The 72,089-nt window shown below is 39.3% G+C and overlaps 1 protein-coding gene across 1 annotated transcript; it reads left to right on the top strand.

Moving 5' to 3' along the window:
* The first annotated feature begins 39,398 nt into the window (after window positions 1-39,398).
* Window positions 39,399-61,231, top strand: ATP6V1G3 (ATPase H+ transporting V1 subunit G3). The gene is made up of 3 exons (XM_027096007.1): window positions 39,399-39,530; window positions 53,299-53,399; window positions 61,025-61,231. The coding sequence occupies exons 1-3, from the start codon at window positions 39,449-39,451 to the stop codon at window positions 61,196-61,198; spliced, it is 357 nt and encodes a 118-aa protein (XP_026951808.1). The 5' UTR covers window positions 39,399-39,448; the 3' UTR covers window positions 61,199-61,231.
* Window positions 61,232-72,089: the final 10,858 nt, after the last annotated feature.

Genomic DNA, 72,089 nt, shown 5'->3' with positions numbered 1-72,089 from the left:
ATACGGTGAAATAATTTGAAGGTGTTGGAATCTCTTAGTTTGAAGTTCTTTTTTTTTTTTTTTTTTTTTGCGGTACGCGGGCCTCTCACTGTCGTGGCCTCTCCCGTTGCGGAGCACAGGCTCCAGACACGCAGGCTCAGCAGCCATGACTCACGGGCCCAGCCGCGGTGGGATCTTCCCGGACCGGGGCACGAACCCGTGTCCCATGCATCGGCAGGTGGACTCTCAACCACTGCGCCACCAGGGAAGCCTCTAGTTTGAAGTTCTTTGAGGTCAGGAATTGAATCTAAATATGAGGGGGCCATAAAGAACTAGACATTCTGTGTCCATTGGAATTAACATTTGAATAAATGTCAGATGGAAGAGTAAAGCTTCTAGATATCCATTCTAGATACTTGGAGAGGCTTGGCTGTCTGCCTATTTAATGTTTCATAACGGCTCAGAAGTTTGCACTTACCCAGCTAAGTCTCACCTTGGGTTCTCCCTCTTTGGAATGCTTTCCTGACTTGTGTTCCTGGCCTTGAATCATTAAACCTGGAGCTGTTATAGCCCCAGATATTGGCAGCTATGTTTCTAACCACGGTGGGGTAACCCAGCCATGAACCTCGAGAACCGCCATCTGGTTTAACTATGTGGTTTTAGTTGTTCTCTACTGAAGCCTGAATCGTTCCACCCTCATGCTTGCTTGGGCCAATAAAACGTGCAACTTCTGGGTGGCGGCGTGAAGATCTAGGGTAGGATTCACTCAGTCTCCTTTTCCTTGCTACGTGATCCTGAAAGCAGGACCATAGCTGATCTCTGAGTGACTGCAATGGGTAGAGAGAGAAAGACCCCCTGCCAACCCACATAGGATGAGCAAGACACAAACTTGGTTCTAAGTCTCTGAGGGGTTGAGGCTGTTAGTACCCACTGCCTAACCTACCCTATCCATACAGAAACCTCATGAAAGGAGGCTCTCCCCCCTCAGTTAAAGAATTCAGATCTCCAGATCAGGACTGTCCATCGTGGGAGCGCTCACTAACGATCCCCTGCTTGACTCAAAATGATATACACTAATATATATAAAACAGATAACTAATAAGACCCTGCTGTACAAAAAAATAAATTAAATTAAATTAAAGGGCTTCCCTGGTGGCGCAGTGGTTGAGAGTCCGCCTGCCGATGCAGGGGACACGGGTTCGAGCCCTGGTCTGGGAAGATCCCACATGCCGCGGAGCAACTGGGCCCGTGAGCCACAACTACTGAGCCTGCGCGTTTGGGGCCTGTGCTCCGTAACAAGAGAGGCCGCAATAGTGAGAGGCCCGCGCACTGCGATGAAGAGTGGCCCCCGCTTGCCACAACTAGAGGAAGCCCTCGCACAGAAACGAAGACCCAACACAGGCATAAATAAATACATAAATAAATAGGCAAGCATTTGAAGCCCCTTTAAAAAAAATTAAATTAAATTAATTTTTTTTAAAAAAGGATGTTTTTGAAGGTCTGATTGGAGGTCTGATTTAGCATCTTTATTTGATTTATTATGCTCAAGGACCAAAGGGAGGGTATATTAGTTAGGATTCTCCAGAGAAAGACAACCAACAGAGAGAAAGAGAGAGAGAAAAAATACCAGAGCGAGTGGGAGCAAGAGAGAGTGAGAGAGAGAGAGAGAGGAAGGAATTTGTTCACACAATTATAGAGTCTGAGAAGTCCCACGACATGCCATCTGCAAGCTGGAGGCCCAGGAGAGGGGTGGTGTAATTCAGTCTGCGTCTGAAGGCCTGGAAGCCAGGGAAGCCCCTGATGTATATCCCAGTCTGGGGACAGAAGATGAGGTGAGATGCCCCAGTTCAACAGGGGAGCATTCCCCCTTCCTCTGTCCATTGTTCTATTCAGCCCTCAGGATTGGATGAGCCCTGCCCCCCACAAAGGGGAAAGGCATCTACTTTACTGAGTCTACCTGCTCAAATGCTAATCTCAGCTGGAAACACCCTCCCAGACACACGCAGAAATCATGTTCCCTCTGGGCGCCCCAAGACCAGTCAAGTTGACACATAAAATTGACCACCACAGAGGGGGACATAAAGCAAGGCTAAGAATCAGAGTGCTAACAAAGAAGAGGAGAAGTTCTTACCGGACTTTACTCCCTTATCTTATCCAAGAAGGGCTAAGAACTGTCCTTGAAAACACTGGTTCCTACCACACTCTTCAGTACGATTGATTTCAAACGTAGGAAGTCCTATGATGGAAAAGCAGCAGATTTTTTTCCCCATTTTATTCTTTTATTTACTTTCCAGTCAGATAACTGGAGTATTTCCTTTGTAAGTTTGGGAGGAAGGACATTCAAGTGGGCCTACTAGCTCCTTGCAGCTCTGATGGGTAAAGAGCTGCTCTCATCGTAGAAGAACTTCACGGGCAGGGCCCATGTCACTGGAGGCACATTTATACCACGCACCCGCTTCTGCTCTAACCCTTCAAAACTTTCACAGTACTTTTTCTCCAAAGCTACCATATCTGAAGTTTGCTTCATTTAGAAACTATATCACTTATGGATTATTTAAATCATCCTAAATGGCATCTAGATAATGATGCAAGAAAAAGATGTGCTGTGCAAAGTCAACTCAGATACAAAGAATATAGTAGCTTAAATGAGGCAACTACATTTGGAAGGCTAAAATTAAACCAATGTGTTGAACCATGTACATAAAACATTGTGTAAATCTGTGAGCTTCTCAGTAGACATTTCTTTTGAAATTCCTTTTTAGTGTTTAAGTTAAAATTAATCAAACGTTAAAAACACAAACAGGACAATAAGTTTGATAGTTAATTATTTTACTTTGAATTTATTTTTCTTACTGTTTTGTTTTGTTTTAACATCTTTATTGGAGTATAATTGCTTTACAATGGTGTGTTAGTTTCTGCTGTACAACAAAGTGAATCAGCTATACATATACATATCCCCATATCTCCTCCCTCTTGCATCTCCCTCCCACCCTCCCTATCCCACCCCTCAGGTCACAAAGCACTGAGCTGATCTCCCTGTGCTATTCAGCTGCTTCCCACTAGCTATCTATATTATATTCGGTAGTGTATATATGTCCATGTCACTCTCTCACTTCATCCCAGCTTACCTTTCCCCCTCCCCATGTCCTCAAGTCCATTCTCTACGTCTGCATCTTTATTCCTGTCCTGCGCCTAGGTTCTTCATAACCTTTTTTTTTTTTTTAGATTCCATATATATGTGTTAGCATATGGTATTTGTTTTTCTCTTTCTGTCTTACTGTTTTTAATCACAGGTGGAGTGTAATATTTTTAATGGAGTGAAAAGGAGAGTTTTCTTTATCAAGCCGTACCTTTGGGTTCTCGTGGATTCCTAGTATCTTTGGGGGTACATATAGAATATGATAATATTCAAAATTAAACAAAGAAATAAACTCTGAATGGAATACTGACTTCTTCCTTTAGATCCTGGTCAAGAGACGATCCCTCTCCCCTGGGAACAAGGCGAGCCCATCCACCACGAGGTCACTGCTCATGTTGCTTGAAGGAGCTCCACAAGGCAGCCCTTCTAGGATGGTGTTCTATCATCCTTCAGATGGTAGGGCACTGATCCCACAGTGACCTTCAACAACCTAGTGAGTGAAAAATGGAAAACACAGGATATTTCTCAATTTAAACACAGACAAATAGCAAAATTTTCTTCCAAACTCGGGAGTGGAGAATGTGGGTACACCTTGAATTGTAATGCTCATCTGAATTTAATTTAATAAATGCAATGCCTCCAATATTTGAGGCTTGTGAGATAATAAGAAAGGAACTATCCCTGAAGACCTGCATGTTGAATAATCCAATATCAATTCTTAGTTTTCATCTTTCTCGATCTCTCAGTAACACTCGATAAGGTTGATCCCTTCCTATCACTTGAAATGCTTTCTATGCCAGGCTTTCACGATTCCATGCTTTCCTGTGTTTTGTCCCATTTCACTGGCTGCTCCTTTTTGGTCTCTTGCTGATTCAGCCTCAATTCTCCATCCTCTAAAGTTTAGAAAGCAACACAATTCAGTCCCTGGGCTTCTTTAAGCCTCACACTTCCTAGTAATGCCCCTTTAACATCTTCTGTGAACTCCAGGCTTGAATATCCAACTACCAACTACCAATTTCCACTTGCATCTCAAACTTGACATAATTTAATTCTCCCCAACATCACTCTTCTCTCTGTTGCTATCATGTTAGGAAAAGAGACCACCATTTAGGCTGGAATCTTGGGAATACATCTTTACTCCTTTCTTTGTCTCATACCTCACATTCAATCTATCAAATCTTTTCAGCATCGCCTTTAAAATATTCTAAAATTGAATCATTTATTACCACCTCCAATGCTACTACCCTTGTGTAAATTGGATTCTATTCTTGATCCCTTTGGAATCCAATATAGGCAAGGGTAGTAAGCATTCACTTACAATCAGTTTTCTATATAGCAACTAGTGTTATCTTTTAAAGTGTTAAATCTCTTGCTTCTAAACATACACCCTTGCTAAAAATCTTAAAATTGCTTCCCATCGCACTGAGAGTGAAACCCAAAGTCCTTCCTTCCTATGTGTCTCCTATTATTTGAGCACCTAGCTCTCTCCATTCTCATCTTCTCAGCCCTGTTAACTGACTCAAGCTACATTGACCTCCACGTGTTCTCTGCTGAGCCAGTCATTTTCCCACCCCTGTTCTTAAATTTGCTTACCTTTCCACCTCAAACATTCTTCCCCAAGATAGCCTCGTAGCTCACTCCTTCTGTTACTTCATGGTTTCTTCAAATTAATCCCTCATAGAGGGTCCTGAGCAGCCTATCCAAATCTATACTCTATTCCATGTTGATCTCCATCCCCTACCTTGCTCTATTTTTCTTCATAGTCACCAAAAACCAGGAAAAAAAATACATGAAGCAATGATCTTCAAGACGCTGGATATCACGCAATAAAGAAGAATAATTCCTGAAAAAGACAAACGAAGTCAGCTCTACAATTGCCTGAGCCTACTGACTTAAATAAGACTCCAGTTCATAGATCAGAAAGAAAGATCAGAACATTTCCTGTGTTGAGGAGATGAAACCAAGAGTTTGGGGAGATGAACACAACTAGGAATGCATTTGAGAAGAGTGTTTATCCTGCTGCTGTTTGGTGGAGTGTTCTGTATATATCCGTATATGTCCATTTGGTCTAAAGTATACATGTTTCCTTACTGATTTTCTGTCTGGATGATCTATCCATTGTTGAAAGCAGGGTATTGAAGTCCTCTACTATTATTGCATTTTATCTATTTCTCTCTTCAAAGCAGTTAGTATTTGCATAATATATTTAGGTGCTTTGAAGTTGGGTACATATATCTTTATAACTGTTATATCCTCTTGATGAATTGACCCTTTATCATTGTGTAATGATTTTTCTTGTCTCTTATTACAGTTTTTTTTTTTACCTGAAGTCTATTTTGCCTGACATAAATACAGTTTACCTTGCTCTCTTTTGTTTTCCATTTGCATGGACTATTTTTTTCTATTGCTTCACTTTGAGCCTATGTGTGTCCTTAAAGCTGAAGTGAGTCTTTTGTAGGAAACATATAGTTGGGTCTTGTTTTGTTAGCAATTCAGCCACTCTGTGTCTTCTTTTGTTGTTGAATTTAATCTATTTATATGTAATGTAATTAGTAAGTAAGTACTTACTACGGACATCTTGTTAATTGTTTTCTGGAAGTTTTGAGGTTCCTTTCTTCTTCTCTTGCTGTTTTCCTTTATAAATTGATGATTTTCCATAATACTATACTTTGATTCCCTTTGCTTTCTTTCCTATATTTACTGTGGGTTTTTGCTTTGCTGTTGCCCTGTACATGAATCATTATATAGACATAACAAGCTATTTAAAACTGATTACATCTTAACTTCAATTGCATATAAAAAATCTGTTCTTTTACTCCCCTACATGTATTTTATGTTTTCTATATCATAGTTTACATCTTTTTATACTGTGTACCCATTAACACATTATTGTTGCTATAGCTATTTTTAATATTTCTGTCCTTTAACCTTTATACTAGAGTTAAGTGATTAGCACACTAATATATTACAGTATTGAAGTATTCTGAATTTGACTATATACCTACCTTACCAATGTGTTTTAATTTTTATATGTTTCCATGTTACTAATTAGCATTTGTTAACTTTAGCTTTAAGAATTCCTTTCAGTATTTCTTGTAAGGCAGGTCTAGTGGTGATGACTCAGCTTTTATTTTTCTGGACAAGTCTTTATTTCTCCTTCATTTCTGATGGTCAAGTTTGCCAGATAAGGTACTCTTGGTTGACCATTTTCTTTTTTTTGTTTCAGCACTTTTAATATGTCATTCCATTCTCCTGTCCTTTAAGGTTTCTGCTGAGAAACTCACTGACAGACTTACGAGCTTTTCTTCTAAATGACAAGCTTCTTTTCTCTTGTTGCTTTCAAGAGTCTTTGATTTCTGACAGTTTTATTATAATGTGTCTTGGAGAAGATCTCTTCGAGTTGAATTTATGGACATATGAGTTCCAAATCTCTCCCTGCTTTTGAAAGTTCTTAGCCATTGTTTCTTTTTTCTTTTTTAAAAAAATATATTTATTTATTTATTTATTTATTTATTTTTGGCTGTGTTGGGTCTTCATTGCCATGCACAGGCTTTTCTCTAGTTGTGGTGAGCGGGGGCTACTCTTTGTTGTGTTGCGTGGGCTTCTCATTGAGGTGGCTTCTTTTGTGGCAGAGCATGGGCTCTAGATGCGAGGGCTTCAGTAGTTGTGGTGCACGGGCTCAGTAGTTGTGGCTCACAGGCTGTAGAGCATAGGCTCCGTAGTTGTGGCGCATGGGCTTAGTTGCTCTGTAGCATATGGAATCTTCTCGGACCAGGGGTCAAACCTGTGTCCCCTGCATTGGCAGGCGGATTCTTAACCACTGCGCAACTAGGGAAGTCCCGCCATTGTTTCTTTTAATAAGCTCTCTGCTCTTTTCTCCCTCTCTTTTCCTTTTGAGACTCCAAGCATGCATAGATTATTTCTTTTAATGATACCTCATAAATCCCGTAAGTTTTCTTCCTCTTTTTTTTTTTCTCCTTTTGCTCCTCAGACTGGATTTCCAAGTATTTGTCTTCAAGTTTCACCATGTCTTTCTTCTGCTTGGTCTAGTCTGATGCTGAAGCTATCTATTGAATTCTTTGGTTCAGCCACTGTATTCTTCAGCACCAAAATTTCTGTTTAGTTCATTTGCATGTTCCTATCCCTTTGCTAACTTCTCATTTTGTTCCTGTATTGTTTTCCTGATTCTCTTGAATTGTTTATGTGTGTTTGCTTGTTGCTCTCTGAGCATCTTTAGAACAATTATTTTGAATTTTTTGTCAGGCAATTCATGTATCTCCATTTGAGGGGGGATCAGATTATGAAGGTTTACTGTGTTTCTTTGTTGGTGTCATGTTTCCCTTGATGCTTTGTTATCCCTGTAGCCTTGCGTAGGTGTCTGCACGTTTAAAGAAGCAGTCACCTCTTCCAGTCTCTATAGACTGACTTCAGTTAGGAAGACCTTCATCCGTGGAGTGGGGTCCAGAAAAGCGTGCTATGACCTTGGGTCTAATACTGCAGGGCACTAAGCACCGGAGTATGTGGTGGCTCTGGGTCTGGGGGTTGTGATGTCTTGATTGCTCAGGCTGCTGGGATTCATGACATCGACACTGCCTAGTTCTTAGAGAGCACTGTAGAAGGGGTCTGCAGAGGCTTCAAGGGCTGTTGGGGTGTTTTGGAGCACCTCCAAGTCCACCAGTTAGGGACCAGGAAAGGCAGCAGGCATGGCCTGTATGATGATGTACACACACTCAGCTGCAGGGCTGGCTGCAGGTGCCTGTGTAGTGACAAGGGCTGGTTGCAGACACACATACAGTGTTGAGGGCCAGGGCCAGCAGCAATGGCTGTGGTCAACTGCACAGGCACAACAGTTGTGGGGGCACTTGCTGTCAACATGCACTCCCATGGCTGCTGGGCATTACCACTGGCACACACAGTGCAGACCAGTAACAGAAGCAGGATCAGGGGCATGCAAATGCACAGATGGTTGGGTTAGCTGCAGGTGAGCCCAACAGTGCATACCAGTGTCAAGAGAGAGGGCTGGATCTGGGCCCACAAGCAGCCTGGGGGGAGGGGGACCTGGCTGTCAGAGTGCCTACTGTGGCTACAGGGTCTCATCACAGGTGGGAGTCAGGTGAGTGGCATGCAGGTGCACAGCTGGAGGTTCTAGCTCACAGTGTGCACAGAGCAGTGGCGGTGAGCTACAGTGGTCTAGGATGGTGTCTTGTACCTGTGCAGCTAAAGAGGTCAGGACTGGCTGGTCAGTGGATCCTGGGCTCCAGTGAGGGCTAGAGGGTAGGGAGGAGGGAGGAGAGAGGTATTCAAGCTGTTGGCATCTGCAAAGATGAGACTTAGAGGAAGAAAACATCAGTGGTGAAATCTGCAGGGCCTCCATGATGGCTGTGCTGACCTTTGGTTCCTTCAGTTGCAAAAGCTGTTGGGATCCCCTGCAGAGTATGCCCCTAGGAACTGTGGTCACTCCCACCATGTGGCTCGTACTGGTTGCCACTGCCCTTTTCCTGTTCTAAGTTGTCTTCTATTCATCTCAACTTTTCTGGCCTCTGGGTGGGGTGAATCCAAAGTGGGTCCTTCTTTGTGCAGTGACCACAAAAGGCTGGGGAGGCTGAGCAGCCACCCTTCTCTCCTGGCAAGGGGAACTCTTTTGAGCCTGGGAGTTCCCTCTTAGCAATGAGGAGTTTCTGCCTGGGAGATGGGACAATGCAAGCAAAATGAAGTTGCTCTTCCTTCTCTTTTTGTGTATTCTCAGGCATTTTGTTTCACTGTGTTGCCAAGTTGCTTAAGTGGACTTCTAAGATCTCCCAGAGCTATTTCTGTTCATGAGTAGCTGTCTAATTGTTCATTTTTGTTGGGGAACAGAGGCTGAGGTCTTCTATTCTGTCGTTTTGGTGACATCACTCTTTAATATGCATTTAATTGAAGTCCACAGAATGGGGTGAACAGAAAAAGAATTTAAGAAAACAATGGATGAAAACTTTTCAAGCTTGATGAAAACTGTAAACCCGCATGCATATAAGAATTTCAAAAAATATAAAAATAAAAAACCTAAGCACACAACATGAAGAAAACTATAGCAAACACCATAATCAAATCTCGCAAAACCAATAATAACAGGAAAATATTGAAACCATCAAGAGAAAAAAGCATGTTTACATAGAGAAGACCAAAGATAAGAATGACAACAGATTTCTCACTGAAACCAATCAAGGTGAGAAAAAGCACCTGAAATTTTAAAAATGCTGAAATTTAAAAAAGAAAACTGTCTAGAATTCTATAGAAAGGAAACATACATTTCAAGAATAAAGGCAAAAACCTTTTCAGAAATACAAAAGTTGATGAATTCATCACCAGCAGATCTGTATTACCAAAAAAATGTTTAAAAAGGTACTTGAGCAGAAAGAAAATCATACCTAATGAAAATATTAATCTACACAAAAGAATGAAGATCACCAACAATAGTAACTAGGTGAGTGAATGTATAAAATTTTCCCTATTATTTATTTAAAATTTTCTGGAAGATAATTGACTATTTGAACAAAAAATAATGAGGTAATGTGGGATTTTTGACATATGTAAAGGTAAAATGTATATAACAAAACCACAAAGGGCAGGCGAGGGTAAATGAAAATATACTATTGAAAGGCTCTTATACTACACATAAGGTGATATCATCTCATTTGAAAGCAAACTAATAATTTAAATAGGTATACTGATAACCCTAAGCAATTAGTAACAAAAGCGTGATAGCTAATAAGTCTACAGAAACATAACAAAAATGAAAAAACTCAATCCAAAAGAAAAAAAGACAAAAGAAGAAAAGAGAGCAAAGAACAAATGAGACAAATCGAAACCAAATAGCAAAATGATAGGTTGTAATCTAACTATATTAACAGCCACATTAAATGTAAATAGTCTAAACAAACCACTTAAAAGGCAGACAGTCATACTGGATATAAACACAAGACCTAACTATGCACCACCTATAAGAAATGATATTTAAGTAGACACAGTTTTAAGATAAGGGAATGGAAGAAGATACGTCATGATGATACAAATTGAATAAAGTTGAAGTGGCTATGTTAAGATCAAACTTGATTTTAGAATAAGAAATACTGGAGATGAATATCATCATTTTACAATGCTGAAGGGGTGAATTATTCACGAGAACATTACAGTCCTAAATATGCATTTGATTACAGAGCTTCAAAATTCATACAGCAAAAACTGATAGAATTACAATGAGAAAGAGGCAAATCTACAACTATAGTTCAAGATTTCAATACTTCTCTGTAAATAACTGATAGAATAAGTAGAGAAATTGTTAAGTATATAAAATACTTAGACAACAAAGCGATCAACTAAATTGACCTAATTCATACTCGATCCTAATCATACAATAGATTACACAAATTTTTCAAGTGCACATGAGACACTTATCAAAATAAACCATATTTCAAGCCATAAAACAATTCTCAACAAATCTAAAAGAGTCAAGACTTATAAAATATGTTTTCTGACAATAATAAAATTAAATTGGAATCTATAAGAGAAATATCTTTGGAAAATCCCCATATATATGGAACTAAGTAATACACTTATGAATAATGTATAGTTCAAAAAAGAAATCAGGAGAAAATTAGAAAGTATTTTGAAATGAAAATGGATTATGATGCATTTGAATAACAGTTGAAAATTTGGGGATTCCTCAAAAGCAATATGTAGGGGAATTTGTAACACTAAACAGTTATATATGTTTTTAAAGTCTTAATGCCCAAATTTTAAGAAAACTGAAAAAGAGCAAAACATAAACTCAAAGTAGGCAGAAGCAATTAATGAAGATCAGAATATAAATTACTGAAATAGAAAACAGACAAAATAATAGAGAAAATCAGTGAAACCAAGGAACTCATTCTTTGAAAACAATCTATAAAATTAATAAAGTACAAAATTTCAGTATCAGGAATGAAAGAGTTGACATTACTACAGAATTTATAGATATTAGGAGTATAGTAAGGAAATAGTTCAAAAAGTTTTATGCCAATAAATTTGGAAACTTAGAGGAGATCGACAAATTCCTTGAAAGACACAAGTAACCAACTTACTCAAGAAAAAATAATCAGAATAGCCCAATATTTATTAAAGAAATCAAATCTGAAGTTAAAAAAATTTCCTAGAAAGCAAAATTCCAGGTCCATATGCCTTTTCTGATGAATTCTGCCAAATATTTAAGGAAGAAATTATACCAATTATACAAAAACCATTCCAGACAATTGAAGACGGACTACTTCTCAACATTTTATAGTAGGTTAGCAAAACCCTAATACTAAACCCAGGCAAAGACTTTACACAAAAAGAACTACAGACCAATATTCCTCATGAACATAGATGCAAAAATAATAAACAAAATTTTAGCAAATTGGGGCTTCCCTGGTGGTGCAGTGGTTGAGAATCCGCCTGCCGATGCAGGGGACACGGGTTTGTGCCCCGGTCCGGGAAGATCCCACATGCCGCGGAGCAGCTGGTCCCGTGAGCCATGGCTGCTGAGCCTGCGCGTCTGGAGCCTGTGCTCTGCAACCGGACAGACCACAACAGTGAGAGGCCTGCGTACCGCAAAAAAAAAAAAAAAAAAAAATTTAGCAAATTGAATCCAAGTGGAGTTGAATCCCAGAAACACAACTAAGACCTAGTGCAACCAAATAGATAATAAATAAATAAATAAATAAATAAATAAATAAATAAATAAATAAAATGTCAGTGTATCCATATGATAGAATACTACTTGGAAATAAATAGGGAAAAACTCTGTTACATACAACAAGATGAATCTCAAAATAAGTAAACTGGGTGAACAAAGTCAGGCAAAAAGGAGTACCTACTGTATGATTCTATTAATGTAAAACTAGAAGATGCAAACTGTTTTAGAGTAACAGAAGGCAGATCAGTGGTTGCCTCTGGGCAGAGTGATGAGGGAGGGACAGGATGGAGGGAAACAAAGGGCACTCAGGAAACTTTTGGAGGTGATGTATCTGTTTATTACCTTGAATATGGTGATGGTTTCACAGGTCTATACATAAGTCAAAACATTAAATTATACACTTTGAATATGTGCAATTTATTGTATGGCAATTGTACCTCAATAAAATCTGTTTTTGAAAGAAAAGTGGGAATTCAGGTTGTAGCTAGAGAGTGGTGTTATAGCCATCAACTTGATGGTGGTAGTTCAGGACTCTCTCAAAAGGAATTCAGTGATTCTGCTAGCTATGTGCGCAGAAGTTGAGTGCTACTGTGTATTTATAGTCAAATTGCTGGGGTTTGAATCCCAACCAAGTTAATTTAGTTGGGGTGGATCTTTGGCAAGTTTCCTTCTCCAATCTCATGAAATTGTTGGGAGGATTTACTAGATCGCGTAGTAAGTGCTCAATAAATGTTAGCTGTTACATTTTTATGTTAAAATGTGGGTGGTTGGCGGGGGGTGGTTCGTAGCTTTGGTCAGATGCTGAAAGAGCCCATGACTGAGAACAGCAGCAAGTCCTCTGATAACTGAAACTGTGGAAGGGGACGAAAAGCCTCAAAGACAGTACAGAACCTTGCGGGGACATCTGAGCTCAACAGACAAGAGGAAGAGGAAGAACCAGACAAGATGATTGAGAAATAATACAGAGGTGAGAGGAAGGCAGGAACAGGCAGGGTCACAGAAGCTGAAAGAGGAAATATTTTCAAGAGAAAAAAATGTTATCAAATACTGCAGCCTTGTGAAAGAAGCTCAAACATAAGACAGATCCATTGGATTTTGACAATGAGTTTGTGCTGACTTTCTTTTTTTGAGATATAATTGACACAGAACATTATACTAGTTTCAGGTGTACAGCATAATGATTTGATATTTGCTGTACTGTGAAATGATCATCACAGTAAGTCTACTTAACATTGACTTTTGATAGAGTAATTCCACCAGAGAAGTGGGGAAGCAGGCAGATGGTAGGGGGCTGTGAATGAATGCTTAGGAAGTGTAGGCAATTAATTCAGACAACTTTTCAAGAAATTTAGAAATGAATAAAAAAAAGAAGGCTATAGCCATAGGTGTTATTAGGACAAAGAGAGTATTTCCCACGCTGCTGCTATAGGACAAAAGCGGCCATACGCTGCAGGTGCACTGTTGGGCGTGACTGTGTTCTAAAAAGAGTTTATTCACAGAGGCAGGCAGCGGTAGCCAGCGAAATTTGATCCTGCTAGAGAGGAGGATTTGGAGAAGATAAGACCCAAACCAGAATCAGATGTTGCAGGGAGATGGTTAGACTAACTGAGCCGGCAAGAGATGCTGAGACTTAAAGGAAGCCCTTAGCAGAGGCAACAGAGAGGAGGGAATCGATTCTAAATAGATGCAGGAGATGGAAACCACAGATCTTAGTAACCAAATGGATGTGTGAGGACATGATAATGAAGGTCCAAAGCTTGGATCCGGCTTGGGGGACAGCTGCTACCACTGACTGCGGGGGAACCCTGTGAGCACAGATCCACCGCCTCAGAGAATACAGCGCTTGGGACACCTCTGCGCTCTGGCCACAAACCACAGCCCAAAACTCTCACCTCCATCCATGACCAGCTACATAATTTCCAGGACTCGCTGCAAACTAAGTGAACCTGTGGGACTTCTTGTTCAAAACTGTTAAGCTTCTCAAACAATACGCCAGAGCATTAAACCAAGGAGCTGTTCTAAGTGCTGGACGACGAGTGACACCTCAAGCCAGAGAGCCTTAAATCTGACTCCAGTCTGGCAGCTGGCAGGGCTAGGTTAGCTGCTGGACTTCCGGAAGCATGCTCCGTTTACAAAACGGAGCCTTTTTTGTTTCTTTTGACTAGTGGGTTTCAAGAACGCTTTGCCATGCTGATGACGATAACTAGGAAACTTTCTTTATTAGCATCTTAACTTTTTAACATTGCCTCTACAGCCCACTTTTGTCAGTCTCCCAACCTGTCACATAGAAAAAAGAGCTGTACTTCAATGATGATTTCACTTGAAAAGAGCTTTTTTTTTTTTCTCTCCAACTCACAGCTAAGACATAGCAGAATGGCAGGGGGCATTTTCCACGACTGACTGAGAAAGCCTTTTAAAGGTGAGTTTCTCCCAGTGCATCAAGTTGACAAGTGCACTTGGGGAGCTGCTTTGAAAGTGAATTCAAGTGCCAAAGCCCCGGACAGCAAGCTGTGTTCTAGGGCTGCTGTTTCCTTAAGGGGACTGTGGTTGTCTTAGACCACTAACCCACTAGGAAGCTTGGAGAATATTGTGTGGGCAGTGGAGAAGACTTTCTCTGACCAGGAGTCCGGAACCACATCCCGTCTGTCCAGCTCACCACTGTTGTTTTGTGCTCTTAATCAATTCACTTAACGTCACTTAGTACTTCTGCCTCTGGTGACACAGGAGGTTTGGATCTTCAAGATCTATAATTCACTTTTTCTATTACCTTTGTTCTCATTCCACAAAGCTTCTGAGGACTTAGCTTGCCAGGATATTCAATAATTGACATTTCATAACAAAGAACAAATAAAGATAAAAATTTCATCTTAGCCAATTTTAGTGATTACATACATACTTTTTTGGATCTAGACATCAACATGGTATATATTTTTCAGTCATGACAACCATTATAACCAAGTATCAGAATTGCTTTATCATAAGATTTTGGGAGAATTCCCTGGTGGTCCAGTGATTAGGACTCTGTGCTTGCACTGCAAGGGCCACGGATTCAATCCCTGGTTGGGAACCTAAGATTCCACAAGCCGCGCAGCGTGGCCAAAAAAAAAAAAATTTTTTTTTGACAATTGTGGAGCGTTTCCATATTTATCATTTATGAACATATTCTTATACATCTTCTTTGTGAAATCAAAACAGCTTTTTGATATTTCACTTTACACATTAATAAGATTTCAGGGAAATTAAAATGTTTTGAATCATTCATAAATAAAATAAAATGTATTATAAATTATTATTCATTTGATCTTTATCTCATCCTTTTATTTTTTAAATGTTATAAATATTTTATTATATTTGACTACATTTGAAAATTTGTATAATTTATAAATAAATTATATTCAGAAATCAGAAGTGAATGCTTAAAAATTTCTATTGAAGTTGTGTACTAAAATATATATATTAGTAGCCTGCATAATTATCTAACGGAGATATTTAGGAGACATTCCAAAATTGGGTTGTGGATTTATTATAAATGAGCTCTAAGTTTTGTTGTTTTTTTCTTCTGCTCTGAATTTATTATTTTTAAAAATTCTTTCTTATCCCTGGTAAAGCTGCCCTTTCTTTTGGTGAGGTAGGCAATCTTCTGGTTTTGCGAAACAAAAAAAGTTTAATTTAGAGACCCAGGCCAGAACTACTCTTAAACTGCATTGTGCTTCAAAATTTAGTGGAACATGGGTAATTCTGCATTTTTTCTTATAGTATATAGTTCAGCAGTGCTGTTTAATATCTAATTTAATCATTTCTATTACAGATTAAACCTATTTCCTCTTATTATAACCACCCCCCAAAATTACTTACAACTCTGAACTTGAAAATGGTTACTAGGTCCTTTTCTTTAAAAAAATAGTTTTGTCACTTTTAATTTGGTAAAAGAGAGTGCTATCCATTCTTTTTGTCTTTCTCTTTTTTGTTAATGTGCCTACTTAAAAAAAATTAGTGCATTTATAAAGTAATTAAATTAAAAAAGCAATCATTTTATTTTGTGTTTGGGAATAAAGAGTTAAATAACAAAATCAGAAAATATTAGATGGAGCAAAAAATGGATAACATAGGGTTTCTCAAAACTGCTATCATTTTTAGAGGGCTGAACAGAAATAATTGGACTAGAAACCACATGAAGTTAGAGAGAGGTTAGTAAAATGCATAATTGTGAACTTTTTAGTAGTGGCAGCTCAGTCTCCATAATATAAAGTTAAAATTCTTCTCTAACTTAGGAAAGATGTAGGTTAACAACCTTATGACAAATGAAACCTATTCTCAATATTTTGGCTGGGCCATATTTTATAGGCAAACTAAGTATAATTAAGGAAAATATTTTAGGAGTCTAAATTTATTGTTGGATGCCGTTTTTCTGTGTAAGACATATACAGTAGAAATAATGTCCACATATAAAAACAACATAAGGACTGACTTTGTTTCAACCTGACTGAAGTAAATGAGTTTTCTAAAATAACTATTCTTGCTACTACTTTGATAGTTTATCAAGAAAATTTCCTAAAAAGTGAAGAAAGAAGCATTTTAAATGGCTCTTTGGGTTATTCTACCCTGACAGCATTTTATGCAAGTAAAATGCACCCTGGACCTGAATGCTCTCAGATATTGAGGGGTCCCTGTGGCTTCTTAGGGTTTCACTAAACCACAAACTTCTCCAGTGCGCTATACAGTATCTGAAATACAAGTTACTAATGTATCGTCACCAGCTTTGTGGCTACCAATACCACCCTGAGAGATATGAAAAATAAAGGAGGGAATGAATAAAGAAAGTAAAGGCCCAAAGGAAAGAGTTTAACGTAATAAACATACTATGTGCGTCCTCTTTCTGAGATCATAAACCCCTCTTCCAGGAGCATCAAAGCTCTTTCCTTTAGGCTAATTCCATTCAATTTTAAAGGAATATATGGCAATGTAGCATTCTAATTTAAGCCCCTAGAATATGAGCTCTACACACAGCTTATTCAGCTCCATATGCCCAATGCTTAGAATAGACCAAATTGATGTGGATAAATGTCTGACAAATTCAAAAAGAAAGAGAAAGAAAGAAAGAAAGAACGAAAGAAAGAAAGAAAGAAAGAAAGAAAGAAAGAAAGAAAGAAAGAAAGAAAGAAAGAAAGAAAGAGGAAGAAAGAAAGAGAGAAAGAAAAAGGAAAAGGGAAGGAGGGAGGGAGTGAAGAAGGGAACCATTGATTAAATGAATGGATAAATAAGTGAACAAATGGTATGTAAAGGAGGTATTGGATGTGTCATAAATTGCTATTAGAGTTACAGGAAGAGAATAGCACATATTCCCTGTTAGGCAATCAGCAGACTCAGCCCTGAGCACTGGATGGAAAGAAAGCTCAAAGGTTTGGAAGTGGAGCCAAAGGTAGTAGGTAGCAATAAAAGTTAGTATTAAATCAAAGCTGGGCAGATCATTAAAACAGAGCTTCCAATTCAAAGAGCCTAAGCAAAAAGTAGGAATCTAAGTCAAAAGCAAAGGAGTGGAAGAAACGAATGTTAGATACAAGAAGAAAAGAAGCAGAACCAAGAGAAATCCCAAAGGCAAAGGGAGCAATTACTAGCATTGTGTATGTGCTAGTAAATGTCCTTAGCATTCCACAGTGACTAAGGATAGAGGCGTCCTGAATTCATGTATTGGTTCTGTTGCTTACCAGACTCCAGACACTTCCCTCATTTGTAAACCAGGGATGATAATAATAGTTATCTTGCAGGGTTTGTGTGAGAATCAAATAAAACATGTCTGTAAAGCACTTAGCATAGTTCCAACATGTAATCAGTAATAAATGTTAGCTATTGTTTTTAGGAGGACCTGATTCAATTTGGACAGATAAGGTAAGGTAAGAGATAAATACATATATATTGGTCTTGGGTAGGGTGACAGTGTTTATCAGTTGCTTAGACCAAACCTCATTTATGTATGTTGTGTTGGTATCTTATTTGGTTAGTATGCTCTTTCACTAGCAAAGAAGCTTTAAAAAATAAATTGTGTTAGAATATCTTTAGCATATCAAAATTGGAAATAGTTTTCTGACACATGAAATAAAAGATGCAAATTATAAAGAAAAAGTTGTTAAATCAGACCAGGTCAAAATTTAAAATTTCCGAACAGAAGACAAATATCCCCCAAAATGAAAAGCTGCATTAGTAATCAAGAAAATGCAATGATGATTTTGCTTCTATAATAAGACAGAGGTGGTTATAGAGCAAAACTCCCACAGGGACCAAGTAGAAAAGCTGGACACATTGTAAAGGGTTTAAATTAGACAGAGTAGGGAGGGGGGAGGTATAAATTAGGAGTTTGGGATTAACATATACACACTACTATACATAAAATAGATAAACAACAAGAACCTAATGTATACAACAGGGAACAGTACTCAATATTTTTTAAATAAGCTATAAGGGGAAATAATCTGAAAAAGAATATATATATATATAATATATATATATTATATATAATATATATATATATAACTGAATCACTCACTATGCTGTACACCTGAAACTAAAACAACATTGTAAGTCAACTATACTTCATTAAAAGAATAAAATTTAAAAAATTAAGCCAGAGGAATCAGGCTCCCTGACTTCAGACTATACTACAAAGCTACATTCATCAAAACAGTATGGTACTAGCACAAAAACAGAAATATAGTTCAATGGAACAGGAAAGTCAGAGATAAACCCACACACCTATGGTCACCTAATCTATGATAAAAGAGGCATGAATATGCAATGGAGAAAAGACAGTCTCTTCAATAAGTGGTGCTGGGAAAACTGGACAGCTACATGTAAAAGAATGAAATTCGAATACATGCTAACACCATACACAAAAATAAACTCAAAATGGATTAAAGACCTAAGTGTAAGGCTAGATACTATAAAACTCTTAGAGGAAAACATAGGCAGAGCCCTCTCTGACATAAATCTCAGCAAGATCTTTCCTGATCCACCTCCTAGAGTAATGAAAATAAACAAATGGGACCTAATTCAATTTAAAAGCTTTTGCACAGCAAAGGAAACCATAAACAAAACGAAAAGACAACCCTCAGAATGGGAGAAAATATTTGCAAGTGAAGTAACTGACAAGTGATTTTTCTCCCAAATGTACAAACAGCACATGCAGCTCAATATCAAAAGAACAAACAACTCAATCAAAAAATGGGTGGAAGATCTAAATAGACATTTCTCTGAAGAATACATACAGATGGTTAAAAAACACATGAAAAGATACTCAACATCAGTAATTAATAGAGAAATGCCAATCAAAACTACAACGAGCCCCAATAAAGATGTTTAAAAAAAAAAAACAAAACTATAACGAGGTATCACCTCACACTGGTCAGAATGACCATTATCAAAAAATCTACAAACAATAAATGCTGGAGAGTGTGTGGAGAAAGGGAACCCTCCTACACTGTTGGTGGGAATGTAAACTGATAAAGCCACTATGGAGAACAGTATGGAGGTTCCTTAAAAAACTAAAAATAGAGCTACCATATGATCCAGCAATCCCACTCCTGGGCATATATCCAGAGAAAACCATAATTCAAAAAGATACATGCACCCCAATGTTCATTGCAGAACTATTTACAATAGACAGTACATGGAAGCAACCTAAATGTTCATCAACAGAGGAATGGATAAAGAAGATGTGGTACATACATATAATGGAATATTACTCAGCCATAAAAAAGAATGAAATCATGCCATTTGTAGCAACATGAATGGACCTAGAGATTATCATACTAAGTGAAGTAAGTCAGACAGAGAAAGACAAATATCATATGATATTGCTTATATGTGGAATCTAAAATTATGGTACAAATGAACCTATTTACAAAAGAGAAATAGAGTCACAAATGTAGAAAACAAACTTATGGTTATGGGGGGGGCGGATAAATTGGGAAATTGGGATTGACATATATACACTACTATATATAAAATAGATAACTAATAAGAACTTACTATATAGCACAGGGAACTCTACTCAGTACTCTGTAATAACCTATATGGGAGAAGAATCTAAAAAAGTGCAGATATACGTATATGTATAACTGATTCACTTTGCAGTACACCTGTAACTAACACAACATTGTAAATCAACTCTACTCCAATAAAAATTAATTTGAAAAATAGAAGTTAAAAATAACCCACCTTAAATTCAACTTATTCATTAAAAAAAGAAATTAATTTTTAAAAAAGCATATTGATCCCTAGCATCTGAAGCTGTCTTTTCCTGGGAGGGGGAGGAGGAGGGAGAAAGGGAGAAAAAGGCAGAAGATAATTCGATCTCTCTCAACCTTTTTTCTTTTATTTTTCTTTTTTTTTTTTTTTTAAATATGAAAAGGCATTTAAAAGACAGAAAACTGTAAGTAGTACCAGGGACTCATGTTAACATGTGGGTGCTACTGGTGTGAAAGAAAGAACGAGAACATGGCAGAAAGCAAGACAAGCCGGGTGATTCACAGAGGTGCAGGCAGAAAGGCGGGCAGGGCTGGGAAATGAAACACTTGGAGACCGAGGATTCGGGTTTTGAATGTCCCTATGTTTGACGTTTTGCTTCTATTTTATTTTCTATTATGGTGTCATAAATGCTCCTAAATCCTGCTACAAATTAGACTATTTGCTTTTCACTGAGTCAGAAGTAGCAGTTATCTCTTGACTAGGATGAAAAATGATCAAACTAAAGAAATAAAATGGATTAAAATAAATGGATGATACTGATTTCTTGCGAAGTCCCCCCCAAATTAAAGCCAACACTTCTCCATATTATCACCCTCACAAAATGACAGTCAGCCACAGCCTGAATGTAATAGAAATATACGAACATAAATAACAAGAACCCAAGGCAGCAGGAAAAGCCTAATCCTCAAGGACAATCTTAAACTATTTTCAATCATCATGACCTATATTACAATAATCATTAATAAACCTGCTTATTCCAACTAAATTTAATACGTGGATTTCAAGTAAGTGAGATGAATACTCTACTCTGTTATACAGCTTACAAGTTAACACAAACAACTAATTTTTCCCAGTAAAATCTGTAGAAAAAGACTCACAAGGGCATGTTTCCTGGGGCAAAATTCCACTTGCATGCTGCATGTCTGTCCCCTCCCTAGTTGTTATATTCGTTGGATCGCTTAAAAAGTTAGCAACAGAATTGTCATACAGACAAAATAGCTAGTCTATTGCCTTTTCCATCTTGGTTCTGTTGGTATCTTATATACACAGCCAGAGATTCTTGGCAAAATCAAGGGCCCCCAGCTCTAACAGAGGTCAGTAGTATAGACTATGAAATTCTGGATTCAATCACCCGTGAGCCATTAAAAGTTGACTTTATAAAATATAAATAAATAAAACCATGAATCTGTTGGCTGAGTTTTGCCAGCGCTTCAAGTACTGAACCTCCCACTCTAATCAAGGCTGTAAACCGCCCGTGATGAAATTGTTTTTTCTGTGGGAAGCAAACAAAGATACATTGAAGCCGGGCAGGTAACAGCATCATTCTCCAGACTTCATGGAGCCACACGGTTGTTTTTAAATGCCTTACCACAGGGATTGGCTTGCAGCCACCAGAGCGGAGTGATGGAAACAGAGCTGATACGCGAGGGAGGGAGGGAGTGAATGCTTTTTGCCTCCCCAGGGTCTGTGTATTTGTATACCTTGCTAACAATCAGCATTTTAAAAGAAAGCTATACATTTAAGATTCCCCCAAGTCAGAACTCTTGGAATATTGTTTGAGTCTAGAGAGGACAATTCTGATATGAAACTCTTGCTTGAAATCTTGAATCACCCCATGTGTCCATCCTAAGCATAAAGGGTTAGAGACCCAAAGATCGATTTATTAAATTTTAAATATTTGGCTTGCTGATTTTATTTTATTTTTTATATCCTACACTTTTGGAGTTCTGTATGCCCATTCAACTTGGCGGTGTGTACAGTGCTTCCTCCAGAGAGGAATCTGGTTTTCAGATATCAAAATCCAAGGAAACAAAAGATAAGTAAGGGCTTCCCTGGTGGCGCAGTGGTTGAGAGTCCGCCTGCCGATGCAGGGGACACGGGTTCGTGCCCCGGTCCGGGAAGATCCCACATGCCGCGGAGCGGCTGGGCCCGTGAGCCATGGCCGCTGAGCCTGCGCGTCTGGAGCCTGTTGCTCCGCAACGGGAGAGGCCACAACAGTGAGAGGCCCGCGTACCGCAAAAAAAAAAGCTCAAAGTCAAGAGGGAAACACAGGTTACAAAGCAACATGGTAAGTCCCCTACCTATGAACCTTCAGGTCGCGAACTTTCAAAGATGCGAACATGCGTTCACATGTCCAGTCACGTGAGTTAGCTCACAGGTCTGGCATAGGTTGTCACGTGTGTGCATCCTCTACAAGTGGTTGTGCTTCTGTGTACTTTACTGTACAGAACCGTATAGAGTGTAGTAGTACAGTATCTTTATTTCAAGCCCAGGATGTCCGGAAGCAAGCGTAAAAGCAGCCGTGATGTAGCTGGTACTACTGTACTTTTCAAGGTACTGTACTGTAAGATTAAAAATGTTTATTTTTTTGTGTTTGTTTTTTATGTATTATTTTTGTGAAAAGTATTATAAACCTATTACAATACAGTACTACATAGCCGATTGTGTTAGTTGGGTACCTAGGCTAACTTTGTTGAACTTAACGAACAAATTGGACTTACGAATGCACTCTGGGAATGGAACTTGTTGATGTGTAGGGGACTTAACTGTGTGTAGGGTATCAACCCATTTTTGTAAAAAAAGGATGCATGACCAAATGTGAATAGCAACTGCAGGGTGACAGAATTCGGGGCCAGTGTGATTTTCCCTGTCTTTTTTATTTTCCAAATTGTCTTCATCGAGTCTATATTGCTTTTGTAATTGAGAGAAAATAAAAAGCAGATGTAGTAGCACAGAAATATGGGAGTAAAACCAAACAGGTAATCAAAAAGAATCATTCCCAGACCAGAGGAAATGGAGAGTGTCACTGGGCACTCAGGCTGACTCCAAGGTGGACAGATATGCCACATTGACTGTCTCTGCCCTGCAGCCAGCCTCACCTCACTCACCCGGAAACACACACGAAATCTCACACGCACAGTGAGAAACTCACAAGCCTACGCTCACGCACACACACACACACACAGACTCACTCCTGCACTTCCTTTTTCTTAAGATGACAGGAAGCCGGAAATATCATTCACGCAGGCGACCACGCCCAGAGCATCTCTGCACTTCTCTGCGCAGCTCTGGATGGTTTCGACTGTGCCCTCTGGTGTCACATGGTAGGCTTTGGGACAGGTTCATGTAGGGGGAAGGTTGATGTAAGTCGGGAAAATTGAAGTAAAGAAAATTAAGTAAAGCTGTTTCCCTCTCCTGTCTCCATCTTTCCACACCTGTCTTCCCTGTTTCCCTGAGTAATTTGTCAGTGCCACGATCTGGGCAACTGGAGGTTTCTTTCCAAAAGATCATCCTGGTGAAATCCATGGACTTTTCCCTTACACTCTGGCAATCCCTGCTACCTGTGATTCTAGGGCCATGTTCACTGCAGTACAGCACGTGAGATTGGCTACTTAAACATTTTTATGTTCAATTCAACTCACACAAATAGTAATAGATGCAAACCATGTGTACATCAACTCAATCTTCTTTATGAACTCTTTTTTGGTATCTCCTTTGCCTCTTCGAATCTTCCGCTTTGAATTCCATTCCTTTTGGGCTGGTTTATTTCTCCTCATCCAAGGGCTACGATTTTGCCTTAGTCCCACGTTGGTCCTTGGAAAGGCAGAATTCCTTGGTTGAAGGAGCAGGTCCCATTTTCCATTTCATGTGAGCAGGGTGTATCTTATCCTCAACCAGATGGGATCTTGTAGGTTTGTGGCACAGAAGTTTCCTGACACAATGTTGGTTTTCTTTCTCAAACCCTTCAGCTGTCATTCTGTGCTGACCTGCATTATTCATTCTGGAAAACGCAGGATACATGAATTCAAGAAGCACTTGTGACCTTAAAGGAAGCCAAGGTGTGTACAGGGAGTGCGTACAGGGAGTCCTGGTAGCTGAGGAGGTGTCTGCATGAACAGGAATGATCTGCACTGACTCAGACTGTGTCCAAATTCTTCTAGTCACTTTTAGCTGTACAACCTTTAGAAAATCAAGTATTTGAACACTTGTTTCCTCAACTAAAAATGGGATTCTAATCATCTAATGCAGTCATTCTGAAGTTTTAAGGGGCTTATGATGTGTCACACAGCTCCCAGCACAGAGACTGGCAACGATGCACAGACGTTTACTTGCCTTCCATCGGGGGCTGATTTTCTTTTCATCCGTCGGACGTCAGCCATAATATTAGCACATCTTTAACTTAAGTTCTAAAGAACATGCCCCAGGACCAAACGTTTTTGAGAGAGAAATATTGTCCTGCCTAAGAATTCAAATGAGAATGGCCAGCATTCCAGCAGAACCACAACTTCTTGGGAACAATCTAAGGGCAGATTCAAACAACCAATTGGTTCTAAGGGGAAGAGGAGGTAGGAGACAGAGAAATGAAGAAGAGAAAAGAGAAAGCAGAATTAGTTGAATTCCTTAGAGGAGAGAGAAAAACAATCACTCTGTTACTGTTCACCTCCTGGACCCCTGTAATCCTGTCTTACACATCCAATGAAACCATTAACCTGTAGAGACACAGGTCTCTCCGACAAAATAAATCATTTCTACGACTTCATTTAGACTTCAATAGTCTTCCAAAGTGATCAACTTTTCTAATTGACCTAAAAAATCAGAATCTGCCTTTGATCATATTTTTTTTTAGTGTAACCTCTCTCTCTTCTCCACCAGTGCCCATTTCTCTCTCCAACTCTTCTTTTCCTTAAATTAAGAAAGGAAAGCCTCTGCCAGAGGAGATACTCTCGGAAATAGCCCTCCAGATAGACTCTTCTGAAAAAGAAATCAAGGAGGGATATCAAAATTAACTAAGAGTACAATCATCTTGTCTTTGGATCTGCTGCATTTTCTAACTTGCTGGTTTAGAGGATGCCCCAGTTTCTTTTAGGACTTGGCTTTTGAATTGGAGCACGCTGAATTTTCCAGATTGAGCGATGAGGGGTATCATGTGTTTATCTCCTTGTTCCTACTGAGATCACAGGAAACACACGGAAGAGGAAAAAGAAATTGAGGTCCATTCTGGCAACAGACCCAGCAAGTGGTTGCGAAGGAACTAGGGCTATGAAAGCGAAACCTTCAATGCATATGCCACAGTCAAGAAGTCTGCTTTCCTTTCAGTAAATATTTAACTTTCCTTAATAAATCTAAGTTCTAGAAAGCCACAGTAGATTCCAGGAAGGGCTAAGGTAAATCTTTCCGAGTGTTTCTTTGCCAGATCTAATGCTAGTAATCTCAGGCTGAGTAGTCTGGAAGGTCTTTGGAGTCTGATGGGCTTTTCAACACTGGAAGCTTTGGGCCAACAGGGAGAGTCAGTCTCGAGACCAGCCTGTTCTCATGAATCCTTCAGATTGCAGATTACCGGTGGACAGGGTTACCTGCATTCCCAACATTCTGCATTAGATGGGGTTTACTGGTCCGTAACAGCAACCCTGGCATTGGCCTCTTGGCAATGGGAGACAGAGCATCACGGACAGGTAATTTTACCTGAAGCTTTCATATCTTATAGTAATGATAATCACCTTGTTATATTCTTAACACCTGCTATATTCTTAGTGCTTGTCACATAGTAATAGATACTTGCTGAATGAATGAATGATGTAGTGCTTATATGATGACAGACACTTAGCTTAACTACTTTTTGTGCATAACTGCATTTTAATTACAAGCTCACACTCACCCTACAGGGCATTAGGTATGACTGTTCCAATTTTACAGATAAGAAGAAAAGCCTCAGAAAGGTTAAGCAACTTGTCCAACCTAGAAAAAGAGCTGTTTGATTCTAAAACTCCTGTAACATTGCACCATCAACTCATCTCATCCTCAGTCTTAAAATCAAGGATTATTAAGGAGCTATTTGTAATGGTCCTAACGGCAACAAACTAATTATCTCAAATTATTCTAAAATACCGTTTCCAGAAAATTTAACGTCCCTATGCTTATTCATGCATTCAGGCAACATACGAGGACACTGCCAGGTTCTGGGAAAATAGAAAAAGAAGGCTTGAGTTCATGTCCTTGGAGATCTAGAGGGACTCACACAAAAGTGGAAAATCACAATACAGAGGGTTGAGCATCATGTTAGAGAGAGGTACAGGGTATTAGGGCACATGGAAGAAGGAGATCTGTGCCCCCCCTTCCTCCAAAAATGTCAAATGCATGAGAAGAAATAAGAAGCACGAGCTTGAAAGCACGTAGGTGGTGGCAGGGATGCACCTGAGACAATCATGTAACAATGCCCATGTTCACTTGTTAGACTCATGGCCTCAGTCTCATTTGTCATTTCCAATTTTGGTAAATTGTCACTCAGCCCTTTCCCAGTTTAAAAACTCTGTGGGTTTTCATTTTAAGGGTTAAAAAACTCTTGTGTTAAAATGCTTTGTTTTCAGGTATTTTATTGGCTAATCCTTTCATCATTTTTGCTGTTTTTCTCTGTATCCATCACATTTGTTTTAAATTGTGGAGTCAAAAATTAAAATCAGTCTCCCCTAAAAAGCATTGGAGCAATGATACATATCACCTAAAAGAGAAACTCTCCTATGATTCTACTCCCGTTTCTATATCCCAGGGTGTGTGGATAGATTCCTACGTGTGCAAGAAATTCTTGAACGACATATCATATTCTTGGTATCCTATCACGTCCCTTAAATTACAGCAACTGCAATTTTTCTATTTCCCCTTTTTCTTTTAATCACCCTCCTCCAATCCAACCAGAGCTTTCGGATTTTCCATCCTTAGACGTGTCCACGTGTTATAGGTTTTAGGCTCACTTCTAAGCAAATTAAAAGTAGTTTAGGAGAAGAAACTAGCAAAAAGAAACACACAAATAAGTTGCAGATTCTAATTAAACAACTCACAAATTCCAGTGTAATTTTTTCTTATTTACAGTAAACAACAAGAAACATTGGTCTGTTTATACTACAATGCGTGCTGGACCTGCTGGACCTGCCTTGTGTGTTTATTGTCATTGCAGTCACAAAACAAGAAGGCTCTATGGGAGTTCACATTTTTAAAAGATTGTGAAACTCTTTTGAGAGCTAATTGAATTATTATTATTCCATTATCAGCAATATACTTTAGATGCTTTCCATAGCTACAACAGTTGGCTGGAAATACAGAAATGCATTCCAATTCAACCCCTTTCTAACGGTTCATCTCTGATTTGTAACTGTAGCTCACTGAAACTCTTTTATGAAAGAAAGGAAGCAAGGAACGAAGGGAGGGAGGGAGCAAGGAAGGAAAGGAGGAAGCAGGAAAGAGTGAAAGAAAGAAGGAAAGGAAGAAAGAAAGAAAACTGTAATAATAGCTAAATTTTCTACACTGCAAATATTTTTCTAAGTGCTTTTCGTATATCAAATCATTTCATCTTCACAACTCAATTACTTTATAGTTGAGGAATTGCAGGTACAGAGAAGTTAACCTACTTCCCCAAGGATACACAGCAAATGAATGTCAGAACTGGGTTCAAGGGCAACACAGTCCAATACAAATATAATATGAGCCACATATGTAATTTTATACTTTCTAGTAGTCACATCAAAAACAGTAAAGAGATGGATTAAATTAATTCTCATACAGTTTATTTCACCCAGGACGTCCAAAATATTATTTCAGCATGCAATTAATTTTACAAAGAGGTGTTTTTACATTCTCTTATGCACACTACATTCTCAAAGTCCAGTAGGTATTTGCGTTTATAGCGCATCTCCCTGTGGACTAGACAGCCACATATGTGATCTCAATGGGTGGGTACGGCAGATGGCTACCATTTTGCACAAAGCAGCTCTAGAGTAGAGTCTGGGCTTTTTCTGCTTTTTTTTTTTTTCTTTTGATGTTTGACATTGATCAATGTCAAATGATGAACCTTTGAAAATGATGAACCTTTCCACTGGGTTAGTGGATTTAATTTACATGTACATAACATCAGTTCTAGATAATAATTCAAGTACTTTATGTCTGTCTTGACTTCAGAGGGTGCCTGATGCGCATAGCTGAGTGTTAAGGACCACTTACCTTTTACAAGAATAGGAACCTATTTCATGCAGATGAGCCCAGGCTTCCCCTCACTGCTCCCATCCACCCCACAAGCTTCAGTTCCCCTGTGCATCAGCACCCCCCTCCCCCTCCTTCCCCCACAGCTACCCATTTCCTTCTGATGGGTGTGCAGCTCCTTCTGCCTGGGGCTCTTCTTCCAACCGACCCTTCTTTCTTTGTGTGAGTTCCCAATGCAGAAGAACTTCTCGAGCTCCCTAATCTTGAACTCTCCTTCCTGATGCTCTCTTCCATCCTCTATGGTCGGGTGCTTCGCTGGCCAAGGGGACATGGTGTCCTGGGAGCCAACGTTGCAGAACTGGGAGTGTTCCAGGACCCAGACTGTGTGCATGGGGACAGCACCTATTCCAGGGGAAAGGCTGCACCAGGCAGTCCTTTCTCTAGGTCTGCTCCTAGGCATTATTATTATTATTATTATTATTATTATTATTATTGACCACCAAGCAATATGGAACCTTTATTTTAATGTGATTACTTAAACTCCTACGGACTCACATCAAATACCAGTTTGGTTTTGTCAGTAATAATTCTTCTAGTGATAATTCCATTTATAATAGGGTTACTCCTGGGTACTTTCTCTCTGACACCTTAGTCCCTTTTGCTGAGGTTTCCTGAACATTCTTCAGGGTCACCAAAGTGTAGCTCAGTGGTTGCTCCTTGTTTCCCTCTCCCATATACCCATAAAGCAGGAACTAGGTTAAAGGAGCATTTAGGCAGTCCTAGAAGATAAAAAGCTCCTTAAAAGGGCAGCCTGGGGCGAGAGTGAAATGCAAGAGGGAGGTCGCACCCTTCTTTGCCTCCCTGTGGAGTTTCTGGTGAGGAGGTCATGTGAAGATGATGCTGTGTAGTCTCAGTTCTCTATAAAACAAGCTGGGAAACACCCTCTTCTCCCCAGTCGTGTGATGTCCTAAGTCACCCAGGGGCAATTTTTACCTTGACCAAGACCATGGGGTCCCCAAGGGCTGCCTCATCAATTTCTTTACCATGGTTCCAGCCCAGGGGTGGCTCAACCCCATTTTACCTCAAGGTTCTGCATCTTCAGATTCCACCTCAAGCTTCCTTGCTGCTTTCTTTTCCTTTTTTTTTTTTTTTTTTTTTTGGCTGAGTTGGGTCTTTGGTGCTGCACGTGGGCTTTCTCTAGTTGCAGTGAGTAGGGGGCCACTCTTCCTTGCAGTGGCTTATCTTGTTGCGGAGCATGGGTTCTAGGCGTGTGGGCTTCAGTAGTTGTGGCACACAGGCTCAGTAGCTGTGGCTCGCGGGCTCTAGAGCGCAGGCTCAGTAGCTGTGCTGAACAGGCTTAGATGCTCCACGTCATGTGGGATCGTCCCGGACCAGGGCTTGAACCCATGCCCTCCGCATTGGCAGGAGGATTCTTAACCACCGCGCCACCAGGGAAGCCTGTTCCTTGCTGCTTTCTTCACTTTGCTGACGGTGGCAAAAGGCACAGGGAGAAGATAACTCCAGTGGTTGTCGATGATGGACGTCCACAAAATTTGGGACCCCATGCCCACCTCCAACCACCTCATGCCACATAAAAACAATCCAGTTTATCTGCAGAATACCCAGTCTCTTCCACGCAAACCCAGGCATACTTTATTCCTAAACCTCTTAAGAGTAAGGCAGCGGGCTTCCCTGGTGGCGCAGTGGTTGAGAGTCTGCCTGCCGATGCAGGGGACACGGGTTCGTGCCCCGGTCCGGGAAGATCCCACATGCCGCGGAGCGGCTGGGCCCGTGAGCCATGGCCGCTGAGCCTGCGCATCCGGAGCCTGTGCTCCGCAACGGGAGAGGCCACAACAGTGAGAGGCCCGCGTACCGCAAAAAAAAAAAAAAAATGATGACCTGAAAAGGACTGCACAGTTCAGAAGTCTGCTAGACAGTCACTGTGATAACCCATGCCGTGTAAAAGTCAGGGAGGTTACACATTATTTCTGCTTTATCCAATGGCTGCCGATAATAGCAACACTTATGGAGTGCTTTCTCCACGACAGGCATTTCTCACACTTGATCCAATTTAATCTTCAAGATATACTCTTGGCACAGGTACTGATTTATCTAACGTTTCATGGATCAGGCTAAATAACTTGCCCAAGATCAGCACCCTTATCAGTGACAGGGGTGTGGCCCTAGTGTCCTGAGCTTTAGGTGCCATTTCTGAGCCACCTTACACCCTAAGAAGCCAGGGTCCAGCTGCCAGGGGTTCAGCCTGTGGAGCAAGGGATTCTGCAGCAAAAAGCGTGTAGCGTATCTTTGAAGAAGAACTCCACTGAAATCTGCCCTTTTAGTGGGGATACATTTCAAACGTTGAGGACTAGAAAATATCTTTAATAAAAGTGTCTTGCTTTTCTTTCAGCCCTTCCCTGGATTCCCATTTAAATCCTTTTAGCTTATCTCTGAATTGTCTATCTGATAGTGAGAATTCTTGCTTGAAAACAGAGTTTAGCAATGTATCTTAGCTAATCCAAAGCTAAGTTTGGATAGTTTTTCATAATTAGAAATCGATAGAGGTTCTCACAGCAAAATTAGGCCAAAAGATAGGAGTTTTTACTGTTATAAGTCACAAAATGAAGCACTGTTTCTAGATCATTATTCCATAGACAATTCCTTTTAGCCACAGAAGTTTGTCTTGAGAGCAAAGATTCTACTTGAAATAATAAATTTGATTAAAAAATAAATAAAGTAGGTCCTGACGGAGTAGGGAAGTGAGTTCTTTTGGTGGGCAGATAGAAAAATCATAAGAATGTGAGCCGTGAGGGTGATGAGATAAAGGGACTAAATATAAGGTTTTGAACACTTTTTATTTAATTATTCAATTTTTTAAAATGTAGCAGTAACTTGTGCTAGATACTATTCTAAGTGCTTTATAAATATTGATTAGTTTAATCTTCACAACAGCGCTGTAAGGTAGGTACTGGCTTTATCTCTCATTTTCCAGTTGAAGAAACTGAGGCACAGCGAGAGGAAGAGCTGAGCTGGGACCCAGACTAAGCTCTCTGCTCCCAAGTCCCTGTTCTTAACCAGCTTTACGCTATTTTATTAGTGGTGATGCATACTCCTAACTAGACAGTGAGGGCGTGGAAACTAAGATATAGTCACTTAATGCCTTGACCGACAATTTTGGAATATATTATAGTACAGGTTAAATCTAGCTGAATGTCCTCTCAAAGAAGAGATTGTACAGAAAATTTTTAAAACATGAGTTTTCCTCCTGGTAATAGAAACCTTGATCTACCTAGTTTATTAAAAGGAATCTCTTCTGTCTTTCCTTTTCTCTCTCTTCCTTCTCTCTTTCACTCACTCTTTTCTGCCTCATTATGCTTTAGGTCTGTGGTTGATTAATATGTACAGTACAGGGAGCAAAGAGGTAACGTGGTGGTGAATGTACTTTATGAACAGACCTCTTACATAGAAACATTCACACTTACTATGGGATAGACCAGTTGCAGTCAACATACTCTCCCTGGAAGCCCCATATACCTTTGCTCCTGTAGCCATATTTGAGGACATACTGTTTAGCAGGTACAGTAATTCTCCTACATACAAACAAGTTCTGTTCCGAGAGTGCATTCATAAGTCCAATTTGTTCATAAGTCCAGCAAAGTTAGCCTAGGTACCCAACTAACACAATCAGCTATATAGTACTGTGCTGTAATAGGTTTATAATACTTTTCAAAAAAATAATACATAAAAGACAAACACAAAAATAAACATTTTTAATCTTACAGTATAGTACCTTGAAAAGTACAGTAGTACCAGCTACTTCACTGCTGCTTTTACGCTTGCTTCTGGACATCCTGGGCTTGAAATAAAGATACTGTACTACTGCACTCTATACAGTACTGTACAGTAAAGAACACAAAAGCACAACCACTTGTAGAGGATGCACACACGTGACAACATACGCCAGACCCGTGAACTAACTTACGTGATTGGACATGCAAACGCACATTCGCATCTTTGAAAGTCCACAACTTGAAGGTGCGTATATAGGGGACTTACTGCACTGTTATAGAAGCTAAGTGTAAAGGAATGAATTAAACAGGTAAGATCTGTGCCTTCATGGAATGTATTATTCTAGAGGGAGGAGATGGATAATAAGAGAAATAGAAAAACAAAAGGTGAGATGGTGCTAATAGCTATGGCATAAAATAAACAGAGAAGTAAAGTAGTGAGTGTATGGGAAAGGGAGGAAGCAGGGCCTGCAAATTCAGATGGGCGGTCAGAGAAGCCCTCTGTGAGCCAGGACAGGAAGTGGGAGGACCCAAGCTAGCAGATACTAGGGGAAGCACTGCGGACAGAGGAAAGGGCAAGGGCACGGGTTCTGAGGCAGCAGCGTGCCCGGAGTGGGAGCCTTCAGATACCTTGGTTAAGGATCTGAGTTTTTAGTTTTCAAATAAAAACTTGTTTTTTTCAAAAAAAATTGTTTTATAAAACAATTATTTATTTATTTTTTGCCTGCTTTGGGTCTTCGTTACTGCACGCGGGCTTTCTCTGGTTGTGGCGATCAGGGGCTACTTTTCGTTGCGCTGCGCGGGCTTCTCATTTTGGTGGCTTCTCTTGTTGCTGAGCATGTGCTCTAGGTGCGCAGGCTTCAGTAGTTGCAGTACGTGTGGGCTCAGTAGTTGTGGCTCTCAGACTCTGGAGTACAGGTTTAGTTGCTCCACGGCATGTGGGATCTTTCCGGACCAAGGATCGAACCCCTGTCCCCCGTGTTGGCAGGCGGATTCTTAACCACTGCACCACCAGGGAAGTCCCAAGGATCTGATTTTTCCCCTAAGGGCAATCGCTATAAGACCTTGAGCAGAGGAGTGACATTGTTCTGGCTGTTTTAATAGGATCACTCTCACTGCTGTACTGAAAACAGATTTAAGTGGAGCAAGGACAGAAATAGAAGAACGATTCCTAGACTAAGGCCTATCATCTATCTGAGATGATGGCGGCTTTGCCCAAGATGATGATGAGAAGCAGGTGAGCAGTCAGATTCTGAATTTATTTTGAAAGGCGAGTCAACAGATTTGCTGAAGAACTAGATATGGGTAAGGAAAGAAAGAATGACTCTGCTTTGATCGAATATGTGAAGGGAAAGACCATTTTCTTAAATGGGGGGAAATGTAGGAGGAGCAAGTCCGCTGGGTTTCAGGAACTCTGATTAGGACTTGTTAGATCCAAGATGCCTTTTAAACACCCAAGTGAATACGAGGATGGTATTCAGGGCAGAGGTGCAAAGTGGAGATTTCATTTATGAGTCATCAGCATGTAGATGGCATTTAAACCCGTGAGACAGGATGAGATCACACAGGGAGGGAATATAAATAAAAAGGGAAGTGGTCCAAAGATCAAATCCTGGGCAGCTCCAAAATTTACAAGAAAATGGGAAGGAACCAGAGAAATAGAAAGGGAGCAGCCAGAGAGGTGGAAGGAAGATCAAGATTGTTGGTGTCCTTCAAGGTATGTAGAAGGAGACTTTCAAGTGATTCAACCAGGAGTCATGGCCAGAGACGCCCATGCCTACCCTTCAAAGCAACATGGTGTACTGAAGACTATATCCTCCATCCTTCTGAATAAACAGATACTTCAGTAACAACAGTTGGCAGAACAGGGGGTAGAGGCGGTGGTAGACAGTTACACAACTGTCTCAGGATAACTTCCTTAGACTAGAACCATCAAGATTTTTCACAGAATCCATCCCAAGAAGCAACATCAGCTTCACAGGAGATGGGAAGCCATTAAATACTGCAAAAGACGTAGAAAGACCTGAGTGACAGCATTGTAAGTTTCTCACAGGAAATAGGGTTATTTGTTGTACTGCATATGAAGGAAAGTGTCAATGTAATAAAAAAAAAATATATATGTAGAGTGAAAATATATATGTGAGGGCAAGTGAAGCTTGAGAAATGCCCTCTGACAGGTCATCACAAGGTGCTGCAAGGTGGAGAAGGGATCGGTGACGTCTGAGAGGATCCAGAAAGTTTCATTCTTTCAAGTTGACGTTGGAAATCGGCCTTGAAGGCTTTGTTTTCCAGGCAATACAAGAAGGCTCTTACAGGCGAAGGAAGAGTCTGCATAAAGGCGTGGAGGAAGGTTTCTGGGGGTGGGAGAGAGGATGAGTAGTAGGGTGAACGAGCTAGCGGAAGAAGACGGTCAGAGGACGGGAGACAGGAGTCAGGCGGGCTGCCTCCCTATCGAGTGACAGATAAAGAGAAGAGGATCATATTGGATTGGCATTTGTTTTGTGTATCCCTGCTCAGCTATAATGAATACGTGATGTGAATAATGATTCTGGGCTCTGTAGAAGCCCCCAGACCAAGTCTTGGCGCTTTGCTTAAAAACTTGCAGCTTACAGTTTTGAAATACCTAGAGGCTCCAGGCCTTCAGGAAACCAGGAATTAAGCTACTTTTCACTATTCTTCAGACTCAGGGACTAAACCAACGTGGGCAAAAGGAGGAAGGATCATATGATTAGCTGAAATATGCAGGGGATGGATGGATGGTGAGAGGAAGTCTGAGCAGAAATGAAACTTCAAACGAGAGAAACCAAAAACTATAGACTGAATGCTCGCTAAATGTATAAGTTAGCTATTCAAAACTTTCAATGCTACATTTTTTTCAAGCTAAGTACAAGCAAAACTAAGAGGTATTTCACTGGAATCCAACATTCAACAGTGAAACATTTTCAAAGGGCACAGGTTTTGTTTCTAAGAGTTTGTCATTTATTGTAACTTCTTTTTTTGCATTCTGCACTAATAAAAAAGAAATATGAAAGTATTTAGAAAAGAGAATCAAAGAACAAAGACCTAAATCTACACTATACTAATTCTTACACTTCCTTTTTACAAAGTTACTATGAGCGCTATGCCTTATTTCTCTACCTCATCTGAGAAACCAAATCACTTCTACTTTTTGGAATTTGTATAAAAATATATAACTTAAATATTCAATTTATTATTGAAAATAATAATAAATAAGCATAAAATAACATCATATATAATAAATAATATACATAATAAGTAATAGTATCAGTAAATGGTGTTTCTTATATGGTTACACATAGAAATCAACATGAACGCAGAAACCAAAAATGATTCGTACCACTCAAATTAAAGAAAACTGTATTATTTGGTTTAATTTTTAGGTATAAAAGGAAATATAAAATAGAACAGAATAAACAGTAAGACCAGAACAAGTGGTCCCAAATAAATAGGATAGGAAGAACTCTAGTTGCCTAAAAGGAGTATTTCTGAGGAGGAATTTTCACTAATCAAGGAGATGTAAATTAAGCCAACTCTCACTTTGTTTTGATATTTTTGTTTTCAAATGTTTGAGCACCTAGCATTTTGTTTGATCCATATTTTGATCATGTTTTTATACAGAGGGAAATGCCAATTGATAGGCTTGTTTTCTGTTCATCTTTTTCATGAAGAAAAAAGAAATATGGAAGGAAATTGTTCCTGGGAAGAGAGAGGATTGGGGGGTGGGGTGGGAGGGAGATAGTTGACCTTGAGATGAGTTCAGTCCTTCCACCTAGGAGCCCCTGACCTTGGGGCTGCTTCTCAGGTTTTCTGAGCCACAGTTTCCTGACACTAGTCTTGCTTATTTTATAGGTGCCCCAGTCTCTTTACTGATTAAATCGATGTGATATGTGACAACAATACCCATTTCCAGGACAACCGGGAGAATCAAACAGGTGAATGTAAGGAAATATGCATTGGAATTGTGAAGTCTCAGACGCAGTTGTGTTGGTATTTTGCGGGTGAACAGAAAAAGAAATGCTTGTCCATTAATGCCTCAACAACACAAATATTTAAAGAACAACTCAAATCTGGGTTATTAACAGATAAAATTTTTAAAGTATGATTATCCTCAAAATGTTAAATTTTATAAATGAAAAGTCACATCTGGAATTCGCTTTGATTTTAAAAGGGACTAACACAGTTACAGTAACCCATTAGTATGATAAAAACGAATCCCCTCCCTTTATGATAAAGTTCAAATTCCCCTCCCAGGCTTCCGGCACTACCCACCCCGACTCTGCCCACTTCCCCTGCACTTTACCTTCCCAGTTGTTCTGCAGTTTAGATTGTAAGCTCCTGTCCAGCGTGGTTTTATTTCTACAGAAGATCCTGTTAATATACCATCAAATCTACACAAGTGTAGGCCTGTAGTTACTTTTTTTTTTACCCAGAGCCCAGGCTGATACGAGATCTTTCTCTGCTTATGGGTAGATTTTTCTATCCCTCCTTCTAAGTGGGACTGTGATCCTTTGAGAGTCAGGGGAAGACAAGATGGAATCATTCTAACTCCCTACTTTGAGTTACACTCAAAGCCCTTTTCTCCTGTGTAAGTGGACACCTCTTCCAATATTCCACTTTACATCTTTTTGTCAAGAAGGATCGTGCAATGTTCTGTTTGGTATTTCTGGTCCCGAGAAAGACTCCTCTATTAATTAAATGAAGAGAAGGAAAACTTCTGCCATAAAATTTAAAATTATAAGTGAGATCTTAAAGGAAATATAATTACAATTTTCTGCCAAGGATATGTTCACTGTAAGTTACAGGTATTTCGAAAGTACCTGACAGTATTATTGTGTTAGTAGCATCTAACAATGGGTGATTCCTCTGTTCTGACTGAACATCTAGGTTATTCAAAACTTGTCATTACTACAAAATAGAGTCGCCGTATGATCCAGCAATCCCACTCCTGGGCACATACCCAGACAAAACTATAATTCAAAAGATACATCCATCCCTATGTTTATAGCAGCACTATTTATAATAGCCAAGACATGGAAGCTACATAAATGTCTATAGACAGAGGAATGGATAAAGAAGATGTGGTACGTGTATACAATGGAATATTACTCAACCATAATAAAGAATGAAGTAATGCCATTTGCAGCAATGTAGATGGACTTGGAGATGATCATACTAAGTGAAGTAAGTCAGAAAGAAAAAGACAAATACCATATGATTTCACCTATACGTGGAATCTAAAATATGACACAAATGAACTTCTCTATGAAGCAGAATCACAGACATAGAGGACAGACCTGTGGTTGCCAAAGAATGGGGGGATGGGTTTGGAGTTGGGATTAGCAGATGCAAACTATTATATAAGGGATGGATAAAAGGCAAAGTCCTACTGTATAGCACAGGGAACTATATTCAATATCCTGTGATAAACCATAATGGAAAAGAATATGAAAAAGAATATATATATATATATATATATATATATGTATAACCGAATCACTTTGCTGTACAGCAGAAACTAACACATTGTAAATCAACTATACTTCAATAAAATTTTAAAAAGAAGTTATCATTATTGCTATCAGAGTTTACCTACAGAATTCTGATAAGTGTTTGAGAACTTTGTAGACCAAAATTCAATCAGGGCATTCCTGAGTTCTGAGTGCTTGAATTTGTACAATTAGTCCCAATGTAAATCACTGTTGGGCATCACTTTGTGTTAGTGGCAGGAAGTGGTGTTGAACACCTTTTGTATTTCACATAATACATATTTTCTGTACTAAGTGTCTGAAAGTAAAATGTTCTCCAAGTTGATTTAAAACACACACACATTAATATTATATTATTTAGGCAAACTGATTTGAATGAAAAAAAAAATGAAACACCCAGGAAAGGAGTCTTAGAATCAGGCCAGCAAGGTGTTTATTGTGGACCAGAGATGCCTTTGCTGGTGAGAATCTAGCTAAGTACCTTGTTCAAATGGTGACAAAGTCATACCTGTCCCTTCAAGCTTTTAGTATTTTTCTATGCTAGTATAAAAAAATCATCTTTCTTACCTAATTCCTCTCCTGTAATCTCCCTCCAGAATCACCCTTTCTCTGTAATTCAAGATCTGATTCTCCTGAACTGGCCTCATTTGGTGCAATGCATTCAGGAGATAGTCAATAAGCACTGTTGGTATAAAATTAAAGCAAGTTTCTTACAATGACCTCCACCTAACCATTCACTGAAATCACTGATGATCTCCATTCTCTCAGTTAGTAAAAAAGTACTAACTGATGCCTAAGGCCAAACATGAAGCCAATGAACGAGTTTGTAGTTCGCCTTCAGTCTTCTGCTCTTACAATTGAAATCTGCGTTTAGCAAGAGCTGTGTTTGTTCACATATCTGTTTATCCCAGTTGGATTGTAATTATGCAATAAAAATTAAATTTTATAAAATGATTAAATATGAATGCAAAAAGAAAGAAAGTGCCCTTGTGAAAAAGAGCTTTTTTTTTTTTGGAAAGATTTGTACACATGATGTACACCTGGTGCTTTGATACAGGTATGGACGATGAGATATTTTTAAACTGTTAGGAGGAAACTAAAATCTTAAAAGATTTAGCTCTCAGAATGTATTCTACTTGTCTTTAAATTCATTCATCTATTGAAAGAAATGGTACCTGATATTTACAGATGAGGCAACAGAGGTGTAATTTATGAAAGCAATAGTACATGACACTCCACTCTGCTGATTATAAAGCCTTGGCCATATGTCAAAAGATTAACTTTCCATTTCAGATAAAACTCTTAGATACGTGTGAATGATATTTTATGATCCTCTACTGTGATGAACGTTCCGATCTGTCCAATCACTAGTGGATTGAATCAAATCAAATATGATGGATTTCACTGGACTGTCTTAGGACAACCCCCAATGCAAGCACAAAGCAATTAACATAAAATGCATGTTTAGATGATTTTAATTTAAACTCAAAAGCTTCAGTAATATTTCCCTTAATGCTGATTTAGTCACTGTACTAAGATCGAACTCTAGCAAACAGCACTGCTACGGAACAACACAAAGCCCCAAAGAATCCTTTTCTTTCCTATCACCTGAGGCCTAGGGAGAGAACAGAATAGATGTCTATCATAAACCCAGGAAATCCCCTTTCCTCCCAAAATGTTAATAAATTTGTCCTGAGGATATAATTGAATCACTAGAAACAAATAAAGACCTAAAACTAGAACCACCGGGACAAAGAACAAAGAAAGATCTTGTAACTTGAAAGAAAATTTCAGTAAATAAGTCAGTATTCCTAGGAGGGATAGGTTCGCTGATCTCCCTGAAGACCTCTTACTCACTCTTTGTAAGTAGATGCAACACCCATTTCATAGAAAAGAGCTAAAGTTGGCAGAAATAAGTTCTCAACTTCCTTGACTTAACTTGTTTTTCTGGATTCCACCCTTGGGCTCTCCTTGGAGTCCAGCTATCCTACTCACTCAGGCCATTTTGGAACCAACAGCTGTGCTTAGAACTCACTGTTGACACAACAATTCGAGCTATGTGGTGATTTCTCTAAGGATAAATAGATCCATCACTTCCCAGAGTCACAGAAGCCGCCTGGCTGGAGCCGCCGCCATGACCAGCCAGTCTCAAGGGATCCACCAGCTCCTCCAGGCAGAGAAAAGGGCCAAGGACAAGCTCGAGGAGGCTAAGAAGAGTAAGTCTCCATTCTGTCTGATTTGTGAGAGTTTTGTCACAAAAAGGGACGAGGGGGGGTGTAGTAGGATGAGCACGGATCTCAGGGGCAGGCAGACTCTGGTTAAATCCTGGTTCCATGGGGCTTCCCTGGTGGCGCAGTGGTTGAGAATCTACCTGCTAATGCAGGGGACACGGGTTCAAGCCCTGGTCTGGGAGGATCCCACATGCCACGGAACAACTAGGCCCGTGAGCCACAACTACTGAGCCTGCGCGTCTGGAGCCTGTGCTCCGCAACAAGAGAGGCCGCGATAGTGAGAGGCCCGCGCACCGCGATGAAGAGTGGCCCCCCGTTTGCCACAACTAGAGAAAGCCCGCGCACAGAAACGAAGACCCAACACAGCAAAAATAAATTAATTAATTAATAAAACTCCTACCCCCAACATCTTCTTTAAAAAAAAAAAAAATCCTGGTTCCACCACACTCCCTGGTAGACCTTGGCCAGTTCATAGAAACTACCCAGTTGTCTGTCCCCCATCACTGTAGTGGGGATGGATTTTGCCAGTTCAGATCTTTTGGACAGGCTACCTGCTAAGTGAAATGATAATGGACATTGAAGTTAGGGAGACACAGGCTTAACCTTTGCCTCTGCAAGTTCCTTCGCATTGCCCAGCCTCAGTGTTTCAATATTGTGACATGGTTCAGAGATAGACCACTGGGAATTCCCTGGCTGTCCAGTGGTTAGGACTTGGTGCTTTCACTGCCAGGGCTGGGTTCAATCCCTGGTTGGGGAACTAAGATCCCACAAGCCATGCAGTGTGGCCAAGAAAACAAAAAAAGAGAGAGATAGACAACTTCCAGATTGAATCTGCTTACTAAGAAGTGAACATAAGCAAGTGACTTAAGCTCTGTAAGCATCGGTTTCTGTTTCTATAAAATTGTGATCATAACAGTTAATGGCTCATTCTCCTCCCTCTCTGGATAGCTTTTAATTTCTAATTTTTAAAAATATTTCCATTTTATTCTCATTTTCTAATACTCTTGCTATTTAGCCCTGCATCTACTGACTTAACAGGTAAGATGTTCTCAATAAACCTCAAGCCCCTTCCTGTTCTCCTTGATACTTACAACAACCACATGAATTAGGTATTACTATTATTTCCATTTCACGTATCTAGAAACTGAGTCCATAATTTGCCATAATATTTTTTTAAAAATAGAAAATATCATCCAAGCACCATGTTCAAAGCTTATCTTATTTACCCCTCACACAAATCTATTTTGCAAAAAGGGGAAAGTGATGCTTAGAGAAATTCTGCCCCTTTCCCAAGGTCCACAGAGGGTAAATGGTAGAGACTGGATTTGGATGGGGTCTGATCACCCAGCCACGATCTTAACAACTGCATGGTACAAAACGTACATGATTTTTATAATGAATAAACTAAGATCGCAGATCTGCAACCCAAATTCATGTTCCCTGGGCCAAGACCTCTGTTCTTCCCACTGTCCCATTTCCTATCACATGATGACTTAATCTATAGGAAGGTATGTCATTTACCTTCTCCCTAATCACATGCCCTGTGTCTGCAATTAGATTCAAAGCCCTGCGAGATAGGGATCATGTCTTAAAATCGTTGCTTATGTAAGTAGTTGGATGCATGGAGTGATAGGAATCGGGTGATACTGGCAGAAGCTACTTTCAGTGTATCGCATGAAATGCAGGCACAGGACATTACAATGTGAGAGAGGAAGTCGGGCTGAGGCACTGATCTGTCCCCTGGGGTTTTCTACCGCAGGCAAAATCATTTTCCTTTCTTAAGATAAATTGATTTCCTGAACACTCAGCAAGGTGGGCACCAACAACAAAAAAGAAAAAGACCCCATGTGGAGGAGCTAGAAGAGAACAGGATGGCGAAAGATAATGAAAAAGAAAACTTTACCTAGTTCTCCATTTCTTTTTCTACAAGAAACCATGCCAAGGATGGCAAAATGGTATGAATGCAGCGTAATTGTACAGGAAACAAAGCAGTCCAGTACCTGCCAGCTGAAACAGTGTAGAAAACTCCCTTATTTTTTATTCAGATTTCTTTACCACATTTAAAATATCCAGAACAGAAAACCAACTTATTTTAAGATGTGATCATTATGTTACCTTTATTTTCCATTACAGAAGAAGTGAAACAATGATAAAGCACATACAGGATTGATGTTATCAATAAACAGCAAGGTCCTACTATACAGCACAGAGAACTATATTCAGTATCCTATAATAAACCATAATGGAAAAGCATATTTAAAAAAAGAATGTGTGTGTGTGTATATATATATATATATCTGAATCACTTTGCTTATACAGCAGAAATTAACACAGCATTGTAAATCAACTATACTTCAATAAAAAAATAAGTAAACAACAAATGAGAAACCAAAAAAAGAAAAAAAAAGAATCACTATTATTATAGGATCCAAATGATTTTTACCAACTACTTCTCCTTTTTCAGCATCATTAGAGAAGTACTGTAAATCATACGAGTTGTTTGAAAGTGGGAACCAGTCAGAACAGTCTAAGCTCCGATTTCATAATAAAGATAAAAGCCAAACTTCTTTTCCTTTCCTCAAGTATGTATGCTGTCCTTGGGCAATCTTTCCTCAGAAGTCAGTACTAGAAAATCCATACTGTATTATTCGTATACAAAATGTTCATTTTGTTTGCCGGTCACTGAAAGTACTTGTGTACTTTTCTTTTTCTTCGTCTTTGTTCTTAAATATTCAAGCAAATATCAATCAGTAATAGTACATACCCAGACCTTAAAAACATTTTGGAAAATATGTTTCCAAATGTTATTTCAACCAATAACCTCTGCACTCAATTTTACCGAGAATGTCTCTCTGCCTCAAACAGCTTTGAGAAGCATTTTCACTGAACAGAAGCTGTTTTCTTGCCCAGCTGTAACTGGGCAGCATACTCACGTCTTAAGCATGCTAAGGCAACATAAAATAATACCTTTGCTACCTGGTATTTTGTAGCTTCTCTCATATTTCACTATGTTTTATTTCATTCATTTATTTAATTCAATAAGTACTTATCGGGCACCCACCATTTCCAAGCCACTCTAATACATATGCTGATGGGTAGACCTAGACCTTTCCTTAAAGAATTCCCCAGTGACGTAAATATGTAAATGACATGAGAGGTACAGATAGCCATCATTTTTATAAACCCGTATGTTTCACGTTATCTTTTTCCATAAAGAGATTTATTTGAAAATCTGACATAACGGAGGCAGAATAGAGATTCAGAATGAGAACCAACAGATCACAATAGTGAACACCATTGTAGAAGGTCTAGAATCACCATCTCCTTCTTAAATCCATTTATTGGAAAGTCCCTCAGAAACTTACACATACAGTCTCTGCTAGAAAGAGACTTGGGAATAATCACTTTAAACGGGAGAAAGAGAGGGAGGGAGAGAGAGAGAAAACACAGCAATTTACATGTTAATCCTTTTAGAAAAATATAAGATTAATAAGGTGGACATGTTTAATATTATGTTGCAAAAATATTGATTTATTCCATTAAGGAGGCTGCCTCAGATCCTGGTGAAGCTGTTACATAATCCAGTAGATGGTATAAATAAATGTTAAAAAAATAAAGGTTTTGCCTAAAGGGGTACAGATTAGGGGTTGGAGGCCCCATTGTATAAGGATCACAGGTCCCCACTTACCAGCTGCTGAGACAGATGAGTTTGTTTTTTTTTTGTTTTGAAGGAGCGGGAGTGTGGAGTTGGGGGTGAGTGAACAGACTTAAAAAGTGAGGCAACAAAATAGAAAAAACATTGGCTTTTTCTTATGTTTCTTTTGCAAGTTATTGAGAATTTCTGACTTTCAATTTTTTCTTTTCTAAAATATATAAATATCTTTTATATTTTTTAAAATATAAAAATATATAAAAATAATATATATATAATATTTATATTTTATATTATGTTTATAATATTAAATATAAATATTATATTTTATATAAATATTTAATACGTATATGGCCAAATATTTTTAAGGATCAGAAAATGATGCCTAAGGCAGTAGGGTACAAACTAACTAGTTATTGTTGTTTTTAACTTATACTATATATTGTATATTACTATAAGTAATAACAATAGAAGAATGAAATAGAAGAATAGAATACACAGTCTAATTTCATTCTTTTTTACAACTGCTGCAGCTTCTGGGTCAATTTTTCTTGTAATAGGGGAGACTGGGTCTGCTTCTAGATGTTTGCCTCTATTCACTGATTATGGATTCCATTATATTTTTTAGTTAAGATCCTTACCTACATTTCATTTGAAGAACTCAGATATTTGCCTCTATTCACCGATTATGCATTCCTTTGTATTAATTAGTTAAGACCTTCACCTAAATTTTTATTTGAGACACTGTTTGGTTGAATTCAGATGGAATCACAGTAGGTTGACACTATTTTAAATAATCTTACTTGAAGTTAACACCTTTTGCCTAAAAGTTGTTCATCAATCAAAGCTTCAAAGTGGGTGTGTTGGCCGAAGACAAACTAAATACATTTTTGCAACAGAACGGGGACCTATCCTGGAGCCCAGGTTTGGGGAATTGAACTGCATCTTTGATCAGAATTAGAATAGAAATTCAAGGTACCATTATCAACAGGAGGAATAAGGACTTGTGTTTCTTTGGAATATGATTTTTTACTTTAAGTTATGACCTTTTATGAGAGCAGTATTTATTTCACTTATACCACTGCAATCTTGGAAAGGGACACACCCGCAGGGGTTGCAACCAGACAGTGTGGGCTGAGCCTCCAACTGGCTGGGTGGCACTGGGCAGGTCGTCTCTTAGGATCCTGATGCCTTGACCTCCTTAGCCTCAAATTGGAGGAACAGTATCTACCTCGTGGAGTTGATGTCATCATCAACTGAGCAAATGCTTATAAAGGACTTAAAACACCCGCTGGTACCCAGAAGGGGCTGCACGAGAATTAGCTATGAGTATTCTTCCGCTACTTAATAACGAGGATTCTGAGTTCAGCTGAGTTCCCCTGACCTCCTCAGCGTCTTTGACGAAGTCCCCATTGAATTATACTTTAGTGCAAAATAAATAATTGAAATATTTCTACTTCTTACTTAGAGAACGCATCAGGGAATACAATAGTGCAGATCTGTCTGGCTCTCTAGGAGGCCTACCAACGATAGTTTTGTAAATCAGCATTTGTAATTGTTTGTTTCCCAGTGTACAGATATTCCAAGTTTATTTAAACAAGCACCTTGATTTCATCAATTTTCACTATGCAAGTGTGTGTTCTGATTCATGAAGATACGCCTTCTACTGAACTAATAAAATAAAAACTGTTACAGTAAAAATTCATGGCCCTGTTTTGTATGTTTTGTAGGCTTGTAAATGCTTCCTTTTTCTTTATAGCCCCCAGACTAATGGGGTATTTGTAGGTATATTGGACTTTCACTTCTTTGAGTGGGTCATGTTAAAATAATAACCACACGACATTTTCATCTCTTAATAACATTTGGTTATATTTTTTTTAACAAGGAAAGAACAAGTAAAAGAAAAAGCAAAGTAATTACAAGGAGGTAGAGTAATGAAAGGAGAGATGAGGATAGGCACCAAAAGAGAGGAGCTTCTTTGTTTCCTTGGCAAATTCACTTCTTCCAATGTTTGTAGCAGGTGAACCAAATAAAAGCATTCTTCAAACCAGGTTGGTTATATCATAATATTAACAACCCCCCAGAGCCAAGAAAGCTTTTTCCTTTTTTTTTTTCTGTGTGGTAGAGCAGAATAAAAATGTTATCAGCAACAGATAGAAATCTCCAAGCATTCCTCAAGTGCACTTTGTCTTTATACCAAATCAAGGTGACCTCTGCTCCGTTTATGCTTTCTTTTTTTCACTTGTATGCCTACTCTTTGTACCACACTCAAGTATCTGACTTGGTTTCCAAAGCTCAACTAACATTGTTGCTCTGATTCTCTAAGCCACTCTATTATCTTCCTAGGGCTGCTGTAACCAATCACCACACACAGGGTGGCTTACGACATCAGAAATGTATTAACCTCCGGCTCTGGTGACCAGAAGTCCAGACACAAGGTGCTGGCGGGGTTGCTTCCTCCTGGAGACCCTCAGGGAGAATCTGTCCCGTGCCTCTCTCCTAACCTCTGCTGATCACCGGCAATCCTTGGCTTTCCTTGGCTTGGAGCTTCATCCTTCTAATCTCTGCCTCTGTAATCACAAGGTCTTCTTCCCTGTGTGTCTACTCTGTGCCCCTATGCTTCTGTCTCCAGATCTGCCTCTCCTTAGAAGGGCACCAGTCATCAGATGTAGGGCCCATCTCAATCCAGCATGACCTCATTTTTTTGTTTGTTTGTTTTGTTTTGTTTTGTTTTTTTTGCAGTACACGGGCCTCTCACTGTTGTGGCCTCTCCCGTTGTGGAGCACAGGCTCTGGACGTGCAGGCTCAGTGGCCATGGCTCACGGGCCTAGCCGCTCCTCAGCATGTGGGATCTTCCCGGACCGGGGCACGAACCTGTGTCCCCTGCATCGGCAGGTGGACTCTCAACCACTGCACCACCAGGGAAGCCCTAGCATGACCTCATTTTAACTTGATTACATCTGCGAAGACCTTCTTTCCAAGTAAGGTCACATTCACAGGTACCAGATGTAAGCATATTTTGAAGGACACAATCCAACATCCTCTAATTGTCAGATTCACTTGGCTGTCCTGAGTCCTTACCTTCTTAGTCTGTTTTTGTTAGTGAAAACGTCTCAAAGAAGTTGCCTGTATTGCCTGTGTCTACATTTTTTTAAACTCCATTTTCTCCTGAACCCATTCTAATCAGACGTTTGTCCCTCCAACTCCACCAAAGCCCCCCTTGTCAAGACCAGCAAAGTTGCTAAATCCAATTAATTAACTATCTCAGTCCCAACTGAATTCCTCTTTCATCTCTGAAACTCTTCCCTCACTGGACTATGCAGCCCTGCTCTCATGCTTGGCTTTCTCTCATCTTCCCAATCTCTACGGTTGGGGGCCCAGGTGGGACTTGCTCTCTTCTGTATCCACAGATACTTCCTAAGTGATTACATCTAATTCCATGACTTTAAATCCTGGCTCCAGGTTGATGATTCCCAAACTTAATATTTCCAGCCCGAATTGCTTCCCTGATCTCCAAATTTATATAAACATCAGCCTTCTCCCCACACCACTAGATGTTTAATGGCCATCTCAATTAAACTGCTCTCTGGACTCTGCCCCAAAATAAAATGATGGAGCCAGCATTGACTCATCTATCTCTGTTTCTCCATCAACTCTGTCTTCAAAGTATATAGAACTTCTTGTCAATTCCACTGCTGCTTTACTATTTCTAATCATCATTAACACTTGTCTGACCTATTGCAATAGATTTCAAATCGATCTTCCTGCTTCTCCCTAGCCCTTACAATCTATTTTCACCACACTAGCCAAAGAAATCCTTTCTTGTATTATTTTTTTTCTTTTTTCTTTTCTGGTCACTATGCACAGCATGTGAGATCTTAGTTCCCTGACCGGGGAACGAACCTGTGCCCCCTGCATTGGAAGCTTAGAGTCTTAACCATTGGACCACCAGGGAAGTCCCAAGAAATCCTTTTAAACCAGAAGTAGTATAATGCCACATTGTGGCTAAAAACCCTTCATGGCTTTAGCACCTCAGGGATCCCAGTCTTTTATCAACCCCAAGAGGTCTCTGTGACCTGGTCCCACTGCTGCCTCTCTGATATCATTTCCTAACATTCAACCATTCTGCTCTCTTTGACCTGTGACCCAGCCAGGCGGGTGCTTTTACTGTTCCTTGAACCGGTCAAATACCCTTCCCCCTCAGGGTCTTTGCCTCTGCTGTTCCCTCTGCCTGGAATGCTCTTCCCTTTCAGGCATTTGCATGGCTAGTTGTTTCATTCCTTGAAGTCTCTGCTCATATACCCCGTCCTCTGAAAGACTTGCCCTATCTGTGTCAGCACCCACTGCTGTCTCTCTGTCCCTTAGGCGCCTTGATTCCCCTGCACAGTGTTCATCATCCCTGCCGTATCATATCCTTACTACCTGTTTCCTATCTCTGCTTCCCCCTCTTACATTCAGAGCTCCATGAGAGCAGAAATTTTGTCTGTTGTGGTTTTCACTGCTGTATCAACAGACCTAGAAGAGTGGGGGACATAGTAGATAGACAGGAGTATTGGTTGGTTAGATGTCTCTTATTTCCACTCCATGGAATGTGTGTTAGCCACCTCCTCCTTGCACAATTCTGTCCTCTCTCTTGGTTTCCCCTACTTCTCTGATGACTACTCTCAGATCCTCCTGAGGTTCCTCTTCCTTTCCTCATCCCCCAATGTTGGTGATCCCTAGGTTGAGACCTCAGCCCTCTTTTCTTCTCATTCCACACCCCCCCCAACCCCGTCCCCTGGCGTTGATTTCAGTGCAAACCTGCTGCTAGGACTAGTACACGCACAAACTCAGATAACTAACAAGCAAATCTCTGTCTCCATTTTAGACCTTTCTCCTGAATTCCAAAGATGTCTGTCCAGCCGCCCTCTGGATATACCCACGTAGGTGTCCTCAGGGAAGCCTACAGAGGCTTCTTTTTTGGTGACATCCTAGGGACCTTTCCTCCAGCTCATGCTTTACTCGCTGCCTTCCTTCTTAGCAAAAGGGTCCCAGGAATTGGAATCTGTTTTCCTAACAATGATTAGAAATTGTTGCATATTCTTACAATCACTTCATATACGATTTTAAAAATCCTTCCAATGACTCTTTGCAGTAGATTCTTAAATCTGTTTTATAGATGAGAATACTCAGGTTCAGAAACTCTAAATAACTGGCTTAAGGTTACAAAGCTTCTAACATCTTATTGTATCAGTGCCTACCGTATCATTCTGATTTCCTTCGGAAATGATCAATGTCATCTTGTCTTCCCACCAGAACACGTTCCAGAACCAGTTTAGCCATACAACCAACAGAGTGTCTCAAGGACCCATCAGCATCTTGGGACAGTCCCTTGGCCTCCTCTAGCCAAGAAACCAGGCAGGATGCAGCTGTGGGCCTTGCCCTCTGTCCCCACATAGAGTTCAAGTGTAACCTGCCCAATTTCTTAGTCCTTTCCCCACAAATCACCTAAAAATCAATCCAATCATCTTTCTCTCCTACTTTTCCTCCCACAAAACATCCTATGGAATAGATCCCAATAATGGCTTGTTGAATGTAGGACATTTCTGTGTAACAAACCAAATGTCTAAAAATGAGTGACTTCAGAGATGGAGAACAGACTTGTGGTTGCCAAGGGGGAGGAGGGTTGGGGGAAGGATGGATTTGGAGTTTGGGATTAGCAGATGCAAACTATCATATAGAGGATGGATAAACCACAAGGTCCTACTGTATAGCAAGGGGAACTGTATTCAGTATCCTGTGATAAACCATAATGAAAAAGAATATGAAAAAAGGAATGTATCTATATGTATAACTGAATCATTTTGCTCTACAGCCGAAATTAACACAACATTGTAAATCAGCTATACTTCAATATAATAAATTTAATAAAATAAGGGAATTCCCTGGTAGTCCAATTTTCCCAAAAATATCTCAGAAAAGATGGTCTTGTATTTTTTCTAATCTCAAAAGTAGAGAATTCATTCCCATTTCTGTCCTGGCTAAGTCTATTCAGCTTAACGTTTCCTCCTCAGAAGTCTTCCCTGACCTCCCCTAGCAGCCTTTTCTGAGCCTCTTACTCTACATGTGTGGGTCTGTTTGTATTTTTCACTTCCTCTGTTACCAAAAGATGCAACATGACTCTTGGGATGAAGGGGAAGCACAGGCTCTAGAATTTTCATAGTAGAAGTTTCCATAAATGTTGTCATCTTTAACTGTCACAAAACAAATAGAACCAAGATTTCTGTTTCATTGCTTTCACAGTTGATTTTGTGTATCCTTCACAATTTTATGCATTTTCTAATTTTCCTCTTGGATATTGAAGCAGCATGTACATGTTTCCAAAATACACCATATTGGGACTTCTCTGGCTGTCCAATGGTTAAGACTCTGTGCTCCCAATGCAAGGGGTGAGGGTTGGATCCCTGATTGGTTAGGGAACTAAGACCCTGCATGCCTCGCATCGCAGCCAAAAAACAAAAATACACCATATGTACCTGAGCTAGAGGCAAGGACCATATCATATATTTTTCTGGCTCTAGCCCTGTGCATAATAAGTAGTATTAAGTGTAGTAATAAGTGTAATAAGTAATAAGTAGTAATAAGTGTTCAATAAATATTGAATGAATAATGGATGAATAAATGAAAACCATCCTTTCCTGCACCACCCTGAAGCACCTGATTTAGCAGTATTTAAAATCGTGACGTGTGAGATTACCACATTCTCTAAAACAAAAGTTAGAGCATTCAGCCTAATAAGCCTGTGTGATCTTGGAGGAAATTTGGGACAAAAATTTGACTGTTGTATTTAAAATCTGTCATAGGGTCGCCCTTGTGTTTGATAGAGAAAGTACTGAGAAATAAGAAAACAGCTATGTTTTTAATGCTTAAGAAGAAAGAGGTGTAATTTTTTATGCTCTTTTTTTTTAATTTTTATTTTATATTGGAGGATAGTTGATTAACAGTGATGTGTTAGTTACAGGTGTACAGCAGAGTGATTGAATTATGCATATACATATATCCATTCTTTTTCAAATTCTTTTCCCATTTAGGTTATTACAGAGTATTGAGCAGAGTGCCCTGTGCTATACAGTAGGTCCTTGTTGGTTATCTATTTAAAATAGAGCAGTGTGTACATGCCAATCTCAAACTTCCATTCTATCCCTCGACACCCCGACACGTTGCCCCTGGTAACCATAAGTTCATTCTCTAAGACTGTGTTTCTGTTTTGTAAATAAGTTCATTTGCATCATTTTTTTTTAGATCCCGCATATAAGCAATATCAAATGGTATCTGTCTTTCCGGAAGAGGTGTAATTTAAAAATTTGGAAATCTCCCGCAGAGACAGAGAAGCCAGCTAGAGGTTAATACAAGTGGATGTGATGCATGCATTTTGCTTCACCTCCAGCGAGACAGTCAGCGTGAGGCTCTAGTTTCTTGCCCTGGATGAAATCAGGTGGAAGATATGCAAGCTCTCACAGGCGGCAGCTGCCCAGTCCTTCCAGAAAATTGCTGTGCTAGCAGCGACTTCCCTGTGGCTCTCCTCTTTAACTGAATGAGAACCAGCGGGTGACTGGTGCCACGAGGAGGGGCTCAGACACACTCTGAGCTTGTCACTGCACGATGGAGCTAATATGCAGCCTCTTAAGTGGAGTACTGGATTCTTCCCGGAGGCAGGGCACATGGAGATTTTCTTCTTTCTGTTATTATTTTTATGTGCTAGAGTCGAGACTTTGAAACCAGTATATTTAACATAATTTGCAATTAAGGTGGAAAGTCAAGATGTTTTATGGGGTTGAATGATAAAATCGTATCCTACAACCCATCATTATGTATCCTAGAACCCATTATAACTAAGAAAATGTTAATACATCTTAAACGTATTTTTGTCCTAATGTGAATGATAAGCCGTGATAAGAAAGTAGGCTGGGGATCCAGCAACAGCTTTCCTTGCCAACATATCTAATTGTTCTGCGGATAGCATGTGTTTGGTTGCCACAAAATGGTTAGAACTATCGAGAATAAAGAAATCTGTATATGCAAAATAGTAAGGAGCATTAATTAGGTAGGAAAAAGGTAAGCATAGCTGTGAATGTTCCATTAAGCCTCAAGCATCAGAAGACCATTAATTTATATGAGACCTTGGATTTTACAGAGAGTGTAGACAGATTCTGTTCTGAATGAGCTCAGCTCAGTCCCATTCAAGGGTAATACATATTCAAAGAGACACATCTCAATTTATAACTCAGCGACTCTCTTTATCCCATCTATATACAGTGACTAGCAAAGCAACTCATACGCAGCAGGGAGAGACATTTAGACACCATCTACACTCAAATACAACAAAGGTACAGAGAGACGAAACGATGTAAAAGCCTGTATCTAGATTGACACATAGATAAAAGTTTAAGATTTTTTTAATGCTACTTAAAGAGAACACATTTATTTATTTATTTATTCATTCATTATTTTTATTGAAGTATAGTTGATTTACAATGTTGTGTTAGTTTCAGGTGTACAGCAAAGTGATTCCGTTATTTATATATATATATATATATATGTGTGTATATATATATATCTCTGTATATATATATATATCTGTGTGTGTATATATATATATATATATTCTTTTTCAGATTATTTTCCCTTACAGGTTATTACAAAATATTCAATATAGTTTCCCATGCTATATAGTCCTTGCTGGTTATCTATTTTATCTAATTTACGTTTATATATAGTACTGTGTATATGTTAATCTCAAACTCCTAATTTATCCCTCTTCCCCCCTTTCCCCTTTGGTAACCATAAGTTTGTTTCCTATGTCTGAAAATACACTTATTTAGTTCAAAGTCTACACCATGTAACAAACCCTTGACAACGATGAAAAACAAAAGCTTGAGACCTTATCAGAGAGAAGAAACTATGTTAAATGGGCAAAAGAATAAAGGCATTTAACTAAAATAAAGAGACGATAGATTCTGAGACAAATTAATTTTAATACAGTTGAGAATTTCTTTAAAGTTTTAATGATCACAAAGCATTAGTATCTGAAGGTGGTGGGTGGTGAGTGCCTAGCAGCGATGACTATTACTCTATAACCCCCCAAACTTATTCTGGTTGTCAAAAAAAGTCATGTGCTCACCTAATGATCTCCACCGCTTTGTGTTTCTCTGAAACTTTCATCTGCATTGCTGTCTGCTGGCTTAAGGCTTACACCTTTGCTCTTAATAAAAGAAAAGAGAGCTACTTAACTAAATCTCATAAACCATTAAAAACGGTTGGTTTTACAATCACTTTCAAGTCCCCCTCAGAGAAAGCTACTACAAAAAGTATCTACTTTGATGTGCTCTGGGGCTTAATCAGACTTTCTAGAGTCAACAAATGGCAAGGAAAAAACCCAATAAAATGCTTTAAAAAATTGTTAGTTGGTTTGATAGAGTCTGAGCTGCATGTTTGTGCATTTGGAGATCTGCCAGTATTCAATAGAATCCAGTTGGTATGGACTGAAGGATTCCTGGCAGCAAATCAGGACAGAAAGTCTGACCAAATAATGTCTTTTTGACTCAGTGACAGGTAAAATCTGTTCTCTGGCTGGTACTGCTGTGAGTAAATGGGCAGATATTTTATTGAAACATGGAGGTGTGAAAGAATGTTGTCATTTCCATGTTCTAAAGAATCCAATTGAAACAACCAGGAATTTTTCAACATCTATCATTTTTTAATGCAGGATGTCATTCTAGAAAAAAAAAAAAGCGTCAAAAAATAATGTAAGAGGGCTTCCCTGGTGATGCAGTGGTTGAGAGTCCGCCTGCCGATGCAGGGGACATGGGTTCGTGCCCCGGTCGGGAAAGATCCCACATGCCGCGGAGCAGATGGGCCCGTGAGCCATGACCACTGGGCCTGCGCGTCCGGAGCCTGTGTTCCGCAACGGGAGAGGCCACAACAGTGAGAGGCCCGCGTATCGCAATAATAATAATAATAGTAATAATGTAAGACCTCACCCATATTTTTAAAAATCAAGTTGTAAATTCCAGATGGGTTGAAAAGAAATAGTGCTCCTTCTATGCCACTGTTAATTTTCAGGAAAAGCCAAGCGTTTGCGTCAAGCCAAGGAGGAAGCAATGGCAGAAATTGACCAGTACAGAATGCAGAGAGATCAGGAATTTCGACAGAAACACGCTAAGGTAAGTAAGAAAGTCAGCACTGATTTTTTTGCAGCATAGACTATAAGGTATGAATATTCATTAATAATGATATTAATCCTCATAAGGTGTCATGCACACTACCAGGAGAGAAAAATACCCTGGATGGAGCGAATATAGTTCAACCAAGGCTGAATATCAAGCAAAATCTTAAACGTTACAGAATTACTGATTTTACATTTTCACTTCCAAGGCGTTTTGATTTGTCATAGAAAGTGTCAATCTATAGTTATTGTCTAACACATTGTAGATTAAAAATCGTATTCTCAAATATACAAGTGGATGGAATTGGTTAAAGTATTATTCCTACGACAGATTCTTTTTTTTAATTAATTAATGTATTTATTCATTTATTTTTGGCTGCGTTGGGTCTTCGTTGCTGCACGTGGGCTTTCTCTAGTTGCGGCGAGCGGAAGCTACTCTTCACTGTGGTGCGCAGGCTTCACATTGTGGTGGCTTCTCTTGTTGCGGAGCATGGGCTCTAGGCGCGTGGGCTTCAGTAGTTGTGGTCTGCCAATGCAGGGGGCACCGGTTGGAGTCCTGCTCTGGGAAGATCCCACATGCTGCGGAGCAACTAAGCCCGTGCTCCACAACTACTGAGCCTGCACTCTAGAGCCCCCGAGCCACAACTACAACAGATTATTGACTAACACATTTTAGAAAGAAAGAAACATCAGAGAACATTTTGGTTGCTGTTGTCTGTGAACGTTTACTAATAGAATCAATAAAAAGTGTTGTACAATGTTCTACAATGAACTTGTTAGGCCAAATTTCCTTTGGTGGATTCAAGATTTAGGAATGACCCAAGTACATGTTGTTATCTATTGCTGAAAAGTCTTCTGGTATTTCCTTATGATTTCCTTTTCAACAGGCTGGCTTCATTCAACAAATCTTTTAGGAAAATATAAAGAAATGCTTTTTCCTACACTAGCACTTAAAAAAATATCTACAGTTTACAGTAAAAAAGATATATAAGCAGCGAGAGAGAGGCATGGACATATATACACTACCAAACGTAAGGTAGATAGCTAGTGGGAAGCAGCCGCATAGCACAGGGAGATCAGCTCGGTGCTTTGTGATTGCCTGGAGGGGTGGGATAGGGAGGGTGGGAGGGAGGAAGGGAGACGCAAGAGGGAAGAGATATGGGAACATATGTATATGTATAACTGATTCACTTTGTTATAAAGCAGAAACTAACACACCATTGTAAAGCAATTATACTCCAATAAAGATGTGTATATATATATATATATATATATATATATATATATAAGCGCATGAATTTTTCAGAGCTGATTGCAATATGGCTTAAATTCCATGTGCCATAACTAAAGTTTATATATTTTCTTTTTGCCTCAGCAAAAATACAAATAAAGCTCTGTGCAGAAGCCTGACATTGCAAGATGAACTACAAGCAGTTTGTAAATCTTTCTGTTTACAGCTTTGATTTTAGTGGCAGTAGGTGCGGAGCCCAGGTGGGATTGGGTAAATTGGATTACACGGTAGGAAAAACTTTTCCAATGGGCTGTTTCTTAAAATAAAAAGCCATTTCTAGAACAAAGTGGACCACTCAGCGAAAATAAATTCTTCTTATCGATATTTGGAAAAAGGAATCATAAAGTCCCAAGTCCACACATGCATATACGCGCTCTATGATTGGCCCTTGGCTATCTCTCTAAACTGTCAGCTCTGAAAATGTCATGCACTTACCTTTTACTCTGAACTGCAGATATTTTTTAAATGTTAGGGTAAGAAACAGCATTGCTTTATATTTTCATGAAAGATTTATGGAATGAAGCCAGCTAATTGAAAAGGAAATCATCAGGAAATACCAGAAGACTTTTCAGCAATAGACAACAATATCTACTTTGGTCATTTGTAACATTTTTTTACTACTTTTGTCCCTACTTGTTCTGTTCTCACCATATGTCTCCCTGTTTTACCCCAGAAGAACTAAACAGGCTGCTGCCACAGGGCCTTTGCCTATGCTCTATCCATTCCAAGGATCTTCTTCTTTTACACACATTCATCTCTCCTTGATCTCTGTTTAGTTGTTAGCTCTTCTTCCTGATCACCTTATCTAAAATTGTGTCTCTCATAAAAAAAGAAAGTAAGTACCCATTGTACTCATAGCATTTATCACTACTGGATATATTATATATTTACATAGTTTGCTTATTGTTTATCTTTCCTTCTGGACTATAAGCACCAAAATGCAGGTTCTTTGTTTTGTTCTCTGTTGCTTTCCTTGACATTGGTATGGAGTCTGCTCCACAGTCAGTATCCAATAAGTATCCAGTAAGAGTGAATAACTAAACATCCCTTCCATGCCTTTATCTTTCCTACTGAGTTCTGTCATAACCATGCCATATTAGGACCTTAAAAAATAATCATTCTTCACACCAATCAGCTCTTTTGATCCTGTGTTGGATATTTCTAATATATACATTTTTAAGTAATTACAAAACTGACCACCATTTTAGAAAGTGGCTGGGTTTAATCTCTTGAAATATTATTTCTCCAGAAGAATCTCCTAAAATGTAAAACTGGTTCAGGATATTTGTTCTCTGCATCAGAGAATAATTAAAATTCCTCATTACTCTCATAATTAGAGCTCTAAGCCAATCTTACAGCTAGTTGATCAAAAGCTTACATAAAACGTTCAGCATGTTTAAGCCTCTGCTACCTCAAGCATATTGTCAACCATGAGCACAGATCTTCTTTCCTGGCGTGACCTCCATATGTCAGACACAGAGCTATTCCAGTTAAAGCTCATCATCATTAACCCAGGGCATGTGGGAGGTCTGGGAGGAGACCCAAGAAACCAGTTTTCTGCCTGCTGTGGGGATTGCTCCTTGATGCTACTTTTTTGGTTGCTTTTTAGCTCTTGTTCATGTCTGGGTTTTTCCAACCCCCCTGACTTGTCAATAGAAGCAAGTATCCCAATGTGGGCTGTATATCAACGAATATTTTTAGAACAAAGATTTACTGATCCCTTGCTTATTTACTTATTCCTTGTTTCACTTTATCCCTTGCTAGAATTTCATACCACTCCGCAATGAAAAAGACCAAACTAAAAATACAGGCAACAGCTTGGGTGACTCTAAAAATGATGCCATGCTGAGTGAGAGAAGGCCGTCATTTATACTGTTTGATTTCATTTATATTGGATACGAAGTGTATACTGTGTGATTCCATTTATATGATATTCTCAAAAAGACAAAACTATAGTGATGGAGTTACTGCAACCATCCTGTAGAACTTTGGAAAAGTCCTACAAAATAACATCTTCTACCGAAGAAGATAAGAAATCTGGACTACTACAGTGGAAAAATGAAATCTACTATTAATGCAAGTAAAAGTTAGATGCACCATTCATGTAAACCAAAGACCTGAGAATGGTTGCCCTGGGCATATTGAAGATTTTTGTCTTTAATCTTTCTTCCTAAATTCATATCATGAAAACATTTTTGTTTCCTTGAAGCAACCACAAATTGAGAACGCAAAACTGTGTGTGGGACCTGAACCTCTGATTGCCCTTGAACTGGAACATGTAAACAACTTAAAAAGAAACTTATTGAATGCTGAAAGATTTCACCAACACCATCGGTCATTAAGCTGTAAAGCTATACACATCAGTCTCAACACTGAAGGTTTGAAAATACACATAGAGAAGTCTTTAAATTGTACCCTTCAACCAAATGTACCATTAGTTGTCACTTAATTATCAACTTCTAATTTATACAGTGTCCCAAATATTCAAGCAGCAGGCTTTGGCCAAGAAGAACAGTAGAACAGGTGATAAGTTCTCTGTAACACCTGGTGATCTGCTCATTCTATTCTGTTCAACAAATATGTATTGAGCATCTACTATGTGCCTGGCAACGTTTGAGGCAGTTATAACTCATCAGTGGACGAGATGACACTTATCCCTCCCCTTGTGGAGCTTACATTCATTCATTTAAACTCCTACATGGCTTAAAGTAGCACTGTCTTCAGATACAAATGCAATTCTTCCCAAGGAAGACCATTTAAAGTGGTGTATGGTGAGTCACGCTATCGTACCATCTAGGAGACAGTGCAGAAACTCAAATTATTGCAGGTCAAATAAACTCAGAAATAATGTCATATAATTATGCAGGATGAGACATAGGAGTATGGGTTGTTGACAAGGGTATTCCAATGTTTCTGAAAGTTTAAGATGGATTATACACATTTTAAAGTACAAGCAACACAGTGAAAAATCATAATAATCATTACTAACATTTACTGATTATTTGCTCAGTGCTAAGCTTCTGTGCTAAACACCGTCTTCATAATAAATATCTTCAGAAAATTATCATGTTGCCTTAACAAATCACCTTAAGAATATAACTAATACTAGTGGCTGTCATCTGCCGCCCTAGACCTGCACTGCCAAAAATGATGGTAATTCTCATGTAGCTACCAAGCACTTGAAATGTAGCTAGTCCAAATTAAGACATTCTATAAAGGTAAAATACATACCAGACTACAAAGACTTAGTATGACAAACAATAATGCAATAATATTACACTGTATATTAAAAGAGTAGTATGATTATATTGGGTTAAATAAAAATATTATTCAAGTTAATTTTACCAATTTTTTTAAATACAACTCTAGAAAATTTAAAATTACTTACATGGCTCACTTTGGGGCTATTGCATTTCTGTTGGACAGCACCACTTTGCATTCATGAATCCGGCTGAATTTTTAAAACGATCGCATCAAATGGGTGATGTTATCCCCATTTAAAAAATAAAGAGCCTAAGGTTGAGAGAGTAGCATTGACATATATACACTACCATGTGTAAAACAAATCGGTAGTGGGAAGCTCTTGTATAGCACAGGGAGCTCAGCTCGGGGCTCTGTGATGACCTAGATGGCTGGGATGGGGGTGGTGGGAGGGAGGTTTAAGAGGGAGAGGATATATGTATACCTATAGCTGATTCATTTTGTGGTACAGCGGAAACTAACACATCATTGTTAAGCAAATACACTCCAATAAAAATAAAGAGCCTAAGGTTGAGATGAACTTTTCCAAAGTCCTTTAGGACAGTTGCAATAACTTAGCCTAATAATAACTATTTTTAACACTACTCCAAAGAAAAGTAGATAATAGTTTCATAACTGTGTGTCTTTTAAATTTTTCACCACTTAAGACATTGAATTTAGAAACAATAATTTTTTTTTTTTGAGTTTGGTAGACTCTATCAAACTCAAAAAAAAAATGCAATATTGGATTTAGAGGAAAATTTTTATTCTGGTAGAACTAATTTTGGTAAGTAGTTCTCTTCTATTTTTCAGTATCTTCATAGCAAAGGAAATTTCGTCCACATGTCTGTGCTTCTTGTATACTCACTTATCAAAATGTTATTTTATAAAAGTTATTTGATGTCTTAGAAGCTATATCATCCCAAAATGACTTTCTTTGAACTAGGAGGCCCCAATTGCCTGGACTATAAACAGAAAAGAACTTGAACCTGATCACCTCAATTGCATTTGATTTCAAGTTTGGGACCCAGAAAGATCATGTGGATTCTAGAATTTAGAATAGCCTTCTTTACCTTGAAGTAAAAAAATCAACCATTAGTGAGGTCTCTTGGACTAAATTAAATGCATACTTTCCATAAACACTCATGGAAGAGAAAAACCAGCTGTGTTGCCTTCGCAATGTCCTGTTCAAGAAAGGCTGAGTTTACAAAGGAGATAAAATTAGGAGTTGTCTGTTGGCTTTAGCAAAGGATAACCTTACAAAGGGTTTCTCTGCAGAATCCCTTTAAACTGGTAACTCCCCTGGTAAAATTATATTTCAGTCATATCATTACTCGACAGAGAGGCTAAGAGATAGAGGAGGTACTGGGAAATACTGGGAACCACTGCCCATGAAAGACCAATCAGAAAGATAAGTTAAACAGAAGTCTAAAATTACAATGGAACTAGATGGACGAGTACAGATCTTCTTCAGCTTATGGTGGGGTTACCTCCTGATAAACCCATGGTAGGTTGAAACTATCAAAGTCGAAAATGCATTGAATACACCTAATCTACCCATATCATAGCTTAGCCCAGACTGCCTTAAATGTGATTGGAACACTGTCATTAGCCTACAGTTAGGCAAAGTCATCTAACACAGCTGATCTTGTAATAAAGTGTTGAATATCTCATGTAATTGATTGAATACAGTACCGAAAGTGAAAAACCAAATGGTTGTTTGGGTACAGAATGGGTGTGAGTATAAGGGTTGTTGACCCTTGAGATCACTGGGCCCACTGGGAACTGTGGCCTCCACTGCTCAGCAACACAAGAGAGTATCGTATAGAATATCACTAGCCCTGGAAAAGATCAAAATTCAAAGTACAGTTTCTACTGAATTTGTATCACTTTCACACCATCAAAAAATTGTAACTCGAGCCATAAAAATTAGGGACCAAATGTCTGTATATCCCAATTTATACCAAAATTTTCAAGATTATATCTAATACCTAAAAAAAGGTACACCTGTGCATGTGAAAGTATTTTATTGAGCATACTGTGGCTGTATCTTTCTAAAAAAAAAAAAAAAAGGGCTTCCCTGGTGGCGCAGTGGTTGAGAGTCCGCCTGCCGATGCAGGGAACATGGGTTCGTGCCCCCGTCCGGGAAGATCCCACATGCCGCAGAGCGGATGGGCCCGTGAGCCATGGCCGCTGAACCTGCGCATCCGGAGCCTGTGCTCCGCAGCGGGAGAGGCCACAACAGTGAGAGACCCGCGTACAGAAAAAAAAAAAAAAGATTTAATGAGTTCAGATAATGTATTTTAAAAATTGACAAACCAGGTATTTGCTCTTTAAAGACCAGCAAAATGGGTTTAATGATGTCTTTCAACTTTATTTTCCAGACTTTTAATACAGAAAGTAAGCAATAGGTAAGATACAGGAATTCAATGGAAACTATTATAAATATCAATACATGAAAAAATTTCTGAGCATGGTATAATGACTGTGAACTTGCATTCAATTTGTACTGTGTGAAGGTCAATTTAGAAGTAGAAGTCACCTGTTGTGGCCAGCTTCCTTTTTTTTCAATAGTTGATTTACAATATAGTTTCAGGTGCACAGCATAGTGATTCAGGTTTGACTTTTTTTTGCAGATAATATTCTTTTAGAAAAGTGTATCCATCCCACTCATAATACTGGTGATCTTACCCATTCTCTGAAAAATTCTGGAAAAATAATGCGTAATGTAAATGACAAACAAGCCAAAATGAATTTAACTTACAAAACAATTAATTTTTTTAATAGATCTTTATTGGAGTATAATTGCTTCACAATACTGTGTTAGTTTCTGTTGTACACCAAAGTGAATCAGCCATATGCATACATATGTCCCCATATCCCCTCCCTCTTGATCCTCCCTCCCATCCTCCCTATCCCACCCCTCTAGGTGGTCACAAAACACCAAGCTGATCTCCCTGTGCTATGCTTCTCCTTCCCACCAGCCAACTATTTTACATTCCGTAGTGTATATATGTCGATGCTACTCTTACAAAACAACTAAATTTTAATATGATGTATAATGTACTGAATTGTCTGTTTCATTTTGGCAGATAATGGGCTCTCAGAGTAACATCTCGGAAGAAATAGAAGCGCAAACGCTAGAGAAGATAAAAGAACTGAATGGAAGCTACAACAAGTCCATGGAAAGTGTGATCAACCAGCTTTTGAGCATCGTCTGTGACGTGAAACCAGAAATCCACGCAAACTACAGAATTGCCAACTAAATGTGCACCCCATTGTTCAATAAACGGTGTCTGCATGCCCCCTGGTTGCTTATGGTTTCATGTTTATATTAAGAGATTTGAACTGTACATCTTATATTTACTAGACATCTACAGATTATAATGTGACATAATTCATACATGAATACTGAATTTAAAAGCAAACCAACAAAAAAGTTGTTACAGCTTTCCTGGTAATAGCTATGACCTTGTCTTTTAAGTCGGAGTAAGTCAGGAATGCAGGGCAACATATTTTTTGACACTTGAAGAAAAAAATGGACTTGACCATTTTTTAGTGGGTGTAGGTTTTTTTTTTAACTTCCTCTCCTTTTTATCAGTATAGAAAATGTGTTCTTAGTTGCAGTTTTTAAAAGATCATTTTTAAGGGAGATATAATCATGACTCTGATCCAGATATAAAATGAATATATGTTAAGGATTTTATTTAATTCAATAATCAATGAGGAAACCAGTAAGATGTTATCACTAGTTCAAAGAAGAATAAGAACTTCATAGATAGAGAGATGATAGATAGACAGATAGATACATAGGTACTTAAAGAGTAATGGGTTATATAACCATCCTCTCTGCCTAACCTGAACAAAACAAATATTCTTCTCTTTCTAGCAGAAATGTTAAAAAAAATTAAATGACAATTAAATGAGTTGCTAGCATACATGTTTAGGCTAAAAAAAACAAAACCAAACAAACAAAGAAAAAACAAAGTAACAACGACAAAACCTCCCAGGAGACATAGTAGGTTAGTATGTGTTATAACCTGAATGTTTGTATTGCCCCAAAATCCATAGGCTGAAATCTAATCCCCAATGTCATGGCATTTGGAGGTAGGGCCTTTGGGAGATAATTAAGTCATGAGGGTGGCACCCTTGTGAATGGGATTCATTAGTGCCCTATTGAAGGAGGCCAGAGGGCGCTCACCCTCTTTCTGCCAGGTTAGGATCCAATAAGCCCTCTGCCCGTGCTTGGAAGAGGGCCTGCATCAAAACCTGACCACATTGGCACCTTCATCTCAGACTTCTAGCCTCTAGGACTATGAAAAACAAGTTTCTGTTATTTATGAGCCACCCAGTCTGTGCTACTTTGTTACAGGAGCCCCCCCACCAACTCGAACGGACTAAAACAGTGTGCCATTAACCCAATTGCCTAGAGAGTCACAGCTAATTTCTTGTTAAGTACCAGGTACTTCAAGTGCAATGTATAGATTATCTTGATCCCATTGTGGTGGGTAGTATTAGCATCCCCATTTTACAAAATGGGAAACAGAGATTAGGAAACTTGCCTAGAGTTGCTTGAGAAACTCTGACAATTTGGGGCTTCAATCTGGAAATAGGACTCCAATGTCCCCAGGCTTCAGTACTGACCCTGCTGCCTCTCTGAAACGTTTCTACATTTATATCATTAAGAATCCTAGGTACTCTGATCTTCCAAGAATATATACAGACAAATTTTAATTCCACTGCAAACAAAATTTAATTAGGAAATGTTCATTGTTACCAAATTATTTGTACACTCGATTCCAAATACAAACTGTAATGATTCTAACTGATCATTGTTTTAGATTACTAGCATCACTGTTTCCTTTTAACAGACAAAGTTAAAATTTTACCATAGTTTTAGATCTCAGAAATATTCAATCGTACATTCACATTAGGTTAATAGAAGAAAATTTGAATTCCATTTGTTTTCCCAACTTTGGGGGCCAAGAAAACCAAACAGTTTAGCTTACTGGTTTCATGTGGTAGATTTCTCCATTTACCGGAAAGACAACTGATTCCCCAATTAATTAGGAAAGGTATCAACTTTTCCTAGGACACTGCCCCTCATTTTTTCAGGGGGAGGAGAAGATTGGAGGAGGAGGTGAAGGCATCAAATAAAGTTACCTCCATAAAATGAGGGTAGCCATGGAGGAGTTCCAGCTCAACACAGATTTGGAGAATTCAATTACTCTATCCTACAGATCAAGACATGTAAAACAATGAGTAAAACAGGGTATTTGAAAAGTCATTCATGTGAAAAGATCACTTTGAAAAACACAGACTTGTGATTTGCCTTGAATATCTAATCTCATGAAAAATATCCTGGATGTAAAAAGCTCATATAGTGTCCAGAACACCCAAGTTAATAAATTCCTGCAGACGAGATAGGATAATTTTTTAAGCCTTAAGCACGACGGAAATACACTAAAATCAGTACAAGAGTTTTCTCAGCAGTAAAGCAGCGCCCACAGCCAGAAGACAAGGATGAAGATTGGGTGAGTCTGGTCCTGGCTGTGCCCCAAGCTCTCTATGTCCTGTCTATGTCCTCTCTATGTCCTGTTGGGCTTCAGATTCTTTTCTAATGGCTTAATAGACAAAATGGTATTGAACTAAATGATCCCTATAGGACTTCAACGTTTAATTCCACCAATCAAATCAAACCAATTTCAAAGAGCAGTACCCACTACTTGGCATTTTCTCATCTACCTCTGTAGTATTTGTTAACTTTTCCTTGACCCCATATCTACCCTACATGCTATATTGGCAGTAGTGTGTACTGATACCCAGCTTCCTGGATTCTCTGTAGCTCACATAGTTTTACATTCAAATATGGTTTCATGTCTTTGCCTAACTGAATGAGTCATTGTTGAAGAACTCTTACACTCTCACAGAAGGTAGAGCCACCAGGGTTTATTTTATTTACATATGAAGAAGGTTTTACATATTTCAGAGATAACCCGATTATCTCTGATAGCTTTCTCAGTCACAAAAAAAGTTGACCTTTTTGCACATGCCCTTATCCTAAAATGCTTTTTCTGTTCCCACAGGTCTTCACACAGAAATGGAATAACCTAAGGATGCTTTGAATCCTCCTTTATTTTTGTTTTGCTCCTTTGCAACATGAAAAATGACTCCATTAAGTTCTTACTCATTTCCGTTGTATCTGAAAACAAAACCATGCCATTCACAGAAATGTAGAGGGATAAAAATATTTCAGGTTCTTTTCCTCTATATTAGCACACAGACACACACAGAATCAAAAATTGCCACCAGTAAATCAGGCTTATTACCTTACAGACGGACTGAGCTAGAATAGAGCTGGCCATGTGGGACTCGAGGGACATTGTTCCAGCTAATGATTAACAACTCTCCAGACAATAGGGGCTTCTTAGACAATGGGTGAATTTCCAGGATGTCCGGCCCCCTTCCGAGAAGGAGGGAGATAACAAAATGTAAAAAAGGTGTCTGTCAAAGACCAATCAGGCAGCTAGGGACAAGTTCCCTCTCTGGTCCGAGCCTAAGCCGGGACCAATCAGCAGGAGAACACAGCCAAATCTATAATTTACATACGGGGAAGTGGGAACCTATAAAACTGACATATTCGCGCCCAAAAGGGTTCCTTCTTCGACCTCCTGCGTGAGAACCAAGGAACCCCGGTGCACCGGCCTTCAATAAACCTCTTGCGTTTTGCATCGGCTTCCGACTCTTGTTTCCTGGGCGAGTCGAAACTCCTAGGAGACCTCGAAGGTCTAACAGCCAGAGTATGCAAAGCTGCCAATGTTGAAATTTGCAGCTGAGGCCATCCTAGAACCAGCCAACCCACAGCATGTAAGAACCTAGCCTAGATCAGCAGAACCACATTACCTGCACTTGACCATCACACTTGAGTGAGAAAAGAAGAGACCATATAAACTGCCCAGAAGACCCATAGACTCACGAGCAACAGTAAATTGTTATTTTAAGCCACTGAGTTTTGGTGTGATGCTTTGGGAAGCACTAGCTAACAGATAGACCTGTTCGGTATTGCTTTTAAAAAGGAGAGGGTAATCACCTGTCTTGAATGCTGCTGGGAGTTCCAGTGGAATAATACAGAGGTGGGACTGTTAGATTCAGGCATGAGGAGGAGGAATTTAAGGGGAGAATGTGTGGTGAGGAAGGGAGAGATACCAGCTCCAGATAACCCTAAGACTGCAAACACCACCAGAGACATGGAAATGCAGCTTGAGGGAAACTCACATCTATGCACTGGTGCCTAATCAAATCTCGGAGACAGTTTTGGGTAAAGCAGGAAAGAATAGCTTTATTTCTTTGTCAGGCAAAGGGGGACACAGTGGGATAATGCCCTCAAAACTGTATGTCCCAACCCCGGGAGGATTTGGTGAGGAATTTTATAGCAATGGTTCAAGGGCAGGGTTGCTGATAAGGATCAGGGTGTGAGAGGGGCCTGCGCTCCTTTAATCTGGCCTCAGCTGGTCTCTAGGTGAGCTTCTGTGGTTCTCAAGGTTATCAAACAGTGACCTTCTCTCTGGAATAAAGAATGCTTCATCAAGTAGTTAATATCTTCCATTTGTTGGGGGTTTTAGTTTTGCAGAAGAGCTCAAAGATATTGTTATGCATATCCCTTGAGGTGGAACCAGGACCCTGCCCCAAGGCTGCACTAATGTTTTTTGGCTGCTACACCTGTCTCTGCATCCCCTCCCTTCCCTGATTAGCAACTGTTTGAACCTGCCCTTTGGAATTTGGGGCAGGTCATGGAGGTTGAAGCCTATTTCCTACAAACAAGAAACAGGGGACACAGACAGGCTTCCATGCCCAGGAGCCCCACAGGGTCCTGCTTGGTTTCAGTGTGTATCAAACATGTGTTCTTTGTTTGGGACAGGACACGTTAGAGCATATTCATACCCTGACTGAAATTCCACTGAAGAGGAAAAGATTGTGATGCAGAATAGAAGAAAACTATTGCAGAAGCCAAGTCCCTGAGAGGGCAAGAAGCATAGGATCCTGATTAAAGCAGAAGAGTTGGTCTTAGATAAAAGTAGGGACTCTTGAATGAACAGGAATATGGCAGTGGGACTGACATACAAATGGATGGGTAGATTTAGTGCTAGGAAGATGAGAAAGTTCCTGTCTGATTTACTGTCGCTGCTCTTGTTTGTTTTAATAAATAGGAGGAAAATGATTGGCTGAATGAGAAATTTTAGGAGACTTAGCAAGACAAAACAAGGGGGGAAATGATCATTTTAGAAAGTATAAAGATGGCTATGCTAGGCAAGTGTAATAGGATTGCCAACAGCGTTGAGTGTCAAAATGAGATATAGTACGTTGCCATCCTTTTAAAATGAGATGACGTCAGTCATGTGCTTTTCTCTGGTGATAGCGGGATTCAGGAGTGGGCAGATGGTCTCGTTCCACCTCTAGATTCATCAACAAAGACCTGAGATCAGCTCTCTTGTCCTGCTTCCTTCAGCTCAAAAGTTGCACTGGGAAAATTCTTCTCAAAATGGTTATTGTAGCCCTAGACCTAAAGAAAACAAGATCACTGAAAGAAAAGCACTAAAAATAAAGATAAGAATATATTCTTTTTTTTTTTTTTTTTTGGCCACGCCATGTGGCTTGTGAGATCTTAGTTCCCCCACCAGGGATTGAACCCGAGGCATGGCAGTGAAAGTGACGAGTCCTAACCACTGGACAGCCTGGGAATTCCCTAAAGGCAGGAATCTAGAGGTCATGGAAAATGTTATGTCTCTATTTTATCAGCGAGAGGGAACGCAATTGCTGCTGTTTCTAGCTGGTTGTCCTGTTTCCCATTCTCCCATCTCCATCCTCCCAGGACGGTGGGATCCTGGCATTGCAGGGAGTTACTGGTGTAGGGAATTTCTTCACTCACTTCACAGAGTGCCTGAAGGAGGTTCTTGCCAATGACATAATGGAGATCTTACATTCTGTGTAATAGTAATCATTCATCCCCTCATTCATTTATTCAACCAAGGTTACTGAATGCCATTAAATCACACATTGGAGATGGGGAATATATCCAGGGCCATTACGGTAATTGGCAAGTCCATGTTCTTACTCCTCCCACCTCCAGTCACCCAAGTGCTCACTTCCAGTGTAAGAGGGGGTACTTGGATGGCATGGGGTTCCCTATGTCCTCAAGTCAATTAAACTCCTGCTATGACACTGTGAAGAGAAGCATATTGACTATGACTGTGGCTAGAGAGATTGTGTAGCACAGTATTAAAGGGCAGCATGCCTGCAGCTAGACTGTGTGGACTCATATCCCAACACCATCAGTTACTGACTCTGTGACCTTGAGCATGTTACTAACCTCTCTGTGTTTTAGCTCCCTCATTCCTCGAACAAAAGAGTAATGGTGTTACCACAGAGAGTTCTTGTAAATATTAAATAACTAGATACCAGAAAATGCTCAGCATGTTACCTGGCACATTATGTGTGATATATAAGAGTTTATAATAATAATTATCATTATTATTATTATTATAGTAGAAAAAGAACTAAGCCAAATCAACTGATTTAAGGACAGAATGATTGTGGTATGGGGTGGTGAGGTGGGGAATGGCAGAAAACCATTGTAATTTACTTCTACAGCCAGCTTAAATAGACTATTATGAAATTATCTCATTTTTAGAGTAAGCTGTTTATCTTCGGTGACTGTAGAATCCAGTAGAACAGAAGTTTAATGGAGCCTGTTTTATCATGCTAGCACTTCCACTGAAAAAGCATCCACAAGTGTTAACTTGTTATCATTTTTATTAATGTGTAATCAATTAATAAGAACATATGTGTTCCACAGACCAACCCCAGAGATATTTAACTAGAGCTTACAGTGAATATGAGAACCTTGCCAATATTCTAAAGACCTGTTTCCTAGTGAATTCACAGTTTGTAGTCACAGTTCAGAAAGATGCTTTCCTAAGCAAAAGTGTAAATATGCCCAAACACCCCAAATAAAACCACCAGCACCGAATGTGATGTACATTCAGTCTACACAAGAGGCAAGAAGTTTCCCACACTGACCCTATCAGAGTCAGCAAAGTTTGAAAGAGCTGTGATTCTGCTGATTGAACATTGGATAGCCCACCATTCGTGAAAGAAGTTTCAAAATCATCTGTGATCACACAGAAGGGAAAGAGAAACCCTCAGGAAATATATATACACCAACACAATACCACTCACTGCCCCAGCTGTGAAATGAGTAATTGCATCCATAGTAACCTACACCTCTCTCTTTCATTCAAGTTAAGGCCTTGCTAATGGTGAGACAGTCAAAACAACAGTCTTAGCAGCAATATTAGCAAATGAAAAGTATTAAGGCCAGTTATTATAATAACTTGCCATTCTCTTTGCCTAGAGTTTCTTTCTCTATCTGGCAAATTCTACTGGTTTTTCAAGGCAGTGATGCCGAAAACTTGGCCTCTGTGCACCCGTGCCGAATAGAATCTAAGAGACAGAGTTTTGGGTGAAGTAGGAAAGAATAGCTTTATTGCTTTGCCAGGTGAAGGGGGACTCAGTGGGCTCCTGCCCTGAAAAACTATGTGTCCCAACTGGGAGGACTTGATGAGGAGTTTTATAGCAATAATTCAAGGGTGGGGCTGCTGATAAGATTAGGGTGTATGCAGGGCCTGCATTCCTTTAATCTGGTCTCAGGTAATCTTCTTGATGGTCTTCTCTGGTTCCTTTAATGTAGCCTCAGGTGGTTTCTTGGCTGCTACTCCCTTGTCTTTGCATCCCCTCCCTTCCCTGATTAGCAACTCTTCGAATATGCCCTTTGGAACTCAGGGATCTGGCGTCCGTTCCCTACAAACAAGAAAATGGGGTACAGAAAGGCTTCCATGCCCAGGAGCTCCACAGGGTCCAGCTCGGTTTCACTAGGGTTAAAGGTTTGTTTCATTTGTGAAGTCTTACTCAACTCCCCTAGGAAAGGTGGCCATTACCACATTGGTGATTTTATAGCTCTATCATAACACTTCCCATGTTGTAGGACATAGTCTATTGGTCTCTCCCCATCCCCTAACTGTGATTCCTCCAGGTCAAATGCTATGTCTTACTAATCTTCATCTCCTAAGGCCTAACTCAGTGTTTGGCCCTGGATTGGTTAATGATTAATTAATAAATTTAAAGTTCATAGTAATCAATTGTTCTTATTATGATATGATAATAGATCCTCATGAACACTTCAACAGGAATTTCACAGAATTAGAACTTAGAATATTTCTTAGAATCTATTTTTCTGCTAGACAAAGAGTACCCACAAAGACAAGGAGATGTAGAAAGCTAGAGGATTGCATTTAGGAGAAGGCTTAAATTGCTGTTGGAGAAGCTAGAAGGGTGGCTTAGGAAGGGCCTTCGAGGCCATGCTAAGAAGTTTGTTCTTTACCTGAAATAGATCAGGAGCCATTGAGCAGCTGTAAGCAGTAAAGTGAAATAATGAGAACTGCACATATATTGATCAGAGTGCCTCCAGTGGATTAGAAAGGGGGACCGGACTGGACACCAAGGCATCTGTTAGGAGGCTATTGTTGGAATCCAAGTGGGTGATAAGTAGGTCCTTATCTATAGCAGGAAAAGGGACAAGAGGATAGAAAGAGAGACAATAAAGAGGTAGAACTGACCTGAGAACTCAATGGATATGAAAAGAAAACATGATAGTGTTCTTAAAAAAAAAAAAAGAAACTTAAGGAGAATTCAAGGGAAAAAAAGACTGCGGACACTGAGAAGAAACAGTCCTCTGAGGACAAAGGGGAGACCCAGATGTTAACAGTCCTGCAGAAGGAGACTGAGCACATATCCTGGCTAGTCCTGCCAGACACACAGACTCAGTTTATACCTGTTTTCCTGGTAGACTACTGAGAGCTCCCTCTTTCATTCTCACAGTTGTCATCCTATGCAGAAACCGAGGTTAAAGCAAAATAACATACCTGAAATCCTGTTGAGTTCTACATTTCTCTACATCTACCTGCCACTACTGACACCCATTCTCCCCACCAGAATCTTGACTCTCAGATTTTGTCCAGCTCTCTCCATCTCAATCTGCTTATATCATCCAGCCCCCACCATTGCCTCCTTCTCCTCCCATCCAATAACAACACAAAACAGTATAGAGGGCCTGGAGATCTGGGACGATTGGTGGGTGTGTGAAATATCCTAGGAGCTACTCTACACTCATCATTGTGCAGGATGTACAGCTGTTCATGCAGGCAAGTGCACTCTATTCTGAGTCGTGATGACCTGGAGTCAATCTCATGCCATCATAGGCTTTCTCAAGAGAGCTCATCTCTCCAAGCTCTTTTCTCCAAGCATATTACGGGTTTTATACTTTTCCTGAACATTGATGGGGTCAAAGGGATTGTTCATGCCCTAGCGTGTAGCATTTCACTTGAAAATTTTCTTTTGCTCCTGTCTCTCCCCCAAGGTCTCTCCAGCCATTCTTTCAAGCAGTCATGCTTCGCCAACCTCAAAAACATGGAAACCAGCCACCTAGTCTCTTTCCTCGTGAAGTTTTCTTTCTTACATTGTCTTCCTTTCTCTCTTTCCCTGCACACTCCCTTATATAACCCCTGGGGGGAAAAAAAGAATAACTAAATCCAGCATCAGCTTCTATCTCCAAAATGGATATTCCCACATCCGTCACTTTGCTTGGCAAACAAAGAATCATCCAGCTACCGGAATCCAACCTCTAATAAGGCAATGGGAAAGTTTAAATAACAAACTCCAATCTTAAATTAGTTACAGTACACAATTTCCCAGATAATCCACAAAACTCCTTCTGGTGGACACAGCTAATCTTAAATTCCAGGAAGAAATGGGAATACTGGGTTTTAAATTTATCTTCTTAAAAATGTGAATATGGCAATACCATCATAGAGAGTTTAATTCAGTAGGTCTGGGACGAAATCCAAGAATCTGCTTGTTTAACAGGCACACTTGGTGATTCTGATGCTGCACTGTCTGCAAGAGATTTACTTTAGACAAAAGGACACACACAGGCTGAGAATAAAAGTAAGGAAAAAACATATTCCATGCAAATAGTAACCAACAGAGAGCAGAGGTGGCCATACTCATATCAAACAAAATAGACTTTAGGTCAAAAATGATCACAAGAAACAAAGAAAAACATTATATAATGATAAAAGAGTAAATTCATCAGGAATATGTAACAAATATAAATACATATGTACCCATGATCAAAGCACCCAAATATATGAAGCAAACATTAATGGAATTGAAGGGGGAAATGGACAGCAACAAAAATTAACAGGAAATTTCAATACCCCATTTTCAATAATGCACAGAACATCCAAAAAGAAGATCAATAAGGAAACGAGAACTTGAGCAACACTATAGATCAAATGGACCTAACATATACAGGACATTCCACCCAATAGCAGTAGAATGCACATTCTTCTCAAGTGCACATAAAACATTCTCTAGGATAGATCACATGTTAGGTCACAAAACAAGCCCTAAAATATGTAAGACTGAAATCATACCAACTATCCTTTCTGACCACAACAGAATGAAACTAGAAATCAAGAGCAGAAGAAAATCTGGAAAATTCACAAATATGTGGAAATTAAACAACACACTGCTGAACATCCAATGGTTCAAAGAAGAAATGGTTCAAAAGGGAAATTTAAAAATACCTTGAAATAAATGAAAATGGAAACACAAGATACCAAAACTTATAAGATGCAGCAAAAGAAGTCTTAAGAGGGAAGTTTACAGAAATAAATGCTTACATTTTTTAAAAAAGAGAAAGATTTCAAATAAACAACCTAACTTTACATCTCAAGGAACTATAAAAAGAACAAACTAAGCCCAAAATTAGCAGAAGGAAGGAAATAACAAAGATCAAAGCAGAAATAAACGAAATAGAGAATAAAAAACAACAGAAAAGACCAACAAAACTAAAAACTGTTTTTTGTAAAATTAGATCTGCTTTATTTTTATTTTAAACTTTATTAATTTTTTATATTTTGTTTACTTTTTTAACTTCTTTATTGAAGTATAATTGCTTTACAATGGTTAGTTTCTGCTTTATAACAAACTGAATCAGATATATGTGTGTGTGTGTATATATATATATATATATATATA

Source organism: Aethalodelphis obliquidens, unplaced genomic scaffold (assembly GCF_003676395.1).
Source record: "Aethalodelphis obliquidens isolate GAN/ISIS:26980383/991018 unplaced genomic scaffold, ASM367639v1 scaffold97, whole genome shotgun sequence".
In the NCBI taxonomy this organism is placed as follows: domain Eukaryota; kingdom Metazoa; phylum Chordata; class Mammalia; order Artiodactyla; family Delphinidae; genus Aethalodelphis; species Aethalodelphis obliquidens.
This window is presented reverse-complemented; position numbering and strand designations above follow the sequence as displayed.

Excerpts from the sequence above, each read along its gene's own strand:
- ATP6V1G3 (XM_027096007.1), top strand. The coding sequence starts at position 39,449 with ATGACCAGCCAGTCTCAAGGGATCCACCAGCTCCTCCAGGCAGAGAAA. Across the intron at positions 39,531-53,298 it reads GCTCGAGGAGGCTAAGAAGA|GAAAAGCCAAGCGTTTGCGT; the intron begins GTAAGTCTCCAT and ends GTTAATTTTCAG. Across the intron at positions 53,400-61,024 it reads TTCGACAGAAACACGCTAAG|ATAATGGGCTCTCAGAGTAA; the intron begins GTAAGTAAGAAA and ends TCATTTTGGCAG.